We start from the raw sequence: 69,062 nt of genomic DNA on the forward strand, positions 1-69,062 counted from the left end.
TGAAATGAAACGTAATATCCGCGCGCTTCTTCTTCTACGGGGGCGGGTGCGGTTGCTTACAGTAGAAGAAGAAGCGCTTCCTCTTCTATGGGGCGGTTGCTTACCGTAGAAGAAGAAGCGCTTCCTCTTCTACAGGGAAAAAAGATGGCGGCTGTTTACCGTAGTTGCGAGACCTAAACTTTATGAAAATAAATATTAATATTAATCCATATACATATTAGCCGCACTGTCAGCTTTTGAGAAAAATTGTGTTTTTTAGGTGCGGCTTTTGGTGCGGAAAATACGGTATATCCTGTAATCATGTTTATTGTGTGTATGTCCTATAATAATGTTTATTGTGTGTATGTCCTATAATAATGTTTATTGTGTGTATGTCCTATAATCATGTTTATTGTGTGTATGTCCTATAATCATGTTTATTGTGTGTATGTCCTATAATCATGTTTATTGTGTGTATGTCCTATAATAATGTTTATTGTGTGTATGTCCTATAATCATGTTTATAGTGTGTATGTCCTATAATAATGTTTGTGTGTATGTCCTATAATCATGTTTATTGTGTGTATGTCCTATAATCATGTTCACCTACAAAAACACCATAGTTAAAGGTCAGTTATTTTCATGTTGCTGCTGACATTTAAACGTGTCCTCTTAAACCAGGGCACTTCATTTCAATGTTTTTTTAAAGAAAATAGGAGATTTAATTGGACTTTTCTTATATTAATTTCAAGGCTTTTAATTTTTTTCTTGTCTCAAAACCCCTCTTAGTGTTTATCACTGATAAACACTGGAAAACTGTCACTGAATGTCTTAGTGTGATGTCATTGTGTGACAGACAAATGGTACACAGTTTCCACATGGTGAGGACATTGATGGTCTGACTCTCTGTCTTACGGATTACCTCAACTTCTGCGTAGACGTGACCTGCCCTGCTAAGACTGTTCGGTGCTACCCTAATAACAAACCCTGGGTAACACAGGAGGTTAAAGCTGTCCTCAACAAGAAGAAAGCTGCCTTCAGGAGTGGAGACAGGGAGGCTATGAGAGCAGCACAGCGGGAGGTGAGGAAGGCTAAGGACAGCTACAGGAAGAAGCTGCAGCAGAACAACATGAGGGAGGTCTGGGAAGGTGTGAAAACCATCACAGGCCACAAGACAAAGACCAGAGCAGTAGGGGGGACAATAGAGAGGGCCAATGAGTTGAAGAACTTCTTCAACCAGCACGTGTCCTCCCCAACCCCCACTCCTCATCGCAGCCAGCCCCTCTTCTTCTCCCCTCAACACCCCCCCTCCCCCCCCAGCCATGGCTGCACCCCCCTCCTCCTCCTCCACCACCTCTACGCAGACATTAGTCATCTCTGTGGACCAGGTCAGAGGTCAACTGAGGAAGTTGCTTCCTCGAAACTAACTAGTGTGCACCAGAATCTATCTGGTGCGCAGAAGATACATATCTAAAAAAAATTGTACCCATGTCCCTTTAGGGCAGGCCTGGGCAATTATTTTGACTCGGGGGCCACATTTAGAGAAAAAAATGTGTCTGGGGGCTGGTATATCTATTTTTAGGAACACTAATACAAAACCTCACAAAAATGTCTGATTGAATGCTTAAAAACGTTATGACAGACCGCCCTAAAAAACGTAATGAAATTTTTACATTTTTCTATGAACGATAAAACACTGAATATTGACAAACTATGAACGTCACGCCCCCTTTCGATCGACATATTTTACAATCAAGTGAAACGCAACAAACAGTGAAATATGAACGTGAAGGGTACAAAATAAACCCACCTACAATCTGATATTTGCTGAATTTCCCGCAGGGATTAATAAAGTACTTACTATTCTATTCTATATATCACTAAGCTTTAGAACTTTGTTGTGAAAATCTCCTTCCGTGTCTGTGGAAAGTCATCCCGCCCACACTGCCTGGTGCCTCGTCTGAGCTGCTGTGCCGTAGATTACGATAATAACTAATTAGATGACCATAGTAACTAATTAGATTACCATAGTAACTAATTAGATTACCAAAGTAACTAGTATATCACCCATAAGCGCAGATTCCAACCATGGAAATACTTTGTATAGTTGAAGACTTATGGTCATTAGAAAACATGACTGCACATCATAATGGCAGCTACACTTTCCATCTTAAAGATCTAAAACAATTATTTGGGAATGTCCGGCGGGCCAGATTGAAAAGCTCAACGGGCCGCATGTGGCCCCCGGCCGGGCCTTAATTTGCCCATGTCCCTTTAGGGGCTCTGTAATTTTTAAATGATCAGTATGTCATCTTTTATGTGACATTCTTATTCAAATAAAGATGACAAAAAAGAAAACTATGGTAGTGACAACATGCAGGAACATAACTGACGTAAAACAAGTAAAAAGGAAGTGACGTTGTCTTTGTGCACGCGTGCATTGATCATGTCTTCCTGAACCGATCGTGCAGGGATTCTAAAACTGTGGTACGTGTACCACTAGTGGTACGCAGGCATCACCTAGTGGTACGCCAAATATCATTTCATTATTTAAGTACAGTGTGTTATTTTCCTACATGCAAACACAGTGTTACTGTTCAAACTGTGTGTAATGTTACAGTAACTAAAAATATTAAATAAACTTGTTACATAACGTGTCTTCCTTGTTTTTTATGAATAATTAAGGCCTACTATGCTACTGTATTTTAATGCTGTTCATGATGGTGGTACTTGGAAATCCAAGTATTTTCTGAGGTGGTACTTGGTGAAAAAAGTTTGACAACTACCTTGTAAAGTACATTGGCAGACACCATTTTGTTATACCCAAACGGCGTCTGCTCATACATCGCGCTTCCAACGAGATCCCGTTTTTTTCCCCCCGAGTTAGAAAGTTCCAGAACTGTTCACGTTATACCATCTCATCTCATTGTGGATCATGTGAATGTTTGAAGTGGAACTAAATGTGATCTCTGAAAGGGGTACACATTATTTCCAAAGCAGGGCCCCCATCCACATATACAATACTAGTACATATATTTTAATTATAAGTGTGCCAAATCACCTATATTTGAACATTATCTAATGGAAAGGACTGCTGTCTGATAATCACATTAATAACACAATAACAATCATGTGTCTGACTACACCTACTAATCAAAATTAATCTAACACGTCATGTTAATGATGGAATATAAAGTTAGTAAACATGTGAGAGTAAGAAGTAAACAAACCTGTTCTGTGTAACACAACTTGAGGTTTCTTGAAAACAGCCTCCAGTAGTTGACGTAGTCTTTTGTTCTCTTCTTTTGCCCGAGAAAGTTCCTCTTTGTACTCTGTTATCGTTCTTTCGCACATTTTCACACAATCACAACACTTTACACTCACACTTGATCTTAACTAAGCGATGTGTTGATCAAATCCGCGTCTCTTTGTTAGCAGCTAACAAGCTAAGCTAACTAGCACGCTAAGCTAACTAGCACGCTGAGCTAACTAGCGCGCTAAAACAACTAGCAAGCTAAGCGGGCCTAATAATGTCCAAAGTTGACTGAGACGAGTGGAGTTTATCCTGACACGGAGGATGAATAAAGTGTAGTTAGTAGCGATGTGAGGAGATGTGCCGAGGCTTAGAAGCGTGTGTGGAGTAAAGGAGGACTTTGCTGCAAAGCGCATATCCTCCACGCATGCGTCACTTAGGGGCCGGGCCAATAAGTCGTTGTGATGGGCAAGTCATGAACGATTCATTCTAAATGTATGTTTGCATGGTGTCTACACAAAAAAGCACGGCAAAAAATGATCCATCCATCCATTTAGCTACCGCGTGTCCCTTTCCGGGGTCGCGGGGGGTGCTGGAGCCTATCTCAGCTGCATTGTGGCGGAAGGCGGGGTACACCCTGGACATGTCGCCACCTCATCACAGGGCCAACACAGATAGACAGACAAGTATATAAACTGTATTTGACTTTAAATCAGATAAATATCATTCAACAACAACACAATTTTCAGACTATAATTACTACTTTGCTGGTTTGCTGGTTTTGCTGGTGTAAAATTCTGCATCCGAGAGAACACAACCATTGCAGCCATGCGTCCAAAACGTAACATCAATCAATCAATCAATCAATGTTTATTTATATAGCCCTAAATCACAAGTGTCTCAAAGGGCTGCACAAGCCACAACGACATCCTCGGTACAGAGCCCACATACGGGCAAGGAAAACTCACCCAAGTGGAACCCCCCCCCCCCCCCCCCCTCTAGGGGAGACCGAAAGCAATGGATGCCGAGTGGGTTTGACATAATATTGTGAAAGTCCAGTCCATAGTGGATCCAACACAACAGCGAGAGCCCACTCCACAGTGGGGCCAGCAGGAAACCATCCCGAGCGGAGAAGTGTTAGCAGCGCAGAGATGTCCCCAACCGATGCACTTTATTCATCCTGCAAAACATCATCTTGCAGGGACATAAGGACAAGCAAAAGTAAAGTGTCTGTTGTTTTACAATGTAATTATCTATTTAATAAGAATACCTTCTTTTTTTTGGAGTATTTATTAGAGGCCTCAACAGACAAAGGCCGTCAGTTTACAGGAGAGTGTCGGTGAGGCACACACCTTTTGTCTTAGCTCAGGAATGCATGGGGGAAGGGTTGGAGACAAGCGGGAAACTCTTAGTTAGGAAAAGTGTAGCTGCTGACAGAAGCTCATTGTATATACAGTTGTGCTCATAAGTTTACATACCCTGGCAGAATTGATGATTTCTTGACTATTCTTCAGAGAATATGAATGATAACACAAAAACCTTTCTTCCACTCATGCTTAATGGTTGTGTGAAGCTATTTATTGGCAAACAACTGTGTACACTTTTTTTAAAATCAAATTGACAAAAGAAAGTACCCAAATGACCCTGATCAATAGTGTACATACCCCAGTGACTTTGATCTGATAACATGCACAAAAGTTGACACAAACAGGTTTGAATGGCTAATCAAGGTTCCAATCCTCACCTGTGACATGTTTGTTTGTAATTAATGTGTGTGTATAAAAGGTCAGTGAGTTTCTGGGCTTCTGACAGACCATTGCATCTTTCATCCAGTGCTGCACACATGTTTCTGGATTCTGAGTCATGGGGAAGGCAAAAGAATTGTCAAAGGGTCTGCGAGAAAAGGTAATTGAACCGCATAAAACAGGAAAGGGTAATTCAAAGATATCCAAGGAATTGAGAATGCCAATCAGCAGTGTTCAAACGCTGATTAAGAGCACAACTGTATGTTATATAATTTCACAGTTGGTTAGAGTAAATAAATACATTGTGATTAAAAATGTGTTTCCTTTGGTTAACTTTATTTTTGTTACAAAACCCATGTCAATTGGAGGGGGACATATTTTTTGTTCCGGTTTGGTCACATTGTTGGGGGGACAATTAATATGTGACGGAATAAGGGAAGCAGCATGAGACAGCAAGCATTCGATGTAAGAGGTTAATGGAGTCTCGGCTTGAAAATAAACTTTATTGCCTCGGAGTTTGTGAGGCCAATGAGGTATGATTCTTTCTGATAATGTACAAACCCTGTTTCCATATGAGTTGGGAAATTGTGTTAGATGTAAATATAAACGGAATACAATGATTTGCAAATCCTTTTCAAGCCATATTCAGTTGAATGCACTACAAAGACAACATTTTTGATGTTCAAACTCATAAACTTTATTTTTTTTTTTGCAAATAATAATTAACTTAGAATTTCATGGCTGCAACACGTGCCAAAGTAGTTGGGAAAGGGCATGTTCACCACTGTGTTACATGGCCTTTCCTTTTAACAACACTCAGTAAACGTTTGGGAACTGAGGAGACACATTTTTGAAGCTTCTCAGGTGGAATTCTTTCCCATTCTTGCTTGATGTACAGCTTAAGTTGTTCAACAGTCCGGGGGTCTCCCTTGTGCTATTTTAGGCTTCATAATGCGCCACACATTTTCAATGGGAGACAGTTCTGGACTACAGGCAGGCCAGTCTAGTACCCGCACTCTTTTACTATGAAGCCACGTTGATGTAACACATGGCTTGGCATTGTCTTGCTGAAATAAGCAGGGGCGTCCATGGTAACGTTGCTTGGATGGCAACATATGTTGCTCCAAAACCTATATGTACTTTTTCAGCATTAATGGGGCCTACACAGATGTGTAAGTTACCCATGTATTGGGCACTAATACACCCCCATACCATCACACATGCTGGCTTTTCAACTTTGCGCCTATAACAATCCAGATGGTTCTTTTCCTCTTTGGTCCGGAGGACACGACGTCCACAGTTTCCAAAAGCAATTTGAAATGTGGACTCGTCAGACCACAGAACACTTTTCCACTTTGTATCAGTCCATCTTAGATGAGCTCAGGCCCAGCGAAGCCGACTGTGTTTCTGGGTGTTGTTGATAAACGGTTTTCACCTTGCATAGGAGAGTTTTAACTTGCACTTACAGATGTAGCGACCAACTGTAGTTACTGACAGTGGGTTTCTGAAGTGTTCCTGAGCCCATGTGGTGATATCCTTTACACACTGATGTCGCTTGTTGATGCAGTACAGCCTGAGGGATGGAAGGTCACGGGCTTAGCTGCTTACGTGCAGTGATTTCTCCAGATTCCCTGAACCCTTTGATGATATTACGGAGCGTAGATGGTGAAATCCCTAAATTCCTTGCAATAGCTGGTTGAGAAAGGTTTTTCTTAAACTGTTCAACAAGTTGCTCACGCATTTGTTGACAAAGTGGTGACCCTCGCCCCATCCTTGTTTGTGAATGACTGAGCATTCCATGGAAGCTGCTTTTATACCCAATCATGGCACCCACCTGTTCCCAATTTGCCTGTTCACCTGTGGGGTGTTCCAAATAAGTGTTTGATGAGCATTCCTCAACTTTATCAGTATTTATTGCCACCTTTCCCAACTTCTTTGTCACGTGTTGCTGGCACCAAATTCTAAAGTTAATGATTATTTGCAACAAAAAAAATGTTTATCAGTTTGAACATCAAATATGTTGTCTTTGTAGCATATTCAACTGAATATGGGTTGAAAATGATTTGCAAATCATTGTATTCCGTTTATATTTACATCTAACACAATTTCCCAACTCATATGGAAACGGGGTTTGTATGTGAAATCAATGTGTTTTCTTCTATTTGATATCAGACTAATTGTAAGTTCTGTTTTTCTTATTTATTAGTTCTGACGGCATTCTTTTGGCATTATTTTGGCATCGTTGTTAACGAGAAGAAGGCGTGGCTGAAATAAAAGTTGGACCTTGAAAATTGCTGAATGTCATCGTATCAATTAGGACACAGATGGTGCCATGTCTCTCTTACACAGTGTCAGTCACTTTACAATTTTGGGGCCCTGTTGCTCACCAAAATACTGACTTAATGGACCACAATGGAAAAAAGCCTTTTGGCTTTTTGTGCCATCCATTTGCCTTTTTAAAGCATTACAAGGATTCAATTCTTTAAGATGTTAGTAAACTTCTCAATCAATCAATTAATCAATCAAACCCCCCCACTTGGCCGTCAGTGGCCTGTCCGTTACAACTTCTTCACAACTCCCCAAGATAGGAGACACTCAGCATCCTTGGGAAGTCGACCCCAGGGGCTGGCCTATGTATGTTTATGTGGTGTTTTATGAGCCCTCACATTCAGTGGATGTCAGCATGATGGGACATTGTTTACCAGAGACTGGCTGGGTGAGGACACACAAGGCCCACGCAAAAGAGGAACAACATTCTTCCTACAAAACACCAATTCTGATGCACCATTAGATACTGAAGTGAACTAATTAACTCATATTATGTTTTGCTTATGGTGAAGGTTTATATTCACCTTGGAGAAAGCGAACGACCAAGTTTAAAGGCCTACTGAAAGCCACTACTACCGACCACGCAGTCTGATAGTTTATATATCAATGATGAAATCTTAACATTGCAACACATGCCAATACGGCCGGGTTAACTTATAAAGTGCAATTTTAAATTTCCCGCTAAACTTCCGCTTGGAAACGTCTATGTATGATGACGTATGCGCGTGACGTCACTAGTTAAACAGAAGTATTGGTACACCATTGAATCCAATACAAAAAAGCTCTGTTTTCATCTCAAAATTCCACAGTATTCTGGACATCTGTGTTGGTGAATCTTTTGCAATTTGTTTAATGAACAATGAAGACTGCAGAGATGAAAGTTGTAGGTGGGATCGGTGTATTAGCGGCTGGCTGCAGCAACACAACCAGGAGGACTTTGACTTGGATAGCAGACGCGCTAGCCGACGCTAGCCGCAGACCGCATGGATGATCGGGTGAAGTCCTTCGTCCTTCCGTCGATCGCTGGAACGCAGGTGAGCACGGGTGTTGATGAGCAGATGAGGGCTGGCTGGTGTAGGTGGATAGCTAATGTTTTTATCATAGCTCTGTGAGGTCCTGTTGCTAAGTTAGCTTCAATGGCGTCGTTAGCAACAGCATTTTTAAGCTTCGCCAAGCTGGAAAGCATTAACCGTGTATTTACATGTCCATGGTTTAATAGTATTGTTGATTTTCTGTCTATCCTTCCAGTCAGGGGTTTATGTATTTTGTTTCTATCTGCATTTGAGCCCGATGCTATCACGTTAGCTCCGTAGCTAAAGAGCTTCACCGATGTATTGTCGTGGAGATAAAAGTCACTGTGAATGTCCATTTCGCGTTCTCGACTCTCATTTTCAAGAGGATATAGTATCCGAGGTGGTTTAAAATACAAATCCGTGATCCACAATAGAAAAGGGAGAAAGTGTGGAATCCAATGAGCCAGCTTGTACCTAAGTTACGGTCGGAGCGAAAAAAGATATGTCCTGCACTGCACGCTAGTCATTCACTCTCACGTTCCTCATCCACAAATCTTTTATCCTCGCTCAAATTAAAGGGGTAATCGTCGCTTTCTCGGTCCGAATCTCTCTCGCTGCTGGTGTAAACAATGGGGAAATGTGAGCAGCCCTTCCTCCTGTGACGTCACGCTACTTCCGGTACAGGCAAGGCTTTTTTTTATCAGCGACCAAAAGTTGCAAACTTTATCGTCGTTGTTCTATACTAAATCCTTTCAGCAAAAATAAGGCAATATCGCGAAATGATCAGGTATGACACGTAGAATGGATCTGCTATCCCCGTTTAAATAAAAAAAATCATTTCAGTAGGCCTTTAAGTAAATAGTAGTAATTCAGTTTGAGCACATAATAAGATAAGACCCCTTAGTTTGACATTCGCAGGTGGGCTGGATCACTCCTCATAGGGAAGAGGCCCTAATAATTTGTATTTCGGAATACAAATGACTATTAACAAGATGGTGGCGCGCACTCCCACTTTCGGTGCTTCCTTTTATGTTTTATAGTGTTTTGGTTATGTCTGTCTACCGTCGCGACACAACACAGTCCTCAAAACCTGCTGGACATTGGTTTTCTACACAGGATATCTGTCTCCAGCGATTTACACCGCTTGCACAACATACCCGACGAGATAGCGAGACCGCAGAAATCTCTGTGGATTGTTATCGGACTCAGCAGGCGACGCAGGCGGCGGCGGGAGAGGAAACAAAAGCGGGGCTGCCGGTGTTGTACCGAAATCTGTTACCCATCGGAATTTGTAACTCCAGGGGGCGATGTTCCCATGGCGTTTGTTTGATGGTTAAACGGCAAGCCCAAAGAGGAGGAGAAGAAGAACGCTTGTGTAAATGGCGTAAACTATCCTTATCTATATTGGAAAATGTATGTGTGTGAGAGAGAATCAACAGCTGATACAATGGACTCATACTATAATGAAAGTAAGTCATTGATTTCCAGAATATGTGTAATTCATTAATGCTGAAATTCTGACAACTGACGTTTCAGCATTAAGGATAGTTTACGCAATTTACGCAAGCGTTCTTCTTCTCCTCCTCCTTGGGCTTGCCGTTTAACCATCAAACAAACGCCATGGGAACATCGCCCCCCGGAGTTACAAATTCCGATGGGTAACAAATTTCGGTACAACACCTGTCTGGGGACCAGTCAACCTCGCCCACGCCTCCTACCACTCCGTCCCGCATGAAGCTGAGGAGCCAGGACTCGTCTCGCTCTAAAAAGGCAAGTTATGATTTAAAGGGGTCATATAAGCTACTGTTTATTTACAAAAATAAGTTGTATGTCTTTGTTTTGAAAATGTAAAATGTAAAAGTTTATTTTTATTTTCAGAATGTTGAAATAGTTGTACCGGGGGTGGGAGGAGGGAAGAGCTGGTTACGTGTTTCTCTCGCGAGATCTGACAACACTGCGCGCGAACCAAACACGGCGAGGATAAAGCAAGATGGCGTCTGACGGTGAAGACGTTATTGCAGTCGTCACAGTTCAGTGTTCTTAATCTGTGCGTCCATGTACACATATATGTCCTTTATTACACTCTATTAAATAGAGTAAACATCGTTAATAACTGTTTGCATCCGGTTATATTAATCTGAGCGCACTTTGATTCTTCTCGAGCTAGCTTAGCCTGCTAGTTAGCTTAGCTTGTTAGCTGCTAACAAAGAGAGGCGGAAGTGATCAAAACACATCGCTAAGCAGAGATCAAGTGTGAGTGTAAAGTGTTGTGATTGTGTGAAAATGTGCGAAAGAACGATAGCAGAGTACGAGGAGGAACTTTGTCCAACAAAAGAGGAGAAGGAGCGACAACATCAAAAACATCAAGTTGTGTTACACAGAAAAGGTTTGTTTACTTCTTACTCTCACATGTTTACTAACTTTATATTTATTGTTAACACTATTCTTAAATAGATTGTCTATAGGAAGACGAATTGTCATGTGAGGATGATGCACTGATTGTTTTACATTGTTCATAAAAACCAAGCAACACTGTTTTATCCAGTAACTCGATTAATGGAAAAATAGCCACAGCCCTATATTTCATGTACGATTTAATATTTAGCATGTAGGAGTTAAAATGTGTTTTGTTTGTGTCCTGTAGACATCCTTCAGCTGATTGGACACCAAGAAGAATCTCTCCCTCATCTGCAGGGGGACAGTTTCACTTTAGAGGATCCACAGCCCTCACATTTTAAAGGGGACAAGGAGGATCCACAGCCCCCCTATTTTAAAGAGGAAGAGGAGGGAGAGTGTCCTGTAGGGCAGGAGGAGGCTGATCTCACCAAGTTTCCACTGACTGTTGTCTCTGTAAAGACTGAAGAGCATGAAGACAAACCACCTGAGTCCTCACAGCTTCATCACAGTCCAAGTAAGCACAACATCCACATATCATCTAATACAATGTTTGTGACACATGTTCATCCGGGGGCCACATTTATGACTAAAGATGGAGATATACTTGCTTTTTAACACCACCATTTAAAAATGAATGCTCATCAATCATCAACAATGTAATTGCTGGGGTGTAACCATGTGACCTAGAGGCCGTCCTCCTTACATCACGTGGTCAAATGAAGGCAAACATTCAATATGGCTACTGTTTATTTACCTTTAGCAGCACACATGTCAGCATATTTCAAAGGTTTAGTGGTGAAGATTAGGGATGTATACCAAGTACCATTTTTTTTAGTACCGGTTCCTAATTATGTTGTCCATGAGGACCGTGAAGATTCTGGACTAACAACACAACTATTTGTATTTTTAATTCCAGCTGACTGACGTAACTATGACACGTTGTCACATTGAGTTCAGCTGCCGCTGCTACACATTAAAATCAGCTTTGAATAATGACAAATAAGGAAGCAACAACACGCAAAATTTGATGTGTGTGTTATTGACAAGAAGATGACATAACTGCATTTCACCTTGCACTGCACACATAGTTGACTTCTTTAAGACTTCAAATAAACAGCTGTTGATAAAAGACTTCCCTGCTCTGAGATGTTACAGAACATCATGTTGGAGGTGTTCAACCTCTTGTGCTAATAGGAATATTTAAAATGCCTTTTTCCCACTTTTTTATTTCCACACATTACATGTAGTACCGATAAGACTACTGATAAATACTGGTATCGATAAGGAATATCGATTAGAGTATCATATCGATACATTTTTTACGATTTATATCCCTACTGAAGATACAAGCCAGATATCTTTTTAAAAAATATATTCAACGTTTATTTGGATTTAGTTACTTCTCTGCTGTCCAGCAATGTCTCAATCAATCTAGTTTATTAGTACTAATTAGCAAAGTTTTCTTGTCTTTCTAAAGTCTTTCTTTTGACAGCCCCCTCGTGGTAAAGTTGTCCGAGTGCAAACTGAGGCAGTATTTGTGACTGATAAAACTTCCGGCGAATCAAAATTTTAAGAAATTGTTCCGTAAAGTTCATTACTTTGAAGACGGCCAATAAAAACGCAATCAAAATCAGAATTACTTTAATAATCCCAGAGGGGAAATTAAGTTTTTAAGCACAATCCCATTTAAGAGCAGACAAACATTACATGGAGACAGAACAGGATCGCTGACGGGTCTGCCAACTTCCGGCGCCCCTTACAAAAAAGGTGAGAAACAAGTAAATGCTGGGGAGGGGGGAGAAAAAAAAATTCAGTCTAAGCCTGGGCCCCTGGAGAGGGGGTCCAGACTGAGGCCAAAGAGAAAAACAACCTCATAGCCATAGCACACATAAACATGTTTGTAAGAGGGAAACATCAAAGACTACAAAGGACATTAAAGACATTAAAAGAGCAGTCACTTCTACACACAGCCACAAAAGTAAAACAACAACACCAAAAACATACACTGTGGTGACCTCTGCGGTGTTCCACGCCATCGTCTGCTGGGGTGGGGGGAACATGGCCAGAGACAGGAGCAGACCAAACAAAGCAACCCAGAGAGCCGACTCCACCCTCGGCCGCCCACCAACTCTTGGCCAGTGTCCAGTCCGCACGGATGAGCGAGGATACGTCCAAGGAGACAGAGGTGTCCGATACCTGCTCATGCAGCCAAGACACTGTGAAGCTTGTTCGTCCCGGCTCTCAGCTTCAGCTCCGCAGCCCTGTTTCTTCATCCGCATCTCCTCCAGTCTCTCCAAACGGACTCTGGTGTGGCAGAGACCCAGCAGCTGGTCTCCATGGCCAAAAGGCTCCCGGGAGGCAGATCCAGAAGTTCACAAAAAAGCAGTTCTCTCGAGAGGGGCTGGACTGTTTTCCACTCTGGCGTTGCAAGCAATGAGAGGCGACGGGCTGGGGTGGCAATTCTTGTTGCCCCCCCGGCTCAAAGTCTGCACATTGGACTTTAACCCAGTAGACGAGAGGGTAGCTTCACTCCGCCTTCGGGTGGGGGGACGGGTCCTGACTGTTTATGGTGCTTACGCACCAAACAGCATCTCAGAGTACCCACTCTTTTTGGATTCCCTTGAGGGAGTACTGGAGAGTGCTCCCTCGGGTGATTCCCTTGTTCTACTGGGGGACTTCAACGCTCAGGTTGGCAACAACAGTGAAACCTGGAGAGGCGTGCTTGGGAAGAATGGCCGCCCGGATCTGAACCCAAGTGGTGCTTTGTTATTGGACTTTTGTGCTCGTCACGGATTGTCCATAACAAACACCATGTTCAAACATAAGGGTGTCCATATGTGCACTTGGCACCAGGACACCCTTGGCCGCAGTTCCATGATTTACTTTGTAGTTGTGTCATCGGGTTTGCGGCCTCATGTTTTGGACACTCGGGTGAAGAGAGAGGCAGAGATTTCTACCGATCACCACCTGGTGGTTAGCTGGCTCCGATGGTGGGGGAGGATGCCGGACAGACTTGGCATGCCCAAACGCATTGTGAGGGTCTGCTGGGAACGCCTAGCAGAGTCTCCTGTCAGAGAGAGTTTCAATTCCCACCTCCGGAAGAACTTTGAACATGTCACGAGGGAATCACTGGATATTGAGTCCGAGTGGACCATGTTCCGTGCCTCTATTGTGGAGGCGGCTGATTGGAGCTGTGGCCGCAAGGTGGTTGGTGCCTGTCGTGGCGGTAATCCTAGAACCCGCTGGCGTACACCAGCAGTGAGGGATGCCGTCAAGCTGAATAAAGAGTCCTATCGGGTCCTTTTGGCTCTTAGGACTCCAGAGGCAGCGGACAGGTACTGACAGGCCAAGCGAAGTGCAGCTTCAGCGGTCGCGGAGGCAAAAACTCGGACATGGGAGGAGTTTGGGGAAGCCATGGAAAACGACTTCCAGACGGCTTCGAAGCGATTCTGGTCCATAATCCTCCTCCTCAGGGGGGGGGAGCAGTGCACTGTCCACACCGTGTATGGTGAGGATGGTGTGCTGCTGACCTCTACTGCGGCTGTTGTGGATCGGTGGAGGGAATACTTAGAAGACCTTCTCAATCCCACCAACACATCTTCCTATGAGGAAGCAGTGCCTGGGGAATCTGTGGTGGGCTCTCCTATTTCTGGGGCTGAGGTTGCCGAGGTAGTTAAAAAGCTCCTCGGTGGCAAGGCCCCGGGGGTGGATGAGATGAGAGTTAAAAAGCTCCTCGGTGGCCGCGCTCGGGAATCATTTGGTGATTTAACCCCCAACCCTTGATGCTGAGTGCCAAGCAAGGAGGCAATGGGTCCCATTTTTATAGTCTTTGGTGTGACTCGGCCGGGGTTTCAACTCACGACTTTCCAGTCTCAGGGCAGACACTCTAACCACAAGGCCAGCAGGTCGATGGTTAATGCATCCTCAATAGAAAATAAACCTTAGCAAAAGTTAGCTAACAATTGAGTCATTGGTAGCCGCTCTATTCTGCCTATAAAGTGCTCTAAATAACATCCTAAAACCCCCTTCAACATTTTAAATACACACTGTAAGTATATATGTAATGTAGTAACATTCTTAATAACATGTCATATTTACATATCTTGCTCATTTTAAGCATACAATGTCTGCTCTCACTGGGATGCCGACTGATGGGATGTTCATATCTTCCCGTTTAGATGAAGAATTAGTCCTCGCAAAGGGTTAAAATAGGGTGGGTGCAAAAAAGCGTATTTCCGTGTCTTTCTTGCCATCTCCAGGTCTAAGTTGGATGTCAAAGTTGACCATGTTCTCGGTTTTTGTCCACAACCTTCACCATATAAGTGAGAAGCATGATTTATAATCTAGAATTAGCTTTCAGCATCTTAGAGGCGAGAAAGCAGCTCAGTATGTCAATATAGCAGCATAAGCTAGTTACTTCTGTGATCAATGCGCCGCTAAAAGTAGGTCCTTAACGTTAGCGCTTATAATAACAATATTGCTAACTAATACTTGGTTAAAACTCAGGTCACAAAATGTAAATGGAGTATTGTTGGCAGTTTTTGGATGGACTTTGTGGGTCTAATAGAGGAGCTCCCATTGACTCCAATGTTAGCTGATTTTTGCTTACGTTTATTTACTAATTAGAATTCATAAAAAATAAAAACATATGTCTTACATAAGGATTGTGAATGATAGGCGACATTTTTAAAAAGGGCAGCTTCCTTTGAATTTGTCAGATAAGTAAACAGTCCTTCAAATTAAAGATGAAAAACAATTGAGGTTGTTTATAGATATTATCCACAATGAAGTTACAGTAAAACTAAGCACACAAGGGAAAGTACATTCATATACACATGAAGTACACATATGTGTAAGAATCATGTTAACCACCAAAATATCATCTCGTTCTCCTAAAGCCAATATCGAGTATCCTTTGGTGAGCTGACCGTATCGTCACACCCCTAGTTAAAAGCACACCAACCCCATGACATGACACTTCCACGTGATGTAGAACAGTAGTACCACATTTTAAACATACACACACATCTGAAGAATATAAAAAATAAATATATTTGGTGGGCCAAACAAAATGACTCGGCGAACCAATGTTTGGTATGGGCGATATGACCTCAAATCTATATCTTAATAACAATATATGTCACAATATATCATTTGGTATATGAATGATAATAGAAGAATTTCAAAGCGGGTTACAAAAGCTCCTAATTTGGCAGCTGACATATGCAGTAACATATTGTGTCATTTCTAATTGTATTTTGTCGAAACAATTATTATTAATGTACTTGTTTATTTACTGTTAATATCTTGTTACTTTATTTGAGAAAATAATACTGGAAGTGATGTAATATTTTACTGCATATTTTAGCAACTAAATTAGGAGCCTGTGTATATATATATATATATATATGAAATAATATATCACAAAATCAATTTTAAACCATATCGTCCATCCATAGTAAAAGTCCTGTCGTCTTGGTTTGTTTTTCTTTTCCTGTGAATTCCTGAGATTTCAAGACAGTTCATACGATAACTTGTTTTTCCTAAGTGCATGTAAAAGTACTGAATGCATTGTGTGACTGAGCAGAGATGGTGTGTTTGTCTTGCAGACGTCTGTGAAGAACATCTTCACGCTGAGCAACAGAAGTGGAGCTTCAGGATGCGGACGGAGGAGCCACAGCCCTCCCACATTAAGAAGGAAGAGGAATACCCACTGATCCCCCATTTCAAAAAGGAAGAGGAGGACCAACTGATCCCTCATATTAAAGAGGAAGAGGAGGAACACAGCATCAGTCAGCAGGGAGAGCATCTTGAAGGACTGGAGGAGGTTGATGTCACCAAGATGCCAGTGACTGGTGTCCCTGTGAAGAGTGAAGGTGATGAGGTCAAAGGTGAAAGTGATGAGAAGAGAGAGGCGGAGCCTCCAAGCAGCAGCTCAACTCAACACATGACAACAGAAGCTGATGGAGACCACTGTGGAGGATCACAAGCAGACAAGCTCTTAGCTCCACTATCAGATAGTGAGGACACAACGTCACACTCTCCTGACACTGATGATGAACACTCTAAAGATGATAAGACATGTCACACTGACAACACACACTTCACATGTTCTCACTGCGACAAAACTTTTAAATACCATTGTCGTCTAAAAACACACATGAGAATACACACTGGAGAAAAACCTTTTTTATGTTCAATCTGTGGTAGAGGTTTAACTCGTAGGAAACATTTGAAAGAACACATGAGAATACACACTGGAGAAAAACCTTTTTCCTGCTCAGAATGCGGTAGATATTTTAGACTAAAACAAATGCTGACAGAACATATGAGAATACACACTGGAGAAAAAACATTCTTGTGCTCAATCTGTAGTAAAGGATTCCCCCAGAAGGGACATTTAATACAACACACAAAAACACACACTGGAGAAAAACCTTTTTTATGTTCAATCTGTGGTAAAGATTTTACTGAAAGGTACCATTTCAAAGCACACATGAGAAGACACACTGGAGAAAAAAATTGTTTATGTTCAATCTGCGGGAAAGGTTTTGTAAAAAGTCAGTGTTTAAAAGAACACATGAGAACACACACTGGAGAAAAACCTTTTTCCTGCTTAGAATGTGGTAAAGCTTTTGTACGAAGAAGCCCTTTAAAAGTACACATGAGAATACACACTGGAGAAAAACCTTTTTCCTGTTCAGATTGTGGTAAAAGTTTTGTAATAAAACAACATTTAAAAGTACACATGAGAACACACACTGGAGAAAGACCTTTTTTATGTTCAATCTGCGGTAAAGGTTTTGCTCGAAGGCAATATTTCAAAACACACATGAGTATACACACTGGAGAAAAATCTTTTTCCTGCTCAGAATGTGGTAAAAGTTTTGCAAGAAATCAAAGTTTAAAAGAACACATGAGAACACACACTGGTAAAAAACCTTTTTACTGCTCAGAGTGTGGTAAAAGTTTTCTAAGAAATGAGAGTTTAAAAGTACACATGAGAACACACACTGGTGAAAAACCTTTTTCATGTTCAATCTGCGGTAAAGATTTTACTCAAAGGTACAAATTAAAAGTACACATGAGAACTCACTCTGGTGAAAAACCATATTCCTGTTCAAGCTGCAACAAAAGCTTTCGTCACCTAAACACTCTTACAGCACACATGAGAACACACACAGGAGAGAAAGTGTTGAGTTGCAGTGTGTGTGGTGAAAGATTCTCTTCTAAGTACCAGTGTAAGAAACACAAGTGTGCTGGTGAGAACAGCAGCAGCAAATGAAGATGCAGGATTTGAAATAAACTGTCAACACTTTAACCTTGACTTTCTAACAACATCAGCACATAGATTCTAACATTTATAGATTAGATATTTTAGATTATTGCTTTTTTCAGTTCAGTACATGTTTTAATATACAACATTGTATACTTTTATTTAAAAATTAACACAACACTTTGACTGTAAAGGTGAGAATAAACCAGACAAAACATGTTACAAATACATTTTATGTGTATAGAGATATTTAGAAATCATTTTTAATTATTAATGATGTTATAGATGAACTAATTTATATGATGTACATATTTGTTTTACATTTGTTCATACCTTTGCTTTTGAGTACACATAAATCCTTCTTAGTTCATATTTACTGGTTCACATCTGAAACATCTTCTGGACCACTTCTGGAAGCATATTATTATTTACTTTATACATCATTTGAGCAGTTGTCCTTTATACAATTTTAAAATGTGTGACTTTATGAATCATTTGTTGGGTCTCAATAATCCATTCTTTTAATTATCTTTATTACTCTATTTTGTAATATGAATATTGTTGTGTGATTGTTTTATATGTAAGTCCCCTTAATGCAATATGCAGATTAGAGAAAATGGCAACATTATATGTGGCAGGTTATGAAGGATAGTTTTGTTTTTAATCATCTACATTTCTTATTAAAAAACTACACGTGACAATTGTTTTTTAAAGTTGTTTTTTCCCCTTTCTTAGAATCCCTCAAACATCAATTTCAGAAAACATGGGAAAGTCTGGAATGTTAGGGAAAAGTCAATAATGTACATCATCCCACAGAGCTTTACTGTACATCCATCCATTTTTTCTACCACTTGTCCCTTTCATTTGATATGTATAGCCTTTAATCACAAACTTGTCCGCCAAAGGGTGTTGCGTTTTGGAGGAACTCCTTCTGTCAGAGTGCTGTTCAACACAGTAAAGAGGAACCCAAGGATGTGCAGGACACTGAGTAAAACGCTTCTTTTACTGTGGAAATCTACTCACAAAAACAATCCAAACAGGAGGTAACAAAAAAGTGACGCTGCGAAAAAGAGATCGCAAAATGTGCATTGTGGGTAAAAAAACAAAAGCTACTTATATACCAAAATAAACTCAACTTGGTTTGGAATTACAAGACGTGCACACTACAAAACAACACCAAGATGGATGGCACTGGGAATGGTCAAGGTAGCAAAATACTCAAAGCATAGAATCAACTGGCGTGGAGTGGAATCGCCGAGTGCCATCCAGCTGTCAAGGTGCTGCTTAAGTAGCACCAGGGTCAATTGGAAGCAGCTGTGCACGTCCCACAACTCCGCCCACAAGGGCAACACAGGAACTCTCGGAGGAAGGAGAAATGTAAGGTCAACTGCACCAAAAGAGGAAAACTGACAATACAAACCACAAGGTGGCAGCAGGCGGTGACAACTTCCCTCAAATTAATTTGGAAAAAATGGACTGAGCATAAGAGATAAATCATCACAAATAAAGTTAACTCATTCAAAAAGTTTACCTTTGTAACTCACTTCTATCCAAATTCATCCAGGATGTTTCTCCAGAATGTTCCATTGAAGAATGCTGTCAAACTGTTATGTCTACAAGGAAAATGTAAACCAAATATTTGTTTGTTAAATTCTGTCCTTTTATATATATATATATATATATATATATATATATATATATATATATATATATATATATATATATATATATATATATATATATATATATATATATATATATATATATGCAAAAATATACATATATATATATGCAAATATAATATGCAAATATAATATGTATATATTTGCATATATAATATATATGCAAATAATAAGGAAATTTAAAAAGAACATGAAAACCTCCCACATTCTAAAATACGTTATAAAAACGATTAGCATCAAAGACAAAAATAATATCATGAGTGTTATATTTATTTTGTTTCTTTTTTTTATTTCCTTATGCTACTGTTGTTTCAATACATTGTTAAATATTTGAATATTTTTACAGAAATAAGTTGTATGTCTTTGTTTTGAAAATGTAAAATGGACAAGTTGAGCATAAACTGATTTGTGACTGGATGGAGATGGAAGGGGATAGTGAGGGGATGTATGAGGAAGGTATGGACATGGATAGGACTGGAGTGGAGAGAGGAAAGAAGGGGAGAGGAGGGCATGAAGGAAAGTGGAGTTCAAAAAGAGTACACGAAGATGATGAAGGAATAGAAAAGAGGAAAAAGATTATGGTAGATATCTGCAAGATCATATATAAATTTAAATCAGATCAAGACATGAATGATATTAGTTTGATGACACTGGTTAAGGGGTTAATGAAAGACATTGGAGAGGTGGAGATGCCGAAGGTGCTCAGGGACGGACGGCTTTTGATCAAGTGTAAAAATGGAGAGCAAAAGAACAAAGCAATGAGGTTGCAAAAGCTGTGCAACAAGATAATAAAGGAAAACATTGAAGTGGGAGAACGAAAGGGGGCAAGAGGAGTCGTGACAGGAATCCCAAGAGGTGAAAATGTAGATGATTTGAAAAGAGAAATAAAAGGGTGAACTGTCACAATGATGAAGAGAATGATGGCATTTAGAAACGGAGAAAAGACGGAGAGCGAATCTGTGCTAGTGCAGTTTGTCGAGGAAGTCCTCCTGGAAAGAATCATGATAAGGTTTTTAAAGGCCTACTGAAATGAAATGTTTTTATTTAAACAGGAATAGCAGATCCATTCTATGTGTCATACTTGATCATTTCGTGATATTGCCATATTTTTGCTGAAAGGATTTAGTATAGAAAAATGACGATAAAGTTCGCAACTTTTGGTCGCTGATAAAAAAAAAGCCTTGCCTATACCGGAAGTAGCGTGACGTCACAAGAGGTAGGACTCCTCACAATTCCCCGTTGTTTACAATGGAGCGAGAGAGATTCGGACCGAGAAAGCGACGATTACCCCATTAATTTGAGCGAGGATGAAAGATTCGTGGATGAAGAACGTTAGAGTGAATGACTAGAGAGGCAGTGCAGTGTATCTTTTTTCGCTCTGACCGTAACTTAGGTACAAGCTGGCTCATTGGATTCCACACTCTCTCCTTTTTCTTTTGTGGATCACGGATTTGTATTTTAAACCACCTCGGATACTATATCCTCTTGAAAATGAGAGTCGAGAACGCGAAGTGGACATTCACAGTGACTTTTATCTCCACGACAATACATCGTTGAAGCTCTTTAGCTACGGAGCTAACGTGATAGCGTCAGGCTCCAATGCAGATAGAAACAAAATTTAAAAAAACCCTGACTGGAAGGTGTGGATAATGCATATGTTTAAGAGCTATTTCTTTATTCATAATCATGTTTGAATCAGCTCATATTTTTCCAGGTTTACGACAGGGTTTACGACAGGGTCGTAAACCATCGGAATGTGAACACAACCCCCAAGTCTCTCTTCTTATCAGTGTTGAGAGGAGGGGGGGGGGGGGGGGGGGAGAGATGGGGGCTTTCTTTGTGTGAAAAGAGTTGCTTTTTGCCTTTGGAATGCCAGATCAACTTGGGCTGCGCATCCGTATGTGTTGTTCGAGGCTGGTCTCTATTCTCAAATATTTGACAATAAAATTACAAAATAACTATTCTGTGCTGGGTGGTACCTTTGAGTCAGTTTATATGTCATTAAGGAACTTGGGACTGACCAGCGCTTTACATCCCACTTGGAGGAACATCTGGTCAAACGCAACAAAGGATAGACAGAAGATCAACAATACTATTAAACCATGAACATGTAAATACACGGTTAATAATTTCCAGCTTGGCGAAGCTTAACAATTGAAGCTAACTTAGCTACGGAGCTAACGTGATAGCATCAGGCTCCAATGCAGATAGAAACAAAATTTAAAAAACCCTGACTGAAAGGATAGACGGAAGATCAAATATACTATTAAAACATGAACATATAAATACACGGTTAATAATTTCCAGCTTGGCAAAGCTTAAAAATGCTGTTGCTAACGACGCTACGGAGCTAACTTAGCTACGGAGCGGCGGCGGGCGTTGTAGCTTTCGATGACACCCCGGCCGCCATCATAGTCGGCAAGAAACATATATTTCCCCAAAGTTACGTACGTGACATGCACATAGCGACACGCACGTACGGGCAAGCGATCAAATGTTTGGAAGCCAAAGCTGTACTCACGGTAGCGCGTCTGCTATCCAGCTCAAACACAACACAGCCTCCTGGTGTTGGTGTTGCTGTAGTCTGCCGCTAATACACCGATCGCACCTACAACTTTCTTATTTGCAGGCTCCATTGTCCATTAAACAAATTGCAAAAGATTCACCAACACAGATGTCCATAATACTGTGGAATTGTTCGATGTAAACAAAGCAGTTTGTAGGGTGACACATTGGGTCCGAATACTTCCTTCGACCTTGGGACGTCACGCGCATACTTCATAAGTTAACCCGGCCGTATTGGCATGTGTTGCAATGTTAAGATTTCATCACTGATATATAAACTATCAGACTGCGTGGTCGGTAGTAGTGGCTTTCAGTAGGCCTTTAAGCTTCTACGTTAGAGCTTACGTCCCACCCCCAGTACGCTGTTTCAAGTGCCAACGCTATGGGCACATAGCTAGTGTGTGTCATGCTAAGATGAGATGTGGAAGGTGTGGAGGGGAGCATGAATATGGACAATGTGGAGACAATGAACAGGTCAAGTGTTGTAACTGTGGCGGGAATCACACAGCAGCGTATGGGGGCTGTGTCATAAGGAAACAGGCAACAGAAGTACAGCAAATCAGAGTAGAAAGAAATATTACATACGCAGAGGCAGTTAAAGTAAGACATCAAGAAAGTGCAGAACAAGACATAAGTGAGAATAAGTTCAAGTAATAAAGAACAAGAGGCAGCAAATACAGGAATTTCCATGGACAAACTAGTTGTGTTCCTGGCATACGTAATAAAGTGTACAGAACAGGCAAGAAATAAGACAGAGAAGATCAAAATAATCGTCAAAGCAGCAGCAAAGTTTTTAAATGTAAAAGAACTATCTTGGGAACAGGTGCAAGGTGAACTACAGACAGTAGACGAGACGGAGTCATGTGACCACAATCCAACGCCATGTTGATTGTTCAGTGGAATGCCAGAAGTCTAATAGCAAACAGACAGGAATTAAAGGGATATGTTGGAGTCAAATTTCCTTATTTGTTTATATTGTTTTTATTTTGTTTTCTCTAATTGATTGCTGGCCTCAGTTCATGCTGAATTTCCTATTCGGCAGATTGCTCCGCCCACTTCCTCTTGACAACCAGGAAGTGTTGACAGGGATGGGACCGTTGCTATGGTGCGGTTGCCATGGTAGCCTCCTTTAATTGGGTTCTGGTGTGAGCACTGGTGGGGCGATTGCATGGAGGACAAACAGTTTTCGACCGTGTCGTGTCGTGTGTGGTCAGGTCTCGCTGCTGTGACAATGTGCCATTCAAGGTCAGCATACATAATGTTCTATAACCTACATTTGATTTCATTTTGATAGCTTGGAATAAACGGATTGTCATATCAAACACATTTCTACAGAACTGGACATTCAATCATTTGCACGCGTCAAACTGGTCAACACAGTCGCCCTCAGCATCAGCCCAAAGGTAAGGGCTGTACAATGATAATAAAATGCCTCATAGCCGATTATACAAATGTGATGAATTCATCTTGATACTGTCCTGCCACAGTGAATATGTTTCCCTTTTAAAGGGCAAATTCCTCCCAGGGTCTTTTGTCCTAAAGACTGTCTGGATAAAGTGAGGAGACTATAATTTAGGAAAACAATTTATTTCACAAATGGACTAGAATAAGTAACACATTTTTACTGGTAGCTAAATTCGACAGAACACCTGCATCATCTTCTCAACAACACCCACATTCTTACATTACTTCTATTTCCAGCAGACTAGTAGAACATCTTAGGTGTATTGCTGCCCTCCACATGCTATTAACAGAATGTCCTCCTTCTGTCCTATGGCCCACACTACGGACTTGGACACAAACAGGACAGGAAGTAAAAAGCAGCTTTAAGGAGGTCAAACAAAATGTATGCATTCTTTCCAACGGCCGCTGGGTGGCAGCAGAGGCTCCATGTATTACCTGAAGAAACATTTGACTTCTGACCTTTCCACATAATTTATCTCATCTTTACTGCTGGAGTTCAGCTCACTGAGGATGTAAGCTCCATTTTCGTATTTTAATTATCTTTAATTATTCATAAACAGTCTTAAAACAAACCATTATTATCACTACTGCCTCATTTTTTTCACTCTCTACTAATTCAAACAATTCTAGCACAAAAACATTCAGGATGTTCTTACAAACAATATTACACATCCCCAAACGTACCACTTTATTATGGTATTAATATAATATATGATTACATTGAATATTCACATGTTTATAACAGTGCTGAACATTTTTATTTCCCCTCGGGGATTAATAAAGTATTTCTGATTGTGATAATTACATCACTCTCATAAAGCCTTTAAAGCTGAATATGTTTTTTTTTACCATAGCTCAGCTTCACAATGTTGGAATATTGACTGCTGATATTAATATTCTTCTATTGTTTAGAATATTACACTTTACTCTTTTACTTTGCTCAAATGAACAGGATGAAAGTGTCTTTAATTGTCACTACTGAGTGTAACTATATATAATTATGTATATAATAATCTTCCATTCTTCACCTTCATTACCGCTTGATTTAACTCTCATCTTATTTTATCCAGAGAGAACTTGACCATAAAAAGATGGCTGCACGTCAATAAACTGTCACTAAACTTCAATAAAATTAAATATATCATATTTGGAGATTGTAAAAATGTAAAACACAAATTATGATGGATAATATTGAAATGAAAGGAATAAAGGTAATCACATGTTTAGGAGTTAATATTGATGATGAAGTAAGCTGGACACTACATATAAATCATAAAGAAAACCTAAAAAAATGGAGTGCAATACTAAATAGAATAAAATACATACTTACAAATATTAACAAATTATTGTAACTAACTTCAGTTGAAGCATACATTGTTTATTGCATAAAGGTCTGGGGACATACATATAAAACAATCACACAACAATATTCATATTACACAAGAGATTAATAATGATGATCAACAGAATGGATTATAGAGACCCAACAAATGATTCATGAAGTCACACATTTTAAAAGTAAATGATCTTGTATAAAAGACAACTGCTTAAATGATGTATAAAGTAAATAATAATATGCTTCCAGAAGTGGTCCAGAAGATGTTTCAGATGTGAACCAGTAAATATGAACTAAGAGGGATTTATGAGTACACAAAAGCAAAGGTATGAACACATGCAAAACAAATATGTATATCATATAAAAGAGTTCATCTAAGGAATCATCTAGAATGAGAACATAAAATATGTAACCCTTCATTATTTCGAAAAACCTATACAAAAACACTTATGATTAAGTATGAAAGTGAATTATGAATATCTACACATAAAAGCTCTACTGTAACACATTTTATGTACTGTTTATTCTCACCTTTTCAGTCAAATTGTTCTGTTCATTTTAAAGTACACAAATGTGTATATTAACTCATGTACTTGACTGAAATAAAAGCACTAACCTGAAGTGTCTAATCTATAAATGTTAGAATCATATTAACAAGATTGTGTTACACACACAACAATGATGTCACACTTGTTATATGTGCTGATGTTGTTAGAAAGTCAAAGTTAAAGTGTTGACAGTTTATTTAAAATCCTGCATCTTCATTTGCTGCTGCTGTTCTCACCAGCACACTTGTGTTTCTTACACTGGTACTTAGAAGAGAATCTTTCACCACACACACTGCAACTCCACACTTTCTCTCCTGTGTGTGTTCTCATGTGTACTCTTAAGAGTTTTTAGGTAACAAAAACGTTTGTTGCAGCTTGAACAGGAGTATGGTTTTTAACCTGTGTGTGTTCTCATGTGTACTGTAAGAGTGTTTAGGTAACGGAAGCTTTTGTTGCAGCTTGAACAGGAGTATGGTTTTTCACCAGAGTGCGTTCTCATGTGTGCTTTGAAATTGGACACTTGAGTAAAATCTTTACCGCAGATTGAACATGAAAAAGGTTTTTCACCAGTGTGTGTTCTCATGTGTAATTTTAAATTTGTATTTGTTACAAAACGTTTACCACATTCTGAGCAGGAAAAATGTTTTTCTCCAGTGTGTATTCTCATGTGCACTTTGAAATGGTCCCTTTGAGTAAAATCTTTACCGCAGGTTGAACATGAAAAAGGTTTTTCTCCAGTGTGTATTCTCATGTGTACTTTTAAATGGTACTTTCGAGTAAAATCTTTACCGCAGGTTGAACATGAAAAAGGTTTTTCTCCAGTGTGTGTTCTCATGTGTACTTCGAAATGGTACTTTCGAGTAAAACCTTTTCTGCAGATTGAACATGACAAAGGTTTTTTTCCAGTGTGTGTTCTCATGTGTCTTTTGATATCGTACTTTCGAGTAAAACCTTTACTGCAGATTGAACATGAAAAATGTTTTTCTCCAGTGTGTGTTCTCATGTGTACTTTTAAATTTGTATTTGTTACAAAACTTTTACCACATTCTGAGCAGGCAAAAGGTTTTTCTCCAGTGTGTGTTCTCATGTGTTTTTTGAAATGGTCCCTTCGAGTAAAACCTTTACTGCAGATTGAACATGAAAAAGGTTTTTCTCCAGTGTGTGTTCTCATGTGTGTTTTTAGACGACAGCGGTATTTAAAAGTTTTGTCACAGTGAGAACATGTGAAGTGTGTGTTGTCAGTGTGACATGTCTTATCATCTTTAGAGTCTTCATCATCAGTGTCAGGAGAGTGTGACGTTGTGTCCTCACTATCTGATAGTGGAGCTAAGAGCTTGTCTGCTTGTGATCCTCCACAGTGGTCTCCATCAGCTTCTGTTGTCATGTGTTGAGTTGAGCTGCTGCTTGGAGGCTCCGCCTCTCTCTTCTCCTCACTCTCACCTTTGACCTCATCATCTTCACTCTTCACAGGGACACCAGTCACTGGCATCTTGGTGACATCAACCTCCTCCAGTCCTTCAAGATGCTCTCCCTGCTGACTGATGCTGTGTTCCTCCTCTTCCTCTTTAATGTGAGGGCTCAGTGGGTCCTCCTCTTCCTCCTTAATATGGGGGCTCAGTGGATCCACCGCTTTCTCTTTAAAATGGGGTGTCAGTGGGTCCTCCTCTTCCTCATTAAAATGGGGTGTCAGTGGATCCATCTCTACCTCTTTAATGTGAGGGCTCAGTGGATACACCGTTTCCTCTTTAAAATGGGGTGTCAGTGAGTCCTCCTCTTCCTCTTTAAAATGGGGTGTCAGTGGATCCATCTCTTCCTCCTTAATGTGAGGGTTCAGTGGATCCACCGCTTCCTCTTTAAAATGGGCTGTCAGTGGGTCCTCCTCTTCCTCTTTAAAATGGGGTGTCAGTGGGTCCTCCTCTTCCTTTTTAAAATGGGGGATCAGTGGGTATTCCACTTCCTTCTTAATGTGGGAGGGCTGTGGTTCCTCTGTCCGCATTCGGAAGTTCCACTTCTGTTGCTCAGGGTGAAGATGTTCTTCACAGACGTCTGCAAGACAAACACACCATCTCTGCTCAGTCACACAATGCATTCAGTACTTGTACATGCACGTAGGAAAAACAAGTTATCATATGAACTGTCTTGAAATCTCAGTGACGCACAAACACGCTGCTCTTTACAACATTATTCACAGGAAAATAAAAACAAGCCAGGACGACAGGACTGAAATTGATTTTGTGATCTATTATTTCATATAGAATTACTAATAGAACCATTTTAAAACAGGCTACACAGGCTCCTAATTTAGTTGCTGAAATATGCAGTAAAACATTGGCGTTGTTAGGCCTAATTTAGGGGGTCTCAAGCCCCCCTAAAATGTTCTTAAGCCCCCGTAAATAATTTGGTGTTAAAAAAAAACTAAAATAAATAAATCTTTTTTTTTTTTTACAAATACATGCCGACATATTCATTATAAAGTGGCCCGAATATGAGTTTAAATAAATAATCATATAACCTGTCATTATTCACTCAGTTTCCCCTCACTTCATAGCGTAAGGTAGAGAGAGAGCCCCTTTAGTGGGTCGGTATCCAATTCATTCCACTTGTTCATATAGAAAATGCCCACATCACTCAAAATCCAGTCCGCATTTTCTCTGCGACCTTGCTTGCGGTCCTGCAGGTGTACGAAGCACATTAGCACACAGCACTGCAGAACAAGAACCTTGTGTCTGCAATTGTAAATAATTTAGTTTTTAAGTTTTGTGTTTCTTGTAGAATCTATATAAAGTAATATACATTAGCCTATTGTTAAAATAATGAAAAAAACATCATTAAATATATTTGTTTTATTGTATTGTTACATTAAAAAGCTACCGAACGCCACTACTACCGACCACGCAGTCTGATAGTTTATATATCAATGATGAAATCTTAACATTGCAACACATGCCAATACGGCCGGGTTAACTTATAAAGTGACATTTTAAATTTGCCGCTAAACTTCCGGTTCGAAACGCCTCTGAGGATGACGTATGCGCGTGACATAGCCCGGGGAACAGAGGTATGCCTTCCCCATTGAATACAATACAAAAAAGCTCTGTTTTCATTTCATAATTCCACAGTATTCTGGACATCTGTGTTGGTGAATCTGTTGCAATTATGTTCATTGCATTATGGAGAAAGAAGCTGAGCAAGCAAAGAAGAAAGTTGTCGGTGCGAAGCGGACGTATTTTGCGAAGGAAGTCAGCAGCAACAGTACACAGCCGGCGCTTCTTTGTTTACATTCCCGAAAGATGCAGTCAAGATGGAAGAACTCGGATAACAGAGACTCTAACCAGGACGACTTTTGACTTCGATACACAGACGCCTGTAGAGAACTGGGACAACACAGACTCTTAGCAGGATTACTTTGATTTGGATGACAAAGACGCAGACGTGCTACCGTGAGTATGCAGCTTTGGCTTCTAAACATTTGATCGCTTGACTGTATGTGCGCAACTTTTTTTTGCGTATGTACGTAACTTTTTTTAAATATATAAGCTTTATGAACCTTGGGTTAGGTGAACGGTCTTTTGGGCTGAGTGATTGTGTGTGTTGATCAGGTGTTTGAATTGTATTGGCGTGTTCTATAGAGCTAGGAGCTAGCATAGGAGCTAGGAGCTAGCATAACCAACACGTAGGTGTTTTTATGCAGGATTAATTTGTGGCATATTAAATATAAGCCTGGTTGTGTTGTGGCTAATAGAGTAAATATATGTCTTGTGTTTATTTACTGTTTTAGTCATTCCCAGCTGAATACCAGGTACCGTGAGTATGCAGCTTTGGCTTCTAAACATTTGATAGCTTGACCGTATGTGCGCGTCACGTACGTAACTTTTTAAAAATATATAAGCTTTATGAACCTTGGGTTAGGTGAACGGTCTTTTGGGCTGAGTGATTGTGTGTGTTGATCAGGTGTTTGAATTGTATTGGCGTGTTCTATGGAGCTAGGAGCTATCAGAGGAGCTAGGAGCTAGCATAACAAACACGTAGGTGTTTTTATGCAGGATTAATTTGTGGCATATTAAATATAAGCCTGGTTGTGTTGTGGTGTAGTAGAATTTCTGACCTTTGACCTATATTGCATGTCTAATAAGAATGTACGCTCATTTAATTTCTCTTCTATTCTGTGCCAGTGGGACAAAGGTGAATATGGAGTTGTGCCAACCTGTCTACAGAATGTTTAGAATTTCCAAATATGACTAAGAAATACAAGGTTGTTTTGGAACAGACAAAACCAAAACAAAACAATCGTGATGCACTAGATACCAAACAATGACGCACAAGAGACATATAAAAAATGGCAGAAGACCGGAACTCGACAGTGATTTTGGCTTGTGTGTGTCTTGTTTACTCCGGAGTAACATGTGGTCTGTCTGCACGGCCAACTTAATTCAACCTGCACTTCTGATAATGGGTAAATACATTTGTTGTACTAAACTACTTTTGTTGCCTGTTTAAGCTTCGGACAATCCACTAAACAAATTGGCGTCACGAACAGGATGGTTTAGAAGCTACAGGTCGACAGCCGCTCCCACTCTCTCTGTCAGGCAGACAGTGTGTTGCACGCGCGCATAACAAGGTAAGCATTTTGCTTAAAGTGTAAACATTTTCTGCCTGGAGAGAGCCGGATCGATAAGACTAATTGCTGAATCTATTTTTGATAAAAGATAGGTTTAGTCAGGTTCTCCAAAAACAACCTGGAATGGGGTAAATTATGGTTGGATTGAGTTGTTTTATATGTGGTCTGTGTGTTTGTTGAAAACTTGTGATTTCTTGTTTTTAACATAAGGGGATTGTTGATAGAATTTTGGTGGTTTGGAGTGTTTTTGAAGCGTAGACTATGTGAGACGAAAAATTTCTTTTAACCTCTTCATCCTCTGTCGTTGCTGGCAGAGGATGCTTCTTGCTGCAAGTGCATCAGATTAGTCAGAGTTGGATACAGCTAAATTATAGGCAAGATTTGCTAACTGGTGTGACATTTGGCCCATATAAATTGATGACGTCTATGAAGGTGCGACATATCTGTTTATGTGGAAACTGCAGCGGTGGGAAAAGCCTCTTATAGGTGACCGCTCATTGACTCCGGTAAAGGAGATCAACTGAGCGTATAGCTGTCACGACGAATTTGGAAATTTGCTGCAAATAGACAGGTATTGATCGGGCTGCATATGGTAGAGCTTTGGTGAAACTTGGTGAAACTGTATGGACTGACCAGACACGAGTCTGTAGGATTGCTGGGTGATTTCCAGTGGTCCTACTGGGCATTAGGCCAGGTTTTTCCGTGTTGGTCAGGGATAACGCAGGTGTTGCTCCAATGAAACGGGTAAATCGGCGTTTTATGAGCAAAGATGGAACCTGGTTTTTGTGATATGAGACGGCCGATTCCACAAAAGCACGCGTGCATTAGAGTCTGTAGGATTGCTGGGTGATTTCCAGTGGTCCTACTGGGCGTTAGGCCAGGTTTTTCCGTGTTGGTCAGGGATAACGCAGGTGTTGCTCCAATGAAACGGGTAAATCGGCGTTTTATGAGCAATGATGGAACCTGGTTTTTGTGATATGAGACGGCCGATTCCACAAAAGCATGCGTGCATTAGTTGTTTATATTTGTCCGGACAATGGGGTGGTATGGTATATTAACAATGTGTGTGTATAATGATGAATGCTGAAATGTGTGTGTATTGAGTGAGTCAGTTTATGTTGGTACATTTAGATATATGCGTAATTTAATAATTTTTGTGTAGCACCTGCTTTCTTATCTGGTTTAATTCCCCCCTTCCTTCCCCCCCCCCTCTCGCAACCTCCCTTCACGCTTTTTCTCACAGCCCCGCTATCTGTAAAAGTTGGGAAATTGTCTAAAATGTGTGTGCATGTGAGAAAGTAGACAAAGTTATGTACAGAAAACACATGAGTGAATGATCCATCCATATAATTATTTTCTTCCGCTTATCAAGAGGTTGGATCGCGGAGGCAGCAGCCTAAGCAGGGAAGCTCCCCCTCTTTGGCGCTGCGAGCGAATTCCAGTCATTTGAATTTGTTTGAAACTATACTGGTGATTGTGACTGTGCGATATTACAGTTGTTTTACACACTGAGATTTTGAGTACGGGAAAAAAGGCTCTTGCTCGCTGGTAAATTCTCTGTGTGAGTGACTGTGTGACGCATATAAAGAAAAAAAAAAAAAGGAGTCTCAGCTGGGAGACATTTTGAGATAAGAGTGTGTCAGAAGTGGCGAGGCTGTGTGAGTGTCAGCTGTACAAGGCATTGGGCCGAAGAGGTGTGACACTGTTAGCATAGTATTGGATTAGTTTAGCATTGAGCTAGGTTTAAAGAATAAATAAATAAATAAATAAAAAACTATATATAAATATATATAGTAGACAGCTGTACTCAATCTGAAGAGAAGGCTGACAGGTTGGTTTTGATAATAGGACAAATAAAATATACTGTATATGAATAAATAAACATTTAAATATCAATACATACATTTGGACTGGGACATTGAAGCATTGTTAAATTCATTAGTCATTAATTATGTGTGTAATATACTGTATTGAACAGCCTTGCTGCTTATCTGATCCATCCAGTTCCTGTGTGGAAGTTGAGACAAACACACGCACATCATAGAGTAGGACACATTGTAACTTTGAATTAATAGTTATACAACAAATAAATTAATAATATTGAATTTAAATTTGATAAAGATAAATTGATCATACATTGACATTTTAATTTTTTAGGAATAAACACACAATAAAATAAAAGTTAAATTTATATTCTAAAAACATCTAAGGGCATCTGTGCAAACTGTGAAACATAGAGTCTGAAGAAGTACAGATAAGACTCGCCAACACTCAGCGCCATAGTCAAAACAAAACGTAGAGAAGCGTTAAACAAATTCTAATCAGAAAGAAGACAGACCAAAAAATGAGAAATTAAGTAAACGGACAGCAAGTAAACCAGAAATAATAATGTAAATAAATAACAAAAAAAAGCACATTTCTATGTGACATTGGTGCATGTAGAATTACAAGTAGAGAATAAAACAAAATGGAAACAACTGTCTGCAAGATGAGCATGACGTCATGAATTGTGCTCGGGTTAGTAATAGATAGATAGATAGACAGATAAAACGTTATTGATTCCTTCAGGAGAGTTCCCTCAGGAAGAAGAAGTAGAAAGTAAACAGTAACTAATAAGGGTATAAATGGAAACAAAATAGAGAAATATTACAAGGAGAATAAAAATAGAACAGTAAAATAAGAGAAACTAGGCATTAACGACCATGATATAAAAAAGTATTGCACTGTTATTGTTTTGCATTCCCTGTCATCCTAGCCCCACCAAAGAGGAGTTGTACAGTCTAATGATGTATGAGACAAAGGATTTTTTATAGGCTAAACCAGTAGTTCTCAAAGGAGGGTATGGTGTTTCCGCCCGGACAAAAAAGGGGGGTACTTGAAGGTATGCCAAGGGGTACCTGAGATTTTAAATATTTTAAAATAGCGACAATTCAATTATAGAAGAATAATTCTTCAACAAAATAAATATTTAGAATTAAGTTCACGAGCCCAGATGGATCTCTATTGCAATATCCAAAGAAGGTTGATGATTGATTATATGTATAGAAATCTTTATTATAATTTAATCATTGGTTTAATTTTTAAAACGTTTTAGTTATTCTTATATTTTTTTGTCCAAATAAGTCAAGTAAGACCACAACAAATGAGCAATATGGTGCACTGTCATACAATTTAATAAATCAGAAAATGATGACATTATGCCGTATTTTTTTTTATTTTACTGGGAAAAAAGGTTGAAAACCACTGCCCTAAATCATATCTAAAGCTAAAATTATTTTATAAGACTGATTATTTTGGATTATTGTGGTTGTATTGTGAGAGAAGGACAGAAAGTGAGAGAGAGAGGAAGAGAGAGCAGGTGAAAAAACAGATTGAGGGTGAAGAGGATGGTTTGAGAAAATATGGGAAAAGGATGTTTATAACCTTACGTTATGTGAATGGTTTCTAGGAGAACAGAAAATAGAAACATTGTGTGAAGTGTAAGGAAGAGATGGATACAGGATGTTGTTTGTAAAGGAAAACGAAAGTGAAGAAAAGATGAGAAAGTGACAAATGAAGGTATTCGTAAATGGTATGCTGGTGATTGTGGTTAGCTGCAAGTTTGTTTAATTGTTTGTTTGTTTAGTTGTTTGAGTGAAATGGGAAGAAATCAATAGGAATAATTACATGCAAAATGGAATAAAACTATGAGTGCGATAGATAATGAATGAATAGATGAAATAAGTTTATTTTGGTCATATAATCAACCATCAACCAATTTGTGTGAGCAGTTTAACAGTAAATTAGACATATTAACAATCATACACATTTACACACAGAACAAAAAAGAAAAAGAATGACCGAAAAAAAGAATAGGCGGAAGCCAAAGCTTATATTGGCCTATGATATACATTTACTGAACATTAAATTACCTGGAACATCAATGTTAAAAGATGAAAGTAATTGTTACTATATTTTATAATGTTCAAAAAACTTTACCTTTCAAGGGTCTCCAAAACCATAACAAAAAACTACATGTGTTCAGCTCATCACTGAGGATGGTACATCATTTAACTCCTACAACTGAAATACATTTGTGTTTTTATTTTATTTTACTTGACCTACTTCAAAAATCAATATCCCCCGTAAATGATAGTTTTCTCCTCATAATGTAAACAAGCTAAGAATACAAACTGGAAGGCTGTTGTTCTTTACTCGGAAACATAATTGCCATTGTTTTAAAATTAAATTATCTGAACATTTAACACATTATGACCTATAAAAAATAGATTGGTATGATCATAACAATAATGCTTTGTGTAATATTGAAATGAGCCTTTTAAGTTTAAGTATTGGTTCTATATTTCTTCTATAAACATTTCCCCAAACTTCAAAACAATATTACATATGGAAAAATAAATGAATGACATAACATATGCAGACATTTCTTATTCAGCATGTCTTAACTTTATACCGAATAGCAATGGATTTGGATATTTTTCTTTAATATATTCAATATGTGGCTTCCAACATATTTATGATCAATTATTATTCTCAAGAAGTTAGTTCATATACTCTGTCAAGTTACTCTTTCTGGTAAAGATTTAGTCTTATTAATTTCTACATATTGAGATCTATTACTTAAAATAACTACTTAACCACTGTTGTGAAACACTTTTAATTTATGGGAGTATTGGGATAGGATTGAGGAAGATGTCTGCTGTGGTGGTGGTTAGTTTGGAAATTAATTTAATAAAAGTAACTTTAAAGTGCAGTCTGACATTTTAGTTTGGAGTAATTTATATTTTTATTTAGACATTGCAGTACACCATACTTCTGGATGTTGAGCTAGAAGAGGATAATGGCATGACAGAATAAAGTTAGAGTTAAAGTTGGGGTACCAGTGATTGTCACACACACACTGGGTGTGGTGGAATTTGTCCTCTGCATTTGGCCCATCCCCGTGATCGCCCCTGGGAGGTGGGGGGAGCAGTGGGCAGCAGCGGTGCCGCACCCGTGTATCAATTTTGGTGATTTGGCTCCCAAATTTTTTATAGTCTTTGGTATGACTCGACCGGGGTTTTGAACTTGCGACCTGCCGATCTCAGGGCGGACACTCTAACCACTAGGCCACTGAGATGAAGGAGGCAAACCAAATCTCAACAGCTGTCAAGTTAGCTATAGATTTTGAGAGTATAATGCGAATAACTATAACTTTACAACTGTTTGGTGTGAATAGTGTTGAATAATAATTACAAATAACAGCCTACATTAATAATTAGAATAAGAGCCGATATGTAAAGTGTTAAAAAGAGGAGAAGTGTGATTAAGCCTGGCGCTTAGAGCATGGCCTTGTGTGTTTGTTGTGACTAGGTTGGATAACCAGTCGGAGACAGGCAAGGCAAGGCGGGGCAGCTTTGTTTGTGTGGCGTTTTTCCAGGAAAGGGCAGACTCAAAGTGCTTCACAGACAACAAAGTGAAATGAAAGAAAATAAAAGCAAAATTAAAATGCAGACAATAAAAATAAAAACAGTGCGGACGTTAAAAGTTAAAAGATTAAAAGATTTAGCTGAAAGATAAGGAGAAACGTGAATAAATACATTCTTTTGTTTTGGAGAATATCACGTACAGCAGGAGGTCAGAGTGCAAGCATGACAGCTTGCTCGCGCCTACTGATAGACAAATGATAGTTTAAATTAACTTATAGATAATCTTTAAGTGAATTAAAAGGGTACTTAAATACACATGAAGTAGTACGTATAATCTTTGAATTAAGGTTATTGATTAGCAATTAATGGGATAGTTAAGACTGTAATTTTAAAACGTGATATGCAAAATTGAACTAACCGAGATGATATGAAAATGATGGGTGTACATGTTTTGAGTTCCAAATTCTGGAGGAAAAAACCTCAACAAAACGTAAAACCATACAGACGGACTTGGGTGGTAGCCACGGTTGTGCTAAGTCAAGCGAGGGTGGAAAGGATATGCAGCAGGGGGACTGCCAACTTCTCTGAACAAGACAAGCTCCAAAGTTGTAGCCAGAACATGCTCACAAAAAATACAGGTGTGACAGCAGGACGAACAGCAGGATACAAACAGACCCCTGCTGGACATAAGATGTTCTCTTTGATTTTTGTCATCCAATTGTAATTCTAGTAGAGCTGCTTATCATTTGTATCATGTAGAAGCCGTTTATAATATCCTTAAGTTTCTTTCTACGTGTTTTATTTAACCAGTCCAGATTAACGTCCCCCATGATGTTACTTCTTTCATACTATGCTGTTTGAGGATGTCTGAAAATGAATCAAGAAAAATGTATTTAGCTGTGGTCGGTCGGTATACTACAATTACCTTGAAATACATTTCTGAGGAAAATGTGATTTTAATTTCAACATACTCAAATTGATCTACTTTTAATGTTTTCCCTTTCATAAATCATAATTCCTCCCCCCTTTGTCACTCGATCTGTCTTTTCTGTAATCTTGTCCCCCAGGACATTAATTACAACGAAAGATAGACAAGGTAATCCGGATTAGAGTCTGACAGTAACTGCTGTATTTGTTCAGTATGTTTCCTGTGGTAGAAAGTTTAATAATGCGGACACGTTTGTTACTGAATACTTTCTACAGACTTCTGTCTCTCTGCGACTTTGTGTATGTAATAAGCAACTATAAATATTTGATATGCTTAAATTTTATTTTAGCTCAGCTGTTGTGTAGCTGCTAGCTCCTTGTAGCCTACAGCAGGAATGTCCAAATTGCAACCAATAGCTTTGTTTTTAACAGACAACCGAAATAATTGAAAATGTGGTATTAGCGTATCGGTTCAATCAGCGACAGCTGCCCTGTTTTATCATTTGACCTACATTTTTGGTTTCGTAGGCAGGACAGAGAGCAAAGGAACAATGTGGTTTTTTGTGGTGATTGTGTTCAACACAATCTTTGAAGCATTCCTTTGTGGTCAACCTGCACACACCTTGTAATGACCTGCTTACGAACTGTGCCCTGACAATTCAATACCGCACAGAAGGAACTTCCTGATGTTGCCTGACAGCACGACATCAGCTGACAACTACTGGGGACGCCTCCCAGGAACGAGTGGAAGACGGGGACTGCTCCAACTGTCCTAGCACTGGCTGACTGAGGTGCGTCCGTGTGCCCTGCCACCCAAACCGCCAAAGTGTATGATCACCAATTAGACGACTCATAATAGGAGCCTTTTGACTCTTATATATGGTGGGACTCAAGGTATGGCCGCTCATGTGAACTATCCTTACAACAATTAGAATGGTATAAGATGGACAACTAATGACCCACATTGTTCCTTTGCTCTCTGTCCTGCCTACGAAACCAAAAATGTAGGTCAAATGATAAAACAGGGCAGCTGCCGCTGATTGAACCGATACGCTAATACCACATTTTCAATTATTTCGGTTGTCTGTTAAAAACAAAGCTATTGGTTGCAATTTGGACATTGCTGCTGTAGGCTACAAGGAGCTAGCAGCTACACAACAGCTGAGCTAAAATAAAATTTAAGCATATCAAATATTTATAGTTGCTTATTACATACACAAAGTCGCAGAGAGACAGAAGTCTGTAGAAAGTATTCAGTAACAAACGTGTCCGCATTATTAAACTTTCTACCACAGGAAACATACTGAACAAATACAGCAGTTACTGTCAGACTCTAATCCGGATTACCTTGTCTATCTTTCATTGTAATTAATGTCCTGGGGGACAAGACTACAGAAAAGACAGATCGAGTGACAAAGGGGGGAGGAATTATGATTTATGAAAGGGAAAACATTAAAAGTAGATCAATTTGAGTATGTTGAAATTAAAATCACATTTTCCTCAGAAATGTATTTCAAGGTAATTGTAGTATACCGACCGACCACAGCTAAATAAATTTTTCTTGATTCATTTTCAGACATCCTCAAACAGCATAGTATGAAAGAAGTAACGTCATGGGGGACGTTAATCTGGACTGGTTAAATAAAACACGTAGAAAGAAACTTAAGGATATTATAAACGGCTTCTACATGATACAAATGATAAGCAGCTCTACTAGAATTACAATTGGATGACAAAAATCAAAGAGATCATCTGTAAATACACGAATACAAAACCAGAAAGAAGAGTGTAAAATAAAAATACCATTGGATTAATAAAACAATTTGGATTCTAATAAAGACATCGGGACTCAGCTCTCATAAGAGCAATTAAAACAGGTCTAAATACAGATCGTATGATTTTAAAAGTCTGGAGGAACAAAGTTACAATGTTTATGCGGAAGTCTAAGGCTGACTTTCACTTAGAATTAATCAAAGCTGCAAAAGGGAACATTAGAAAGTTATGGAAAACCAGATACAAACTTACGGAAAGAGAGCAAACAAGAAACAACACTATAACATTAAATATCAAAGGCGCTACTATCGCAGACAGTCTGGACATAAGTAATAATTTTAATGAACATTTCATCCAGTCTGTACAAACCCTGAATAAAAAATCCCTCAAAATCAGTGCAAATAATTGTCATTTATTCAGGATGGACTAATTTTAGAATTAACAAATGAAACAAAGTTAAACAAAATCTTCACTGCATTATCAGACTCACGGTCTAGAGATATATATATGGGTTGGACACTATCTTCCTAAAAACATATAAGGATTGTATTATTGCTCGTATAACAACAATTGATAAATAAATCAATAACGGAAAACACTTTCCCTACCACGTCGAGAAACTGCTACTATTATTAAATCCATAAAGCAGGAAATAAAGAACACCAGAACATGTACAGACCAATTAGCCTTCTCCACGTTATAACAAAAGGAATAGAAAATTGAAATTAAAAAGTGGCTTTGGAGCAATCAAGGCTGCTCACATGGTCACTAAGAGGGGCATTATGTTGACACATCAATTTAATGAGTATTATATTTATCTATGAGAGCATTTTTGTTGTAAATTGTGAGGTATGGCTGTTAAAAGCTTGGTTGTTGTTATGAATGATGACAGATGTGAACAAGAGCAGGTATGGTCTTTGTGTGATGATGTAAATAAGGTGTGGCTGTATTGTATATTAAGTATGTGTCCATGAAGGGGCATTAGGTGATTTTTCTTATCATTGATTACATGCTACAGTATGATTATTTTTTGATTAATTATTGATTATTATGAATGTATATATTTATTATGATTAATTAGTGTCATCATTTTATTGCTTGATTTTTGTATCCCTTTAATTTAGGTAGCCAGGGACTACAGATGGAAAGTAGCTATTTAGATATAATCTGGTACAGAACATATCTGTTTCTGAACTTAATGTTTCTGTGCATTGTCCCATCATAGATAGACTAAATTAAATACAACTATTTAGTGAATTATTGAGGCCACAATAATTCACTAGGTGTTGTAAAATATCAAAGTACTATTGCAAAAGCGAACAGTGACCTCAAACATGACCTGTCCTCCGCCTCTGTTCTTGCTGCACTTGACTATCAGCTGCCTTTTCTTTTTCTTGGATGTTTCTGAAACTACTAATACTACTACTACTATTACTATTACTACGACTAACACTGTCCCTGTGAGAGGGACAGAGGGGGGAGGTGAGTTTGGATTGGGTCAAGTTTGAGCGTGTTGAGGTTTTATTTAATCAATATGATCAATCCGGTACAAGGATAAAGGAACTTAATGATTTAGATTGACAATTGCAGTGGTTGGTGGAAGCAACCCCAACCTCAAAGGAGGGTACCAATTCAGTAATTAAATGTTTTGTGAATTATCTAATAATCCGACATGGTTTCCCCAAAAAGATTAGGTCAAACAACGGCACCTAATTTAAGAAAACAGGTTAATCTTCTTCAGTCACAAGATCAGCACTTCTCAGGACCAGCAGCTTCCTAGGAAGGTGGAAAGACCATGAGACCAAAATGGTAAGTTTGCAAAATGTAGAATTTGTGTGCCAGTTCCTCTGTGCAGATTTGAGGATGAAAGCAGCCACTCCAGATTCCCTTGCACTCGCTAAGAGGGGCACGGTCAAAGCCAATCCAGGACCAACACCCGATACCTGACTGGAAGGAACCGAGAGGAGAGACAACACCTTGCCAGCGATGACGAGAACAACTAAGGTTGCCAGCCAATGTGTCCACCGGGACTCCAGCAACTGTGGAAAGAAGTGTCGGGAGTGCCGAAGCAGCGAGGAGGCCTGAAGCAAGCCGAGGGCCTGGACCAAAGCCCCACGCCCCATACTCTGCCCCCGCCTTCCCCAAAGCCCCCACAGCTCCAACTTTTTCTCAGCTTTTCCCCAAAGCGGCCAGCGCGCACATGCCATTGCACAGTCTGCCCAATGGACTGAACCACACCCCAAGAAGAGACAGACTGTTTGAGTGGATCTCTTTCTTCACCAAGGCAGCCAAAAGCCCAACGAGGTGTCGGCAGGCCACCAGCCTGAGGCACCACCGAGCCATCTATCCGAGCACTAATCGAACATGGACTCATACGAAATTCAGTTGTGTGTTCAAAATTAATTGGTAATTAACAATATTGGTAACTACATCCATTGCAAATGCCGGGAAAAATATTTTTGCAAATGTCTTACAGTCATAAGTCTATATACATTCATCTATTTATGTTCAATGATGTTCATGATCAAAGTATTTGTTATTCCCTTACTAAATCAAAGGGTAGGCCACTAATTGTGTTCTGTGAGATGGTTTTACTGCAGGCTGGTAACAGCGATCGCTCTGAAGGAGGGTCATAGACGGAATTTTTGCCTCGTATAAAAACATTGAGGTTTTTGCCTCTATCTGTGGTAGAGATTTAACATGTGGTCTACATCAGAAATTGTTTTGGTCCAGGGTCTTAAGACCCTGGAAGGCGGGTATGTAGTAGAATTTCTGACCTTTGACCTATATTGCATGTCTAATAAGAATGTACGCTCATTTAATTTCTCTTCTATTCTGTGCCAGTGGGACAAAGGTGAATATGGAGTTGTGCCAACCTGTCTACAGAATGTTTACAATTTCCAAATATGACTAAGAGATACAAGGTTGTTTTGGAACAGACAAAACCAAAACAAAACAATCGTGACGCATTAGATAACAAACAATGACGCACAAGAGACATATAAAAAATGGCAGAAGACAGGAACTCGACAGTGATTTTGGCTTGTGTGTGTCTTGTTTACTCCGGAGTAACATGTGGTCTGTCTGCACGGCTAACTTAATTCAACCTGCACTTCTGATAATGGGTAAATAAATTTGTTGTACTAAACTACTTTTGTTGCCTGTTTAAGCTTCGGACAATCCACTACAGTGGCTAATAGAGTATATATATGTCTTGTGTTTATTTACTGTTGTAGTCATTCCCAGCTGACTATCAGGTCACCCCCGGCTCTCACAGCATCTTCCCTATCTGAATAGCTTCAACTCCCCACTAGTCCTTCACTTGCACTTTACTCATCCACAAATCTTTCATCCTCGCTCAAATTAATGGGGAAATTGTCGCTTTCTCGGTCCGAATCTCTCTCACTTCATGCGGCCATCATTGTAAACAATAGGGAACTTTGCGTATATGTTCAATTGACTACGTCACGCTACTTCCGGTAGGGGCAAGCCTTTTTTTATCAGATACCAAAAGTTGCGATCTTTATCGTCGTTGTTCTATACTAAATCCTTTCAGCAAAAATATGGCAATATCGCGAAATTATCAAGTATGACACATAAAATAGATCTGCTATCCCCGTTTAAATTAAAAAAAATCATTTCAGTAGGCCTTTAATAGCTGTTGTATTATTATAGGATGGCTTGTTAAACATTTCATAGGATTTTCAGAGGGTGAAAAAACCAAGACATTTAATATAAAATGTAAAATTAATAAATACATAAAAAGAAAAAGAAAAAAAATGGTTAAAAGCCATCGTCCCGGGGAGCATTTCATTTCGTCCCGTGCATTTTTTTTTACCGTCCCTGGGACGACGCGGCTACATTAATTTCAAGCCCTGGAAGTTACATTTTATTGTTTGCATTATTTGTTTCAGCATTGCACTTTGAAGATGGTCCCTCAGCTCTTTGACAGCTTTGGCTCTTTTTCAGATCAGCAGACGGACTCTAAGTCTTTCTTATTTACAGTATATATAAACCTTTCTTATTTCTATTCAGACTTCCATATATATTTAATTTCCTTAACGGCTTGCCATAATATATGTATAAATATATGATATACAAGCCTAATTATCCCGATCCAGATATTACTTTAATTCAAGTAATTAAGTAATATTTCCAGGGCTTGAATTTACAACCATTTTAGTCACATATGTGCCCAAAATGTAATCTGTGCAACTTCAAAATATTTGGGAACATACAATTATTGTATTGTGAGCTAAAGTGGTGGCATTAGCCTTTATGTTGTGAATGAATAACATAGAGGCTAATGCCATGACTTTCATTGTGTTTCAGTGTATCTTGAAGGATCATGCAAGTCATTTTCTTGTTGATGCTGTAAACAAAATGTCACTGTGCAAACCCATGTTTGTTGATGTACTGAACACAGATTGAAAATAAAGCGACTGAAATAATAATAATAACAATTATTAATTTCTAATTCTTTGTTAGCCGTTTGTGAAGTTTTGTGCTCTTGCACTACGTTCGCTCGCATCCTGTGCATCTCCTGGGGGCTAAGCCCCCCCTGTCCTTAAAAGCTAGTGACGCCCCTCCAGTAAAATATTACATCATTTCCTGTATTATGGTCTCAAATAAAGTAACCAGATATTAACAGTAAATAAACAAGTACATTAATAATAATTGTTTCGACAAAATAATACAATTAGAAATGACACAATATGTTACTGCATATGTCAGCTGCCAAATTAGGAGCTTTTGTAACCCGCTTTGAAATTCTTCTATTATCAATCATATACCAAATTATATATTGTGATATATATTGTTATTAGGATATAGATTTTAAGTCATATCCCCCATACCAAACATTGGTTCGCCGAGTCATTTTGCTTGGCCCACCAAATATATTTATTTCTATATTCTTCAGATGTGTGTGTACGTTTAAAATGTTGTACTACTGTTCTACATCACGTGGAATTGTCATGTCATGGGGTTGGTGTGCTTTCAACTAATATTGGCATTAGGAGAACGAGACGATATTTTGGTGGTTAACATGATTCTTACACATATGCGTACTTCATGTGTATATGAATGTACTTTCCCTTGTGTGCTTAGTTTTACTGTAACTTCATTGTGGATAATATCTATAAACAACATCAATTGTTTTTCATCTTTAATTTGAAGGACTGTTTACTTCCATCCATCCATTTTCTACCGCTTATTCCCTTCGGGGTCGCGGGGGGCGCTGGAGCCTATCTCAGCTACAATCGGGCGGAAGGGGGGGTACACCCTGGACAAGTCGCCGCCTCATCGCAGGGCCAACACAGGACTGTTTACTTATCTGACAAATTCAAAGGAAACTGCACTTTTTTAAAATGTCGCCTATCACAATCCTTATGTAAGACATATGTTTTAAAACTTTATGAATACTAATTAGTAAATAAATGTGAGCAAAAATCAGCTAACATTGGAGTCAATGGGAGCTCCTCTATTAGACCCACAAAGTCCTCCAAATAACCATCCAAAAACTGCCAACAATACTCCATTTACATTTTGTGACCTGAATATTAACCAAGTATTAGCGATATTGTTATTATAAGCGCTAACGTTAAGGACCTACTTTTAGCGGCGCATTGATCACAGAAGTAACTAGCTTATGCTGCTATATTGACATACTGAGCTGCTTTCTCACCTCTAAGATGGTGAAAGCTAATTCTAGATTATAAATCATGCTTTTCACTTATGTAGTAGAAGGTTGTGGACATAAACCGGAGAACTTGGTCAACTTTGACATCCAACTTAGACCTGGAGATGGCAAGAAAGACAAGAAAATACGCTCTTTTGCACCCACTCTTTTTTAACCCTTTGCAGGGATTAATTCTTCATCTAAACGGGAAGATATGAACATCCCATCAGTCGGCATCCCAGTGAGAGCAGACATTGTATGCTTAAAATGAGCAAGATATGTAAATATGACATGTTATTAAGAATGTTACTACATTACATATATACTTACAGTGTGTATTTAAAATGTTGATGAAGGTTTTAGGATGTTTTTTAGAGCACTTTATAGGCAAAATAGAGCGGCTACCAATGACTCAATTGTTAGCTAACTTTTGCTAAGGTTTATTTTCTATTGAGGATGCATTAACCATCGACCTGCTCAGTGGCCTTGTGGTTAGAGTGTCTGCCCTGAGACTGGAAAGTCGGAAGTTCAATTCCGGGCCAAGTCATACCAAAGACTATAAAAACGGGACCCATTGCCTCCTTGCTTGGCACTCAGCATCAAGGGTTGGGGGTTAAATCACCAAATGATTCCAGAGCGCGGTCTCCGCTGCCCTCACCTCACAGGGGGTGACTTTGGGGATGGGTCAAATGCAGAGGATAATTTCACCACACCTAGTGTGTGACTACCGTTGGGACCTTAACTTTAACTCACATAGGGACTGTGAATGATTCCAAAAAGTGCAGTTTCCCTTGAAATTAGAAAATAGAACAACAAGATATCATGTGAAGTGAATTATTATTATTATTTTTTTTTTATTTATTTATTTTTTTTTTTTAAATAATGTCCTGCCCAGCTTCTCGGGCAAATCATATAGCAGATGTAGATGCCCATATCGGCTGTTCAGATTTACTTTACAAAAGAGAAGTGTAGGATACTTCTCTTGTTGCCTTACTTGTATTTTGACTTTATTAAATGTATTTATATTATCATTTGGTGCAGCCGGGCCGGAGCAGGAGGGGATAGAAAGAGAGAAAAAGGAAGACAGAGGGGGGAATTGTGGGGACAAGAGGGGGATTAGACAGAGAGACAAAAACAACAACAGCAAACACAACAACAACAACAACAGAGCAACATCAGCAAATACGACATGTACAAATATGATGGTAAAAGTAATAGCAAATAAGCAGTTAGCGAAAATTAAAAAAAAAAAAAAAATACAGAAATGACAATGAGCATTATTACACTAAAAATGGAGCAATATGAATACCAATAGAAATAGTGCTATTGATAATAAACAATACCAGTACTTTACCTTTATTATCAACAATACAATTGTTCAAATGCAACAATACATATACGTAATGATAACTTGAGATACGAAAGAATGCAGAAAAATGGAGGGGAAGAAAGAGAAGCAACCTTAACCTTGTAGATTGTTATAGTAACAATAGGTTAAGCTTTGTCAGTGTGCCATGTGTTATACCCAGTTTACCCTAGGGCAACAACGTTAATATATGTTTGATGAAACGTGATTATGTGCATGAGTGTATGTGTGCATATGTACTTGTATATGTACAGTATGTGTATGTGTGCTTGTACAGTGAATGTATATGTACAGTATGTGTATATGTGTGTACAGCGAATGTATATGTACAGTATGTGTATACAGTATGTGTGTTTGAACAGTGAATGTATATGTACAGTATGTGTAAATGTGTGTTTGTACAGTGAATGTATATGTACAGTGTATGTATGTGTGTGTTTGTACAGTGAATGTATGTGTAGTATGTGTATGTGTGTGTTTGTACAGTGAATGTATATGTACAGTATGTGTATATGTATGTTTTTACAGTGAATGTATATGTACAGTATGTGTATACAGTATGTTGTATAATGAATGTGCGTGTGGATGTACGAACTTTGAGTGTGTAAATATGTACTGTATTTATTTGTATATGTATGTGGGAGCGTAGGTACCTATGTATGTCTGTATGTATGTGTGTGAGTATATGTGAATTTGCATGTACAATACATTTGACTCCCAGTGTGTGCGGGAGCCAGAGTACGGCCCCAGCCTCCCCGAGAACCCATCCCACAAACAGTAGGTGTGGTGCCCAGGGAACCAGGGGCCACCGCCCCCACGCAGCCAAGCCGGACAGCGACAGGAACCCCAGAGCCTGGCCCACCGTGCCGCCCACAAGGGCCAGCAGCAGGCCGCAGACAGACGCACCCGGCAGAGGACAAGGCACGAGAAAAACAGGGGGAAGCCAGACCCCAAGCCAGCGAGAGACCACACCCCACACGGACAGAAAGGCGGGACGCCCCGCCCGAGGGGCCCGGAGACCCCCCGCAACCGGACGGGAAGACCGCCCCCGCCCCACCGGCAACAGGGCCCCCACGAGCCCCCCCCCCCACCCACCCCCCCCCCCCCCCGGAGAGCACGGCGAGGCCAGCCCACGGCCACCCCACCCAAGCCGGCCGCCACAGGACCACCCAGCACGGGGCCACAGGAACCACCCACCCCACCCGCAGGGACCCCAACGATGGAGATGGAACAACCAGCAACCGCTCCGCCGAGTCCCCCCCCCTGAGGTAGGGGAATAAATAAATAAAATAAATAAATATGAAATGTGAAGTGAATTATATTTATATAGTGCTTTTCTCTAGTGACTCAAAGCGCTTTACATAGTGAAACCCAATATCTAAGTTACATTTTAACCAGTGTGTGTGGCACTGGGAGCAGGTGGATAAAGTGTCTTTCCCAAGGACACAACGGCAGTGGCTAGGGATCGAACCTGGAACCCTCAAGTTGCTGGCACGGCCACTCTACCAACTTGAGCTAGACCGCCCCAAGTAACAAGAACAGAATATATTAATAATAAAATGCATCAAAGTAAATGTGATGAATTCATCTTAATACTCTCCTTTTTCAGGCTTTCCCTTTTAAAGGGCAAAGTCCTCGCAGGGTCTTTTGTCCTAATGACTGTCTGGTTAAAGTGAAGAGACTATAATTTAGAAAAACAATTTATTTACAAATGGACTAGAATAAGTCACTCATTTTTACAGGTAGCTAAAGTTGGGATATAATTAAGATAGTGAAGGATGAAGTGATTAAGAAATGTTTAATATAGATTAGAATAGGCCGTGCAACTAATCATGTCCAAAAAAGTGCAGTTCCTCTTTAAATTAGAAAACAGGAAAACAGATATAATGTAACAAGAAGATAATATATTGATAATAATAAAATGCCTCATAGCCGATTATACAAATGTGATGAATTCATCTTGATACTGTCCTGCCACAGTGAATATGTTTCCTTTTTAAAGGGAACATTCCTCCCAGGGTCTTTTGTCCTAATGACTGTCTGGATAAAGTGAGGAGACTATAATTCAGTAAAACAATTTATTTTACAGATGGACTACAACAGGGGTGTCCAAACTTTTTCCACTGAGGGCCACACTGAAAAATCAAAGCAAGCGGGGGCCATTTTGATATTTTTTATTTTAAAAACCAATACAATATATGTTTAAAAAAATATACATTGAGGCCTCCACTTAGGCTTGATCAAAGGGTTTTGCTCAAATTTTATCTATTTTTTTTTTTTTATCGTGTTCTGTTTGTGTTGTGTTGTTTGCTCGGTTCTCGTATTATTTTTAACCTGCCCATTGTACAGCACTTTGGCTACCCCTGTGGTAAATTTTAAATGTGCTTTATAAATAAAGTTGATTTGATTTGATTTGAAATAAATATAAAAAATGTGTCATCATCGGGACGGCATAGCTCGTTTGGTAGAGTGGCTGTGCCAGCAACTTGAGGGTTTCAGGTTCGATCCCCGCTTCTGCCCCATCCTTGGGCACGACACTTTACCCACCTGTTCCCAGTGCCACCCACACCGGTTTAAAAATGTAACTTAGATATTGGGTTTCACAATGTAAAGCGCTTTGAGTCACTAGAGAAAAGTGCTATATAAATATAGTTCACTTCACATTATTCAGTATTATTATTCAAGGTCAATATTAAGTTGTATGCTCTTTTTGTCAAATAAAATCCAGTTTTCTTATGGAAAAAACACAAAGTATGCAATATTTTCACCCAATAAAAATTTTCAGTGGAATATTTTGGATGATATAATAATTGGAGCCTTAAACAGGTCAATAACTCATAACAACATTGATTTTAATTAATTATTATTTTTGAGCAATGACACTCAAAAAAAAAAGTCCCACTAAAATGATTGGGGATCCAAAAAGGTCCTGCTCAGTTAAGTTAAAAAAAAAAAAATCATACATTTTTTTTTACCTTTAACACAATTGTCTCAAGATCAACTTCAGATCTATCCGTCCATTATAATTTGTATTGCTGTTTATGTTTTTTGTTCGTTTGTTTTAGGCCCTTCTTTAAAAAATAAAAAAAATAAAAACTTAGTTTTTTAAATGGCAAACACAAAATATGCAACATTTCCCAAAAAACTATCTCAAAGTGGAATATTCAATGTGATGTAAATGGAGCCTTGAATAAGTCAATAATTCATAATAACATTGATTTTGATTAATTATATTTTTTTAAAGAAAGAAACAGCCTGCATGGCAGCTTTGTGTTATTAGAGTAAACATTGTAACATTTTCTTGTTACATTTCACCTGTTTGCTCTTTTATACTACTTTTTTATGTTTTGATTTTTTTTAATCGTATTATTAAAATGTGCCGTGGGTCTGTTAAAAAATGACCCGCGGGCCGCACTTTGGACACCCCTGGACTAGACTAAGTAACACATTTTTACAAGTAGCTAAATTCGACAGAACACCTGCATCATCTTCTCAACAACACCCACATTCTTACATACAACATATTAAAGAATAGTGTTCATAATAAATATAAAGTTAGTAAACATGTGAGAGTAAAAGTAAACAAACCTGTTCTGTGTAACACAACTTAATGTTTTTGATGTTGTCGCTCCTTCTCCTCTTTTGTTGGACAAAGTTCCTCCTCGTACTCTGCTATCGTTCTTTCGCACATGTTCACACAATCTTAACACTTTACACTCACACTTGATCTCTGCTTAGCGATGTGTTTTTGATCACTTCCGCCTCTCTTTGTTAGCAGCTAACAAGCTAAGCTAACTAGCAGGCTAAGCTAGCTCGAGAAGCGTCAAAGTGCGCTCAGACTAATATAACCGGATGCAAACAGTTATTAACGATATTTACTCTATTTAATAGAGTGTAATAAAGGACATATATGTGTACATGGACGCACAGATTAAGAACACTGAACTGTGACGACTGCAATAACGTCTTCACCGTCAGACGCCATCTTGCTTTATCCTCGCCGTGTTTGGTTCGCGCGCAGTGTTATCAGATCCCGCGAGAGAAACACGTAAGCAGCTCTCGCTTCCAGATCTCGCGAGAAAAACAGGTAAACCAGCTCTTCACCCCCACCGGCGGTATAGCTCGGTTGGTAGAGTGGCCGTGCCAGCAACTTGAGGGTTGCAGGTTCGATTCCTGCTTCTGCTATCCGAGTCATTGCTGTTGTGTCCTTGGGCAAGACACTTTACCCACCTGCTCCCAGTGCCAATACGGCCGGGTTAACTTATAAAGTGCAATTTTAAATTTCCCGGGAAACTTCCGGTTGAAAACTTCTATGTATGATGACGTTTGCGCGTGACGTCCCTGCCATGCACAGTCCACCACAGGCACCGGTGGAGGTGTGACAGGCCTCCATAAACTATATATATATATATATATATATATATATATATATATATATATATATATATATATATATATATATATATATATATATATATATATATATATAGATAGATAAATATATCTATCTATATATATATATATATATATATATATATATATATATATATATATATATATATATATATATATATATATATATATATATATATATATATATATATATATATATATATAGATATATATATATCTATATATATATATATATATATATATATATATAGATATATATAAATATATATATATATATATATATATAGTTTGACACCCAGTGTTGGGTTAGTTACTGAAAAACATTAACTAGTTAGAGTTACTAGTTACTTTATTTCAAAATAAACTCAGTTACTAACTCAGTTACTTACACCAAAAAGTAATGCGTTACTGTGAAAAGTAACTTTTTAGTTACTTCTTCTTTTTTTTTAAAGCTCCCATTAATGCCCTTTTAGCCTTCATTTCAGTCCTGTTATTGCACTGGAGAATAATACAATCTGTTGATCAGCTTGACATGCATTTGCATCACTGAACTCTGCTAAGCAATGTGGTCTACGTACAACACACAAAGACAAAGATATGTTCCAAAGGGCCAATTTATTTCAGGCCAGAACAAATTGACAAAACTATTTTAAATAGCTGCAACATAACACACATAAGTAATAAACAATATAATAACAACATGTCACAACATAGCTGTAAACCTGGCTTCACCCAAGGAAGGCACACATGACATACACAAAGCCTAACCAGGCATTTTTTTCTCTCAAGGAATTGTGAAATAAAATCATGTCTTCATGAGATCAACACTGTACTGAAGCCCAGAACACTACACATTTCCCCAGTTTTATTTAGAGATAAGGAAAGATTGGCCTGGCCCACTAGGATCCCTCTTTATGTTTGTCAACTTTATAGTCTATACATTTAGAGTAATGTGATAATCCAACACTTTAGAAGTCTAGAATGAAAGAGTATATAAGAGAATTGACAGAGTGTGTGTACCTTCAGTGCTGAATGATCACAGATCACAGAACAGGTTTGTTTACTTCTTACTCTCACATGTTTACTAACGTCATATTTATTATTAACACTATTCTTGAATAGATTGTCTATAGGAAGATGAATTGTCATGTGAGGATGATGCACTGATTGTTTTATGTTGTTCATAAAAACGAGACAGTTTCAGACACACAATATTTATGAGAGGTTGATGTTCCTCTCAGTTTGTAACAATGTGTATCAACATGTTTACACAAAACTCACACAGTCACCGGGGGAATATTCCAGAGAGCAGGTTAAGTGCAAACTCCTGAGTACGTAAAATGAAGTGTATTAATTGACTCATATCATGTTCTACACTTGGTGAATGTTCATATTCATCTCGGAGAAAGCAAACCATCAGGTTGGAGTAAACAGTGGTATTTCAGTTTGAGCACATGATAAGATAAGGTCCCTTAGTTTGATATTCGCAGGTGAATTGGATCACTTCTCGTAGGAAAAGAGGCCCTAATTGGGACTTCGGAATGCAAAAGTGACAACCATATCCTTGAAAGGAGACTACCTGTCTAGCTCAAACGCCAACCTTTAAGTTATGACTTAAAGCAGTTGTTTTCCAGACACTTACACACCAACATCTCCTTTCGTGGTCAGGTGGTGCTGTTTAGCTTTAGCGCACACCCAGACAGTGAAAGAAGGAATATATAAAACGATGGTTTGGCTTCTCCGGGAGAGGAGTCCTCCATATTTGACCTGACCTCCTCCCAGGAACTGCAGTCCTGTGTAAATGACGCTCGCTGGTAATAAAGCAACTTTTGCTTCAGTAAAGCGTCTCCGACGTCTCTTTTGATCCAGCCGCACTGCCGTGTCGCCCTTCTGTCCGGACGACGATGACAAGACCAGAAATACACTTCAAAAGCTCCAGAGTTTTACCTCCAAAAATAGAGAGGTAAGACAAAGTCAGAGTCAGTTGCATAAAACACTGAAAGGGATTGGCGCGGTTGGGAGAGTGGCCGTGCCAGCAACCCGAGGGTTCTTGGTTCGATCCCCACCTACTACCAACCTCGTCACGTCCGTTGTGTCCTTGGGCAAGACAGTTCACCCTTGCTCCTGATGAGTCGTGGTTATTGCCTTGCATGGCAGCTCCCGCCATCAGTGTGTGAATGTGTGTGTGAATGGGTGAATGTGGAAATAGTGTCAAAGCCCTTTGAGTACCTTGAAGGTAGAAAAGCGCTATGCAAGTATAACCCATTTACCATTGTTCCTATAACCCCTTTGTTCAAATGTTTGTTCCACTTGGCATCTTGTCTGACTCGCACCATGCACAGCCTTCCTTGTCACATATTGTTCCTTTTCCCGCTATCCATCCAGTAATTCAAACTGATCCAGCAGCGCGATTGAAGATTATTTTTACTTACAAAAATCAAGGAACCAGGATACTCGGGAAACAAAATAAAAGGTAGCCTACATAAAACGACATATATGTGCACATGGATGCACTGATTAAAAATATAGAACTATAATGCCCACGTTAAGACTTTTCTTTCTATTTCCAGCAGACTAGTAGAACATCTTAGGTGTATTGCTGCCCTCCACAGGTTCTTAACGGGATTTCCTCCTTCTGTCCTATGGCCCACACTACATTCTACAGTCCAGTAGGTGGCAGTATGAACCTTTCAAGTCATGGCTGCAAACTGCCAGTAAGAAGAAGAAGTAATAAACTGCCACAACGATGACTCTTGCTGACCTACTGCCTTCGGTAATAGCACCATTCCCAAATTATGTCGGCTCTATTGATAAACTCACTAACAACTTTGACGATGCCTTGCGCGAAATTATTGATAGTATAGCACCGCTAAAGCAAAAAAGGGCCCCTAAAAGGCGCACTCCATGGTTTACAGAAGAAATTAGAGCTCATAAATTATCATGTAGAAAACTGGAACGCAAATGGCGCGCGACTAAACTTGAGGTTTTCCATCAAGCATGGAGTGATAGTTTAATAACTTATAAACGCATGCTTACCTTAGCTAAAGCTAAATACTACTCAAATCTCATCCGCCTCAACAAAAACGATCCTAAATTTCTGTTTAGTACAGTAGCATCGCTAACCCAACAAGGGACTCCTCCCAGTAGCTCCACCCACTCGGCAGATGATTTTATGAATTTCTTTAATAAGAAAATTGAACTCATTAGAAAGGAGATTAAAGACAACGCATCCCAGCTACAACTGGGTTCTATTAACACAAATACGACTGTATATACGACGGACACTGCCCTCCAAAATAGTCTCTCTATTTTTGATGAAATAACATTAGAGGAATTATTACAGCGTGTAAGTGGGATAAAACAAACAACATGTTTACTTGACCCACTTCCTGGGAAACTTATCAAGGAACTGTTTGTATTATTAGGTCCATCAGTGTTAAATATTATAAACTTATCACTTTCCTCCGGTACTGTTCCCCTAGCATTCAAAAAAGCGGTTATTCATCCTCTGCTCAAAAGACCTAACCTCGATCCTGACCTCATGGTAAACCGACCGGTCTCCCACCTTCCGTTTATTTCCAAAATTCTCGAAAAAACTGTTGCACAGCAGCTAAATGAACACTTAGTGACTAACAATCTCTGTGAACCTTTTCAATCCGGTTTCAGGGCAAATCACTCTACGGAGACAGCCCTCGCAAAAATGACTAATGATCTATTGCTAACGATGGATTCTGATGCGTCATCTATGTTGCTGCTTCTTGATCTTAGCGCCGCTTTCGATACCGTCGATCATAATATTTTATTAGAGCGTATCAAAACGCGTATTGGTATGTCAGACTTAGCCTTGTCTTGGTTTAACTCTTATCTTACTGACAGGATGCAGTGCGTCTCCCATAACAATGTGACCTCGGACTATGTCAAGGTAACGTGCGGAGTTCCCCAGGGTTCGGTTCTTGGCCCTGCACTCTTTAGTATTTACATGCTGCCGCTGGGTGACAGCATACGCAAGTACGGTGTTAGCTTTCACTGTTATGCTGATGACACTCAACTCTACATGCCCCTAAAGTTGACCAACACGCCGGATTGTAGTCAGCTGGAGGCGTGTCTTAATGAAATTAAACAATGGATGTCCGCTAACTTTTTGCAACTCAACGCTAAGAAAACGGAAATGCTGATTATCGGTCCTGCTAGACACCAACATCTATTTAATAATACCACCTTAACATTTGACAACCAAACAATTAAACAAGGAGACTCGGTAAAGAATCTGGGTATTATCTTCGACCCAACTCTCTCGTTTGAGTCACACATTAAGAGTGTTACTAAAACGGCCTTCTTTCATCTCCGTAATATCGCTAAAATTCGTTCCATCTTGTCCACTAGCGACGCTGAGATCATTATTCATGCGTTCGTTACGTCTCGTCTCGATTACTGTAACGTATTATTTTCGGGCCTCCCTATGTCTAGCATTAAAAGATTACAGTTGGTACAAAATGCGGCTGCAAGGCTTTTGACAAAAACAAGAAAGTTTGATCATATTACGCCTATACTGGCTCACTTGCACTGGCTTCCTGTGCACTTAAGATGCGACTTTAAGGTTTTACTACTTACGTATAAAATATTACACGGTTTAGCTCCAGCCTATCTCGCCGATTGTATTGTACCATATGTCCCGACAAGAAATCTGCGTTCAAAGAACTCCGGCTTATTAGTGATTCCCAGAGCCAAAAAAAAGTCTGCGGGCTATAGAGCGTTTTCTATTCGGGCTCCAGTACTCTGGAATGCCCTCCCGGTAACAGTTAGAGATGCTACCTCAGTAGAAGCATTTAAGTCCCATCTTAAAACGCATTTGTATAATCTAGCCTTTAAATAGACCCCCCCTTTTTTAGACCAGTTGATCTGCCGTTTCTTTTCTTCTCTCCTCTTCTCCCCTGTCCCTTGCGAGGGGGAGTTGCATAGGTCCGGTGGCCATGGATGAAGTGCTGGCTGTCCAGAGCCGGGACCCCGGGTGGACCACTAGCCTGTGCATCGGTTGGGGACATCTCTGCGCTGCTGACCCGTCTCCGCTCGGGATGGTTTCCTGTTGGCCCCGCTGTGGACTGGACTCCCGCTGATGTGTTGGATCCACTGTGGACTGGACTTTCACAATGTTATGTCAGACCCACTCGACATCCGTTGCTTTCGGTCTCCCCTAGAGGGGGGGGGTTACCCACATATGCGGTCCTCTCCAAGGTTTCTCATAGTCATTCACCGACGTCCCACTGGGGTGAGTTTTTCCTTGCCCGTATGTGGGCTCTGTACCGAGGATGTCGTTGTGGCTTGTACAGCCCTTTGAGACACTTGTGATTTAGGGCTATATAAATAAACATTGATTGATTGAATAGAGCTGGTTGCTTGTTTCTCTCGCGAGATCTGACAACATGTTTAAATAGAACAATTGACAGGTTGACAACATCCAAACAAACCAAGTCATCTCCAATACATCTCAACATTACACACATCCTCCAGGCTGAGTTAGTCTAGATGATGAAGTAACCTGGAAACTACATGTAAGTCATATAAAGAAAACATTGAAAAAATTTACTGTGGTAATAAATAGAATAAAATACATACCCACGAATATTAACTACATTTATTGTACCCAACTTTAGTTGAAGCATACATTGTTTATTGCATAAAGGTCTGGGGACATACATATAAAACAATCACACAAAAATATTCATATTACACAAGAGAGTAATAAAGACAATTAATAGAATGGATTATAGAGACCCAACAAATGATTCATAAAGTCACACATTTTAAAATTGTAAAAAAGACAACTGTTCAAATGATGTAAAAAGTAAATAATAATATGCTTCCAGAAGTGGGCCAGAAGATGTTTCAGATGTGAACCAGTAAATATGAACTAAGAGGGATTTATGTGTACTCAAAAGCAAAGGTATGAACACATGTAAAACAAATATGTATATCATATAAAGGAGTTAATCTAGGGAATCATCTACAATTAGAAAATAAAATATGTAACACTTCATTATTTCAAAAAACATATATAAAACACTATTATGAATAAGTATAAAAGTGAATTATGAATATCTACACTTAAAATGTTTATTGCTTGTAACATATTTTATGTACTGTTTATTCTCACCTTTTCAGTCAAATTGTTCCGTTCATTTTAAAGTACACAAATGTGTATATTAACTCATGTACTTAACTGAAATAAAAGCACTAATCTGAAGTATGTACTCTAAATATGTTAAAAGCATAATAAGATTGTGTTACACACACAACAATGATGTCACACATGTTATATGTGCTGATGTTGTTAGAAAGTCAAAGTTAAAGTTTTGACAGTTTATTTCAAATCCTGCATCTTCATTTGCTGCTGCTGTTCTCACCAGCACACTTGTGTTACTTATAAGAGAATCTTTCACCACACACACTGCAACTCAACACTTTCTCTCCTGTGTGTGTTATCATGTGTACTGTAAGAGTGTATAGTTGACGAAAGCTTTTGTTGCAGCTTGAACAAGAGTATGGTTTTTCACCAGAGTGCTTTCTCATGTGTACTTTTAATTGATGTCTTTCTATATAACTTGTACCACATACTGAACATATAAAAGGTTTTTCACCAGTGTGTGTTCTCATGTGTTTTTTTAAATGGTCCCTTCGAGTAAAATCTTTACCGCAGATTGAACATGAAAAAGGTTTTTCACCAGTGTGTATTCTCATGTGTTTTTTGAAATTGGGCTTTTGAGTAAAATCTTTACCGCAGATTGAACATGAAAAAAGGTTTTTCTCCAGTGTGTGTTCTCATGTGTACTTTTAAACTTTCATTTATTACAAAACTTTTACCACATTCTGAGCAGGAAAAAGGTTTTTTTCCAGTGTGTGTTCTCATGTGGATTTTAAAAGATTCCCTATGAGTAAAATCTTTACCGCAGGTTGAACATGAAAAAGGTTTTTCTCCAGTGTGTATTCTCATGTGTCTTGTGAAATGGGGCTTTTGAGTAAAATGTTTACCGCAGATTGAACATGCAAAAGGTTTTTCTCCAGTGTGTGTCCTCATGTGGAATTTTAAATTTTTATTTTCTGAAAAACTTTTACCACATTCTGAGCAGGAAAAAGGTTTTTCTCCAGTGTGTATTCTCATGTGTACTTTTAAATGGTACTTTCGAGTAAAATCTTTACCGCAGGTTGAACATGAAAAAGGTTTTTCTCCAGTGTGTGTTCTCATGTGTACTTTGAAATGGTACTTTCGAGTAAAACCTTTTCTGCAGATTGAACATGACAAAGGTTTTTTTCCAGTGTGTGTTCTCATGTGTCTTTTGATATTGTACTTTCGAGTAAAACCTTTACCGCAGATTGAACATGAAAAACGTTTTTCTCCAGTGTGTGTTCTCATGTGTACTTTTAAATTTGTATTTGTTACAAAACTTTTGCCACATTCTGAGCAGGAAAAAGGTTTTTCTCCAGTGTGTGTTCTCATGTGTTTTTTGAAATGGTCCCTTCGAGTAAAACCTTTACTGCAGATTGAACATGAAAAAGGTTTTTCTCCAGTGTGTGTTCTCATGTGTGTTTTTAGACGACAACGGTCATTAAAAGTTTTGTCACAGTGAGAACATGTGAAGTGTGTGTTGTCAGTGTGACATGTCTTATCATCTTTAGAGTCTTCATCATCAGTGTCAGGAGAGTGTGACGTTGTGTCCTCACTATCTGATAGTGGAGCTAAGAGCTTGTCTGCTTGTGATCCTCCACAGTGGTCTCCATCAGCTTCTGTTGTCATGTGTTGAGTTGAGCTGCTGCTTGGAGGCTCCGCCTCTCTCTTCTCCTCACTCTCACCTTTGACCTCATCATCTTCACTCTTCACAGGGACACCAGTCACTGGCATCTTGGTGACATCAACCTCCTCCAGTCCTTCAAGATGCTCTCCCTGCTGACTGATGCTGTGTTCCTCCTCTTCCTTTTTAATGTGAGGGCTCAGTGGGTCCTCCTCTTCCTCCTTAATGTGAGGGCTCAGTGGATCCACCGCTTCCTCTTTAAAATGGGGTGTCAGTGGTTCCTCCTCTTCCTCTTTAAAATGGGGTGTCAGTGGATCCACCTCTTCCGCCTTAATGAGAGGGCTCAGTGGATCCACCACTTCCTCTTTAAGATTGGGTGTCAGTGGGTCCTCCTCTTCCTCTTTAAAATTGGGTGTCAGTGGATCCACCTCTTCCTCCTCAATGTGAGGGCTCAGTGGATCTACCACTTCCTCTTTAAAATTGGGTGTCGGTGGGTCCTCCTCTTCCTTTTTAAAATGGCGTGTCAGTGGGTCCTCCTCTTCCTTTTTAAAATGGGGGTTCAGTGGGTATTCCTCTTCCTTCTTAATGTGAGAGGGCTGTGGCTCCTCCGTCCGCATCCTGAAGCTCCACTTCTGTTGCTCAGGGTGAAGATGTTCTTCACAGACGTCTGCAAGACAACAAGACAATCACATGTTTTAGTAACATCCATCTCTGCTCAGTCACACAATGCATTCAGTACGTTAACATGCACTTAGGAACAACAAGTTATTGTATGAACTGTACTGAAATCTTTACAACATTATTCACAGGAAAAGAAAAACAAAGTTTGTCTGATACCAAATGGCTTACACAGACATGATAGGGTGAGAAATAAGTGTTGGTGATTTTCAATGTTTTTGGAACAGTGTTAAGGTCATACGAAAAGAGAAAGAAAATTAGTGCCACAGAGACGTCCGCCGCGACGGGCTCCGAGTGAGGGGTGACTCACTCGTGTTTCGGGCATTGTCCTGGAAACACAAATTGTAAATAGGTAGTGGGCTAATTTGTCTTAAGGTCGAGAGTCACGTCATTAGTGTGAAGAAGTGAATAAAGTTGTAAGTGACATCTAGGGCCTTGCCGCCCCGTAGACTAGTGAGATTGACAGACGTGTTCATCTCGGTGCAACGTTTCAGTATACGCCGAGGAGGTTTGCGGCCCTCGAAAACTGATGTAAATCAGAGAGAGGGATGTATGACATTATATGGTTTTGGATTGTTGTTGATATTGTTGAATTTTATAACACTGATTTGTTGATGGATTTACGTGTTGTTAAAAGAGTAAAAATGGATGGTGATTTTGAGCGTGAGTGTGAAGAGTTTGGGACGCGTGATGGAGTGTTTTTGTCCCAGAGTGGGGACAGGAAGATAATGGACGAGATAAAGAAGAACATAGTTGGACAGATTGTGAGAAGTGTGGACACAGCGGACAGAGAGAGGCAAGTATGAGAAGTTTTGGAGGAGAATAGACACAGAAACATGGTGTTGCAAGTGTGAGGAAGAGATGCATCCAGGATGTAGTTGTATGCGAAAAAGCAAGTTGAAGAAAAGCTGAGAGAAAGTGACAAACGGAGGTGCATGTCAAAAAAACATGTTTTTGTGCAGTAGATCGCTGCAGACTGTTTTTTTTAAGTGTGTATCTTTCCAGGTTCACATTGTGTAAAAACCCCGGGGTTCAAATAAAGATAAGTGAAATATAAAACATAGGACGCTAGCAGGTGAAAGACGCCAAAAGACGATGGAGGTGAGGCTTGAGAAAAAACGTTTAAAAATAGATGAAGAAATAAGAAGGCCGAAAGAAATCAATACGAATAATTTAATGCAAAATTGAATAAACTAATGCGTGCGCCAGATATTGTGGGGTTATTGAAATAAGATATGAATAAAATGTAGACTGAAGATATACATAAATATGAATAGCGCTTTTATATGGGACCCGATGAGATATATGTGTGTATGTATATATATATATATATATATATATATATATATATATATATATATATATATATATATATATATATATATATATATATATATATATATATATATATGTGTATATATGTATATATATATATTGTGGAGCATCACAATACCCCCGAACAGGTGAGACTAGGCAGAGGGCCAGCCATCACAGTGAGAGTATGCACCAGGCAGTCAAACTACGCCAACCTCTGGGTCTGGTAATTGAAGGCAAGTGCATCCCTAATTCTATCCTCAATCAGGTTGATGTGTGGCCACCTGCTTCAAGGCAGCTGTGTCAGGTTGGTAATCACTGTGTTTGCTTAAATAGAACCTCAGTGTATGACTCATTGTGTGGCTGGCTCCCTGCTGGGAAAGGTCTGCTCCCATCGGGCGGTAAGTGTGTTGGTCCACTGAAATGTAATTTGTAGATTAGTCTGCTAAATGTGTAATATGTTGGATTCATTGAACGCTGTGATTTATTGAACTTTGTGCTGATCAGAGATTTCTCTGCTCTGTGTTCCAGGCAATTTAGGAGACCTGATCAAGGCACGAAAAATGAGATAATTTGTTTGTTTAAAAGGAAGCCCCAATCGGGAGGAATTTAAGTTAACCGGTTTTCAGAAAAGTGACATAATAAAGCAACCCTGCTGCATTTGAAACTTAACAGAACTGTCTCTGGGAGGTTGGTTTGAACCCATACGTCACAATATATATATATAGTAGTGGTGCAACGGATCAACATTGATCCGTGAGGATCAATATCTTCGGATCGGCACACACGTGATCCGTTTGCTTTACGAAGAAAGAAAAAAAAGTTTGCGCATGTTCAGTCCACACACAGCGTGGTCATGGCGAGCGGAGTAACGGAGGAGCTTGAACGCCCTGCGCCATTTAAAGGCCTACTGAAATGAATTTTTTAAATTTAAACGGGGATAGCAGATCCATTTTATGTGTCATACTTGATCATTTTTTGATATTGCCATATTTTTGCTGAAAGGATTTAGTATAGAAGAACGTCGATAAAGTTCGCAACTTTTGGTCTCTGATAAAAAAAAAACCTTACCCCTACCGGAAGTAGCGTGACGTTGTCAGTTGTTCACTTCCTCATATTTTCCTATTGTTTTCAACGCAGCTAGAGCTATTCGGACCGAGAAAGCGACGATTACCCCATTAATTTGAGCGAGGATGAAAGATTTGTGGATGAGGAACGTTAGAGTGACGGACTACATTGCAGTGAAATACATATCTTTTTTCGCTCTGACCGTAACTTAGGTACAAGCTGGCTCATTGGATTCCACACTCTCTCCTTTTTCTATTGTGGATCACGGATTTGTATTTTAAACCACCTCGGATATTATATCCTCTTGAAAATGAGAGTCAAGAACGCGAAATGGACATTCACAATGACTTTTATCTCCACGACAATACATAGACGAAGCTCTTTAGCATGAGCTAACGTGATAGCATCTGTCTCAAGATGGCGGCGCATTGCTATGCAGCAGCTCGGTGACGCTCTTGGGAGTGTAGAGCAATTTGGCAAAAAACACCCGTCATTTCTGTCAATTTCATGGCTGGCTCAAAGCGTGAACACTCTGTGATCACATACGACCGACAGACTATTCTGGATGTGGATGGATCGGGTCGTTATAGACTGAAAGATGCATGTACGGTGGACCTCCTCGCTAGCATGGAAATACTTCGCGGGCTACATCGAGCGGCCTTTGTAGCAGCGGAGTCAAGTGCTAGCGGTGACCGCCAATGGAGACGACGTAAGCGGTGTGAGCGGAAGCAGAAGCGGGGATGCCGAGCGGGGCTAACAACAAAGGGAAAAGCTAACCAAAGAAGCGCTAGTCCGGGTAAGAAGTCTTTTAAACTAGAACTAGCCGGCGCCAGGCTGGATAATCCCTGCACACATAGCAATTCTCTTAGAATAAAACACAACTCACAAAATGTTTTTTCTTTTGTGACCGTGTCAGAGGCAGACATGCAATCTACTGAGGTGGCTAACTATGATGCGTTCAGTTTATCGCAACATCTAGCAAACAATCGGACAATTCCCGTCGTATCAATTCTTAGATATGGTCGAAACTATTTAAAGTGCACTACGCATAATAAACGCAACATTATTAATATTGCTACTTCGGATAGTTTCAACAAACAATCCTCAAAACAGCCCACTACCTATAATATGGGCTTTTTAAACATAAGATCATTATCTTCCAAAACGTTATTAGTTAATGAGGTCATTAGAGACAACAAACTTGACGTCGTTGGTCTCGCCGAGACCCGGCTCTAACCAGACGATTTTTTTGCGCTAAATGAGGCATCTCCTCCTAACTATACCAATGCACATGTTGCCCGACCTCTTAAAAGGGGAGGGGGTGTCGCACTAATATACAATGAAAACTATAATATTACACCTAACCTAAATAACAAATATAACTCGTTTGAGGTGCTCACTTTGAGGTTTGTCACACCGCTGCCTCTCCACCTGGCTGCTATCTACCGCCCCCCTGGGCCCTATTCGGACTTCATCAGTGAATTCTCAGAGTTTGTTGCTGATCTAGTGACGCACGCCGACAATATAATCATAATGGGGGACTTTAACATCCATATGAATACCCCATCAGACCCTCCATGCGTGGCGCTCCAGACTATAATTGATAGCTGTGGTCTTACACAAATAATAAATGAACCCACGCATCGCAACGGTAATACGATAGATCTAGTGCTTGTCAGGGGTGTCACCACCTCTAAAGTTACGAGACTCCCGTACACTAAAGTAATGTCCGATCATTACCTTATAAAATTTGAAGTTCTGACTCATTGTCAACAAACTAATAATAATAATAATAACTACTATAGCAGCCGCAACATTAATGCTGCCACAACGACGACTCTTACTGACCTACTGCCTTCGGTAATGGCACCATTCCCAAATTATGTGGGCTCTATTGATAACCTCACTAACAACTTTAACGACGCCCTGCGCGACACCATTGATAGTGTAGCACCGCTAAAGCTAAAAAGGGCCCCTAAAAGGCGTACCCCATGGTTTACAGAAGAAACTAAAGCCCAGAAATGATCATGTAGAAAGCTGGAACGCAAATGGCGTGCGACTAAACTTGAGGTTTTCCATCAAGCATGGTGTGATAGTTTAATAACTTATAAACGCATGCTTACCTCAGCTAAAGCTAAATATTACTCAAATCTCATCCACCTCAACAAAAATGATCCTAAATTTTTGTTTAGAACAGTAGCATCGCTAACCCAACAAGGGACTCCTCCCAGTAGCTCCACCCACTCAACAGATGACTTCATGAATTTCTTTAATAAGAAAATTGAAGTCATTAGAAAAGAGATTAAAGACAATGCATCTCAGCTACAACTGGGTTCTATTAACACAGATACGACTGTATATACGACGGATACCGCCCTCCAAAATAGTTTCTCTCTCTTTGATGAAATAACATTGGAGGAATTGTCAAAATGTGTAAATGGGACAAAACAAACAACATGTTTACTTGACCCAATTCCTGGGAAACTTATCAAGGAGCTTTTTGTATTATTAGGTCCATCAGTGTTAAATATTATAAACGTATCACTTTCCTCTGGCACTGTTCCCCTAGCATTCAAAAAAGCGGTTATTCATCCTCTACTCAAAAGACCTAACCTCGATCCTGATCTCTTGGTAAACTACCGGCCGGTGTCCCACCTTCCGTTTATCTCGAAAATCCTCTAAAAAATTGTCGCACAGCAGCTAAATGAACACTTAGCGTCTAACAATCTCTGTGAACCTTTTCAATCCGGTTTCAGGGCAAATCACTCTACGGAGACAGCCCTCGCAAAAATGACTAATGATCTATTGCTAACGATGGATTCTGATGCTTCATCTATGTTGCTGCTTCTTGATCTTAGCGCTGCTTTCGATACTGTTGATCATAATATTTTATTAGAGCGTATCAAAACGCGTATTGGGATGACAGACTTAGCCTTGTCTTGGTTTAACTCTTATCTTACTGACAGGATGCAGTGTGTCTCCCATAACAATGTGACCTCGGACTATGTTAAGGTAACGTGCGGAGTTCCCCAGGGTTCGGTTCTTGGCCCTGCACTCTTTAGTATTTACATGCTGCCGCTGGGTGACATCATACGCAAATACGGTGTTAGCTTTCACTGTTATGCGGATGACACCCAACTCTACATGCCCCTAAAGCTGACCAACACGCCGGATTGTAGTCAGCTGGAGGCGTGTCTTAATGAAATTAAACAATGGATGTCCGCTAACTTTTTGCAACTCAACGCTAAGAAAACGGAAATGCTGATTATCGGTCCTGCTCAACACCGACATCTATTTAATAATACCACCTTAACATTTGACAACCAAACAATTAAACAAGGCGACTCGGTAAATAATCTGGGTATTATCTTCGACCCAACTCTCTCGTTTGAGTCACACATTAAGAGTGTTACTAAAACGGCCTTCTTTCATCTCCGTAATATCGCTAAAATTCGTTCCATTTTGTCCACAAGCGATGCTGAGATCATTATTGATGCGTTCGTTACATCTCGTCTCGATTACTGTAACGTTTTATTTTCGGGCCTCCCTATGTCTAGCATTAAAAGATTACAGATGGTACAAAATGCGGCTGCTAGACTTTTGACAAAAACAAGAAAGTTTGATCATATTACGCCTATACTGGCTCACCGGCACTGGCTTCCTGTGCACCTAAGATGCGACTTTAAGGTTTTACTACTTACGTATAAAATACTACACGGTCAAGCTCCTGCCTATCTTGCCGATTGTATTGTACCATATGTCCCGGCAAGAAATCTGCGTTCAAAGAACTCCGGCTTATTAGTGATTCCCAGAGCCCAAAAAAAGTCTGCGGGCTATAGAGCGTTTTCTATTCACTCCAATACTATGGAATGCCCTCCCGGTAAAAGTTAGAGATGCTACCTCAGTAGAAGCATTTAAGTCTCACCTTAAAACTCATTTGTATACTCTAGCCTTTAAATAGACTCCCTTTTTAGACCAGTTGATCTGCCGTTTCTTTTCTTTTCTTTCCTACTCTGCTCCCAACCCGGGGTGGACCGCTAGCCTGTCCATCGGATGGGGACATCTCTACGCTGCTGACCCGTCTCCGCTCGGGATGGTTCCTGCTGGCCCCACTATGGACTGGACTTTCGCTGATGTGTTGGACTTTCACAATATTATGTCAGACCCACTCGACATCCATTGCTTTCGGTCTCCCCTAGGGGAGGGGGTGGGGGGGTGGGGGGGGGGGGGGGTTTACCCACATATGCGGTCCTCTCCAAGGTTTCTCATAGTCATTCACCGACGTCCCACTGGGGTGAGTTTTTCCTTGCCCGTATGTGGGCTCTGTACCGAGGATGTCGTTGTGGCTTGTGCAGCCCTTTGAGGCACTTGTGATTTAGGGCTATATAAATAAACATTGATTGATTGATTGATTGATTGATGTGGTGAGGTATGTGGCTGCAGCCGTGTGAAAATGAATGTGTTATATGTTGTTTCAATGTTAAAGCCTATTAACGCGTGTGCGTCTAACATGTTGCATATACATTCCTGTAGCTTCACTGACATAGGTCAATAAAGGAGAACAATTATAAAAGGCACGCGCACCCTCAGTCATCCCCAATGAACCTTGCTGGATTGGATCCAATGTCCTGCGACTTGTTGCTGGATGAGGAGCCAGTTTTAGACAAGGGCTTTTGTGCACTAAGCAGTTAAGGCCGAGTAGAATATCTCCTGATAAGACCTATTGGGTTATAGCTACTGTGGAGAATGCATATATTTTAAAGAGTTCTTTCTTTATTCATAGTCATGTTTAAAGCAACTAATATTTTTCCATGTGTACCGGTACTCTTTTTTTGCTTGTATCTTATGTCCGCAAGTAAACTCTGTTTTTTACCTTGAAGGCGTTGGAATGTGGGAGTTAGTGTACTCCCTTTTTACCTTATCAGTATTAGAACAATGAGGCTGTATTCCTTTCTGGGCAGGGTGGGGGCTGTTTTCGTATTCAATAAGTTGTCTCTTCCCGTTGGATTTTAAGACATACTTGTCAACCCTCACGAATTTTCCGGCAGACTCCCGAAATTCAGCGCCTTTCCCGAAAACCTCCCGGGACAAATATTCTCCCGAAAATCTCCCGATTTTCAGCCGGAGATGGAGGCCACGCCCCCTCCAGCTCCATGCGGACCTGAGTGAGGACAGCCTTTTTTCACGTCCGCTTTCCCACGATATAAACAGCGTGCCTGCCCAATCACGTTATTCCACACGAGGCGTCCGGTACCGCCGATGAGCATGGTGCAGATGGAGAGGATCTTCTCGGCGTCCGTGTTGGCGCACACGTTGCCAAAGCCGACGCTGGTCAGGCTGCTGAGGGTGAAGTAGAGGGCGGCGATGTACGAGCTGCGCACCGACGGGCCGCCGACCGTGTTGTTGACGTAGGGCATCTCCAGGCGTTTGCCCAGCTCATGGAGCCATCCTCGGGGAAGAGACGGGAGGACAACAGGGTGACAAGAACTAAATTATCCAGACTAGAGATAAATTGTATTGTAGCCGAGTGTCCTGGGTTCGCCTATACAATGTACTTATAGAAGAAAATAATAAACGGGAGACATTAGAGCAGCTTCGGTAGCCACCGCTTCTTTAATGTAAACTTCACACACCTTCTTCCACAACCACACACAGCCTACGTCACAGCCTTACGGCAACTCTGGAGGAACAAAACTCCTCCTTACCTAACACACTCCGGTAACTTGGGACACCCTGGACTGTTTGTTACAGTATTATTATGTTTAGCTTACCTGAAAATAAATATATTTATTATTTTTTTTAAAAAACTAAATAAATGTTTACTATATTTTTCTAAAAACATCAAAATTAATTGTATTTTTATTTGTATTTTTTCTGACTACTTATTACATCCAGCCATATAATTATACATTAAAATAAACATATTTGAAATAATTAATTTTAAATAATCATAACAATTCATTTAAAATGACAATATTTAATTGTTAAAATAATTGCTTGTTCATCAACAACTTTAGCATTGTATTCATTATTACATTTTGAAGCTCTCAAAAACCAAGTTATGTTATATTCCTTAAGATTTATTTATGCAAGTTTGAAGTATCAATTATCTAAACACAGGTTTGTTTGCATATTTTCAGGATGTAGATATATATATATATATATATATATATATATATATATATATATATATATATTAGAGATGTCCGATAATATCGGTCTGCCGATATTATCGACCGATAAATGCGTTAAAATGTAATATCGGAAATTATCGGTATCGTTTTTTTTATTATCAGTATCGTTTTTTTATTTTTTTTATATTAAATCCACATAAAAAACACAAGATACACTTACAATTAGTGCACCAACCCAAAAAACCTCCCTCCCCCATTTACACTCATTCACACAAAAGGGTTGTTTCTTTCTGTTATTAATATTCTGGTTCCTACATTATATATCAATATATATCAATACAGTCTGCAAGGGATACAGTCCGTAAGCACACATGATTGTGCGTGCTGCTGGTCCACTAATAGTACTAACCTTTAACAGTTAATTTTACAAATTTTCATTAATTACTAGTTTCTATGTAACTGTTTTTTATATTGTTTTACTTTCTTTTTTATTCAAGAAAATGTTTTTAATTTATTTATCTTATTTTATTTGATTCATTTTTTTAAAAAGTACCTTATCTTCACCATACCTGGTTGTCCAAATTAGGCATAATAATGTGTTAATTCCACGACTGTATATATCGGTTGATATCGGTATCGGTTGATATCGGTATCGGCAATTAAAGAGTTGGACAATATCGGCATATCGGATATCGGCAAAAAGCCATTATCGGACATCCCTAATATATATATATATATATATATATATATATATATATATATATATATATATATATATATATATATATATATATATATATATATATATATATATATATATATATGTGTATATGAAATACTTGACTTGGTGAATTCTAGCTGTAAATATACTCCTCCCCTCTTAACCACGCCCACGCCCCAACCACGCCCCCCACCTCCCGAAATCGGAGGTCTCAAGGTTGGCAAGTATGTTTTCAGACCGCTTCTAGATGCTGGTATTAGCGCACTGTAAGACAGGTCTCCTAAAGCTTTAGTAAAACTTGATAATATTCCTATTCTGTCTTGATGGTCCTTCTTACTCAACATATATGTCATCTGAAAGAATTTGGAATCGACCACTGACTTTTATTCCCCGGGAGGAAGACTGGTCACACGCAACACTACCCAATAAACACATTCACATATCAGCGTGTGCATAACACATATAGAATACAATCATCACAGCTTAGGTGCGTGTGTGTCTGTTTGTCTTGTTGAACCCCTCCCTGCTTCCTAACAGAGGCCTGAGCATGTGTGTGTTGTGTGGGGTCACAAAGTGACATAAGTCATTTTATTCTTACAAGTTGTGGTTTGCCCGCACTAAACCATGTTAAAAACAACAAGTCAGAATTAGTGTTGTCCCGATACCAATATTTTGGGACCGGTACCAACATTATTTAGATACTTTTTGGTACTTTTCTAAATAAAGGGGACCACAAAAAATTGCATTATTGGCTTTATTTTAACAAAACATCTTAGGGTACATTAAACATATGTTTCGTATTGCAAGTTTGTCCTTAAATAAAATAGTGAACATACTAGACAACTTGTCTTTTAGTAGTAAGTAAACCAACAAAGGCTCCTAATTTAGTCTGCTGACATATGCAGTAACATATTGTGTCATTTTCCATTCTATTATTTTGTCAACATTATTAAAGACCAGTGGTAGAAGATGAATTATTAATCTACTTGTTCATTTACTGTTATTATCTCCTTACTTTCTCTTTGAACATGATTTATCTAATCCCTTTTTTTTCTGTTGTTTGATACTTTACATTAGTTTTGGATAATACCACAAATTTGGGTATCAATCTGATACCAAGTAGTCACAGGATCATACATTGGTCATATTCAAAGTCCTCATGAGTCCAGGGACGTATTTCCTGAGTTTATAAACATAATATACATTTTTTTTAAAGAAAGAAGATTTTGTGATGCGGACCGGTACTTTTCAGAGACGGTATAGTACCAAAAATGATTCATTAGTATTGCGGTACTATACTAATACCGGTATACCGTACAACCCTAGTCAGAATATGCATTGTGAGTGTGGCCAGGGGCGTATATCAAATGTTAGGATGGAGCATAAGCATGCATGGTGCTGGAATTGTCTTTCTTTTTTGACTGCTGAGGTAAAAAAGATTACATTCTAGAGCACATAAGTTAAGTACTTTGCATGTTGTTAGTGTGTCATTTAGTGCTGGTGTGTTGGGCAACTACAGTGTTTGTCTTTTCTTACTGTAGTTGTGTTGTTTAGGGAAACTAAGATATTAGAATTGATTAGTAGTATAAGTA

The 69,062-nt window shown here is 39.4% G+C and overlaps 3 protein-coding genes across 3 annotated transcripts; 1 reads left to right on the forward strand and 2 right to left on the reverse strand.

Annotated features, from left to right (window-relative positions):
* Window positions 1–10,263: 10,263 nt before the first annotated feature.
* Window positions 10,264–18,664, forward strand: LOC133640806 (oocyte zinc finger protein XlCOF6-like). The gene is made up of 3 exons (XM_062034481.1): window positions 10,264–10,704; window positions 10,963–11,229; window positions 16,325–18,664. Exons 1-3 carry the CDS (start codon window positions 10,602–10,604, stop codon window positions 17,998–18,000), a joined length of 2,046 nt encoding a protein of 681 aa, XP_061890465.1. The 5' UTR covers window positions 10,264–10,601; the 3' UTR covers window positions 18,001–18,664.
* Window positions 18,665–25,334: 6,670 nt separating this feature from the next.
* LOC133640811 (zinc finger protein OZF-like) lies at window positions 25,335–49,317 on the reverse strand. Its single transcript, XM_062034488.1, has 2 exons — window positions 48,947–49,317; window positions 25,335–27,632 (listed from the first exon to the last, which is right to left on the reverse strand). The coding sequence occupies exon 2, from the start codon at window positions 27,580–27,582 to the stop codon at window positions 25,981–25,983; it is 1,602 nt and encodes a 533-aa protein (XP_061890472.1). The 5' UTR covers window positions 27,583–27,632; window positions 48,947–49,317; the 3' UTR covers window positions 25,335–25,980.
* Window positions 49,318–56,406: 7,089 nt separating this feature from the next.
* Window positions 56,407–58,219, reverse strand: LOC133640810 (zinc finger protein OZF-like). Its single transcript, XM_062034487.1, has one exon. It carries the CDS (start codon window positions 58,170–58,172, stop codon window positions 56,541–56,543), a length of 1,632 nt encoding a protein of 543 aa, XP_061890471.1. The 5' UTR covers window positions 58,173–58,219; the 3' UTR covers window positions 56,407–56,540.
* Between the last annotated feature and the right edge of the window lie 10,843 nt (window positions 58,220–69,062).

Source organism: Entelurus aequoreus, linkage group LG23 (assembly GCF_033978785.1).
Source record: "Entelurus aequoreus isolate RoL-2023_Sb linkage group LG23, RoL_Eaeq_v1.1, whole genome shotgun sequence".
Lineage (NCBI taxonomy): Eukaryota > Metazoa > Chordata > Actinopteri > Syngnathiformes > Syngnathidae > Entelurus > Entelurus aequoreus.

Bases quoted from the DNA above. Each gene is read 5' to 3' on its own strand.
- LOC133640806 (XM_062034481.1), top strand. From the start codon at position 10,602: ATGTGCGAAAGAACGATAGCAGAGTACGAGGAGGAACTTTGTCCAACA. The intron at 10,705-10,962 runs GTTTGTTTACTT...TGTGTCCTGTAG, and splicing joins AGTTGTGTTACACAGAAAAG to ACATCCTTCAGCTGATTGGA. The intron at 11,230-16,324 runs GTAAGCACAACA...TTTGTCTTGCAG, and splicing joins ACAGCTTCATCACAGTCCAA to ACGTCTGTGAAGAACATCTT.
- LOC133640811 (XM_062034488.1), bottom strand. From the start codon at position 27,582: ATGCGGACAGAGGAACCACAGCCCTCCCACATTAAGAAGGAAGTGGAA.
- LOC133640810 (XM_062034487.1), bottom strand. From the start codon at position 58,172: ATGCGGACGGAGGAGCCACAGCCCTCTCACATTAAGAAGGAAGAGGAA.